Genomic DNA, 72,089 nt, shown 5'->3' with positions numbered 1-72,089 from the left:
GACCACCAAATGGGCTTCACACTTTGATGATTTCCATCCCATCGATTTTCAGATGTTAACTCAGTTTTGCCAGTTGATGACGGAACAGAGGCAAAGGCGGATTGCCACATTAGTCATAATCAGGTGAGTAAATTGCCGAGACTGCACTCGCCCGAGACGAATAACAGTGAGATAGCGGTGCCAAAATGTCCATCATGGCGAACCAGGAATACTATTCCAATAATAGATGGCTTTTGGAGATTCAGTGTTATTTCTCCAAGAGGATATTTTACAGGAAAAATTAAGTAATTGTTTATAAATTTGACTTCACGTGACTGAAATTCACTTCCAATCTTCGGTTAAAAATTTTTCGCTTTCATTTTTACATCTCCGTTTCTAGAAATTTCATTACTGTTGACGAGACGAACAAATAAAATTAGACATTAGTTAATAAAAAGATTTAATGTAGAAAAAATGAATAGTACGCTAATTGTTGGAATTAAAGACTTACACAACATTTTTGAGGAGAAAAAGGAATAATGATTGCATAAAAATGATCAGCATAACAATTAAAATCCATTCACAAAATTATAATGTGAAAAAAGTTTAGCGCATGAATGCTTGATTGATCCGAGGTGGTGCTTACTCACCATCCTGATTCGCTGCAATTATAGCCCCCTAATTACTCCCCACTTTACCCCTCCCCCTCTAACCCCCCTCGACTAATTAATTCCTACCTCATTAACAGTACGACGAGCTCTATTCTATTCGGATCAAACTAGTATATCAAGCCCCTTGACAGCCCCAATATCCACCGGTCAAGTATTCCCAGCACCATTAAAAAGATAATGCCCTATATTAATTACCGTAATTTCGAAATTTTATTGAAACTCAAGCTGCCCATTAGCTTTGCAAGTTGATATCACAATTTCCAGCTGATAAATAACAAATAAGTCATGAAATATTGCCGTTAATTAACGTACTACTGAAGCAATTAACTTTCCAGCGATAATAATAAAATCATGATTGTTAATTAATTTAGTAATTATGTGGAATGGAGAGATTAGGTCAAACGCGTGTCACCCACACGTGGTCTGCGGTGCCACTACAAACATATACGTTATGTTATATTGAATGCAGTATATGCCACTCAGTCCAGTTATGAATCACATTTATCAACGAGAAATTCATAGAGAGGTTGAAAATCCAATGGCTCATGCTGCACGTGGCTCAAACGTTAAACGAATTACTGTTTTTTCGGTAGAGGGGATTTTTCATGGTTCGACACACTGTGGGAAACAACAACCCTCTGATGAATCTTCTGTGCGGGTCAGGGATGGGGGGCCACTGTCTGCTCCATAAAAAATAAATCTCAACGAATAAATCAGAGTTAAGGATAGATCAGCGTCATTCAAATTCTACATTCCAAAAAAATACTTTACACGTTCCGTTATATTTTCTCTCTCAAGCGTGGTGTCGGAGAAAAACCAGAATATATTTTATTTCAAAGGGCATAAGTTACATGAAAAAAAGGAAACAATATTTACCCTGAAATGCACTGTGTGCCTTACGGGAGAAAAATCGCTGTTTCCTATGAGAAAATCATCGGTCAAAAATCTATAATTAACCTATATAAATGTTGTGGAAAGTATCGTTTTCATTTCTATCGTGTAATTTCATTTGTATTTTTATTTTAAACTTTTAAAAATAAGCGTTGATATAATATCAAAGTATCATACGAAAGATACTGCATTATCTTTGAATTCTTCCGTTTTGTGCATCTTTCAATTGAATTGTATGATAAAAATTTAAAAAAATACTCAACTCTGTCAGTATTATCTAAATTAACTTTCGCAAAAAATTGATATTTCTTCAAGTATTTCCGGCTTATAAATTATTGCATCCCATCATTGGAAGACGATATGGACATTCATTGGTTTGATTGGATTCTTTTAATAGGCAACATGGCATTAGCAAGTCCATTTATTATTTTTGTTGCTTTTTTTCTGGATTCTTGGCGTCATTAGGACCAGAAAATCCATCAAATCCACTGATTTATTTTCTTTATTTTGTGAATTATGAACTTATGAATATTAACTGTTGTAGTCTATGTAATGATTAAGTTACAAAGAACCGTTTCTGAGCATTTGTCAATTGTAGGATAGCAATTTCAAGCGTACAACTTAGCAAGCTGCTAATTATACATGCGATGGGATGGGGCATCAGTAATTTTCACCAATTTCCCACTAATACTGTTACTCCTAATTATGTTTTTCAGAAAAATTCGCTCTCTCTGATTTTTACAAATCAAGATATCAACTTGAAAGTCGACAGGAAATTCCCTTTTATGACCATAATGTTTGATATTGAAGAGATTCGACATTGTATCGGAAATTATTTTTTCGAATATTTCCAAAGCGACTAAACTGATTTCATTTTTCATTTTTTCAAAAAATATTCGTCGCATTATGTCCTATCTAGATCACTCAACGAAATGTACGTGTCCGAAGGAAAATATAAAGAGATTCCCATTTGAATTTGTCAGAATAGCTATGGATTCATTCAGAATCTTACTACCAATTGTATTGGTAGAAATTAAAAATCTCCTATAGAATAATCCGTGAACGTGACGCTGATCTTTTTTCTGGTCTACTGTCAAACTACTGTCATTTTTGCTCATTGATGAACTCGAAGATATCTCAGAGATAATAACTAACTAACTAACTAATTATGAAATAAAATTTAGTTGTCTAGAAAATTCACAGCTTTAACAATACCATATCTTTTAATTTTTATTTAGTTGCGCTTATTTCAGTATCTGCAAATTATAAGTGTATTTGAAACCTGTGGTTGTCTACGCTATAATGAAATTGCAAACATAAAAATTAAAGAGGTAGAAGATTTAGGCAATCACAAATATCGGGTATCAATCGATGATAACAAAAAAAACTTCGTCGGACAATTCATTATTGGAAATCTTTTTTACGACGTACTTAAAAAATATATCTACTTGAGACCACCTGGTCAATTGAGTGACATATTTTTCATCCAGAAAGAAAATGCCTCCTTCATTTTTTGTAAACGACAGTCTCCTTATGCTATGGTCGAAAAAGTAGAAAAAGAAATTGAAAGATTAATTGACGAAGATGAAATCAAATCGGTGGAGTCTAGTGACTGGGCGACTTCAATTGTTGTCATTATCAAATCCAATGGGCAGATTAGGTTATATGGAGACTACAGAATCACTGTCAATAAATATCAAGAAATCGATAGGTATCCAATATCTAGAATCCAGGACTTGTTAACCAAATTGAATGACAGTAAATTTTTTAGTAAGATTGATTCAAGTCATGCGTACTTACAAGTACGTTTGAACGAAACATCTCATAATTTCACAACAAGAACTACACACGAGGGTCTCTATGTATATAAACGGTTATGTTCTGGAGTGGCTTCAGCTCCAGGCCTCTTCCAAAGACTCATAGAGAGGACATTGATTGGCACTGCAGGGTGTAACTTGCTTCTTTGATGACGTGTTAATAGGTGATTCAACGAAACAAGAACATTGGAATAGATTACATAAGGTATTAACGAAATTCAAAGACTGTGGCTTAACGGTTAAACTACATAAATATCAATTTTTTAAATAACGAAATTCAATTCTTGGGGTTTAAAATGAATGAAAAAGGCATTCATTTTCAACCCCAACCCCTGCATTGAAGATGAACGTGTCAAGTCAAGCAATAATATGCCGCCACCACATAACACCATCGAATTAAGATCTTTGCACGGAATGGCAATTATTACGGCAAATTTATTGCTAATTACGCCAATATAGTATCTCCACGTTATTCACTCCTAAAAAAATATATAACATGGGGGGGGGGGGGGTCAACGAAATGCAATGAAGCATTTATTAGTATTAAAAAGATTTTAATATATTTTATTTTATATCATATATATATTTTATTGGATGCCTCACCAATTCGAAAAGATGCCATAATTTCTGAAATTTACCCTGATACCAATTGTAAACCTATATTGCGTGTAACTCGAGAGTATTAACTCAAGCGGAAAAAAACGATTCCTGACTGAAAAAAGAAGCTTTAGAGATAATTTTTGCTGTTAAATCGTTTCACCAATGTGTCTGGAAGGAAATTCACACTTGAGACAGACCATAAGCCACTGAAGTTCATGTTTGACCCTAAAAAAGGATGACCACTTTATGAGGCAAGCCTATCTGCTTATGAGTTTGATCTTCTCCATATCCGAGGTAAAGATAACTCTAGTTGTCTGTCCCGATTGCTTGAACTCAGGAGAGAGCAGAGTGTTCATTATACTTATTTACTGTTAATTATTATGATTATATTTATTTAAATTATGTTAACGACCATGTATAATGTATCAACGAAAGAGACTGAACTCTACCTCTGTAGCGGTGGTCAAATGTGGGACTATAGGGTTCCAGTGGTAGAACTCCAGAGTTTCCATATCGCGAAAATGAAAGCCCCTGCTCGCTCGTATGTTTGGCGGCCAGGTGTAGACGGAGACATCGAAAAGATCACCAAAGCTTGCCGATTGTATTTTGAATATTCGAGCGGCCCGCCCAGAAGTGGATTGTACAGCTAGGAATGGCCTCATGGCGCTAACCATCAGCTTCACATCTACTTTCTGAGACCTTTAGAGAGACACCTGTTCTTATTGGTCATCGACGCATACTCCAAATGGATGGACGTCAAGGAAATGCGAAATATAACTTCTAAGGCCACAGCCGAAACCTTAAGTGAATATTCGGCAACCTGAGGTTACCCACTGGTTATGGTCAGTGATAATGACGCAAGCCTCACCTCAGATTAGTTAGAGAAGTTTCTAGAAGCCAGAGGAATTCTGTACATAAAGACTGCCCCACATCATCTAGCATCAAACGGGACAATTGAAAATGTTGTTGTTACTTTCAAAAGTAAATGCAAAATTGTCTTGAAGAAAGGCCTGTGCCGTAAAAAAGATTTATCTAGATTCTTCATGCACTACCGTGCTTTTCCGCACTGTACGATCAACTGTCCACCTGCTGAACTTCCGTTTGGCCGAGTTATGAGGGCTCGATTAAATTTAATCAAATCAAACCCTTGTGAATACGTACTCAAACAGCAAGAGCGATAAAAATTCAATGCGCCTAGCAATGGACGGTGGTCCCTGCATCATGGCGACAAAGCGATGGTTAAAGATCTGATAAAGGGAGGTTAGATCCAAGGCCAAATCTTGAACCAGTTGTCACCAGTAACGTACACCGTATTCCGGATGGCAGAAAAGAAGGAACATCTCAACATATCAACATCTCGAAGCAGAATCAAAAACTTCACTGAAGCACTTCAAAAAGCACCAGCCCCCCATTAATGCCAACTCCAACTGAACCACGCCAATCAGCGCATAATAGGAAGCCAGTCAATCGACTTAATTTGTAAACACACGAAGCAAATATATATTCGTAATGAAACTGATTAATCGAACCCAAAGAAAAAAGAACAATAGTAATTATGAATTAAGGAGGGAGGAATGTGATGTATTTGAATAGGGCCTCCAGCGGAATTCATGTAATTTAAATGTTTGACGTATGCTCCCCCGGCCCGACCCACTCTCTCTCTGTACGGAAATCGGATATGTAGGCCTCGCTTGTGCTTTACTCTAATTAAATCCGTTATTATTGACAAAATCCAGAGTAAGTGTTATTTATTTCTTGCTATTGAAAACTCCCAACACCGCAATAATAATTCCTAAATATTTTCGACCAATTAAAATTGAAAACAAAATTCAAACCTTTGCAGTTCAACGGATGAAATCATTGGAATATTAAAATATTGTAATCTAATTTCTAATGAATCTTAATTAATTCCTTCTGCCAAACGAACCTTAAAAAATAAGTTCGTCTCCACCATTTTAATTACCCCTTGACAATTCACAATTAAACTTGACCCCTTTCGTCCACTCACGTGCGCCCCACACGTACCAAAAACCCGGAGAAAAAGGAGAATTATGAAAAAAAAAAATCTGAGAGAAGACTTTCTCGTTAAATTAATTAGACGCAATTACGTGGACTTTTCCTGAGAATGGGATTTGAGGTAGCGGCAGAAGGGGTAGAAAAGGTACCCCGCGAGCGACAGCGACTCTGCCTTCCACCCGCAGTTTGCGTTCTCTTCTTTTTCCTCTAACCCCCCTTTTACGGTTGCTTAAGAGGGTTTGCTTGTATCCCTGGAGATGCGCATGCGTCATCCGATTAAAATTACTAATTAGTTAATTAAGTTAAAGTGGAGGAAGGACTCTCCTTGGGACTACGTAAGTTGACCCCCTGATTATGACGCATCGGTTTTTATTTTCTCCCGTTGAAATTCCTGTTGGGGTATTACCAGGCGAAATGTATCAAAATTCATTAATTCGACCGACACTAATTAATTACCTTCCACTCCAAGCTCAATGAATTAGTTTAAACTATTGTTTGCAGCGGAACAATAAATATGCCGCAGAACAAACATTTGGTTACGAAATGGCTAATGATTTCTATATTTTATTTTGTATCAACATTCATTGACTTATTCATTAATAATGATTTAATTCCCGTTCTTGAATTCATTCAGATGGACACGAGAACTTAAGAAGTTCCTTTTTCGTTAGATAAAAATGGGCAATGAGAATCAGTTTTAGTTTACTGGAAGTTGATTATTAAAAGAAGACTCACTTGAGAATTGTCCTCGCGTATATTTAGTTGGAGTTTAAAAATAAGAATATATTGAAGTACTGTTGTTCGAGAAAAGAAATAATTGTTCAGTTAAGAATTTTTGCTAAATGTTGAGGGTCACTTTACCACATCATTCTAAATATTCTATAGTGAAGTTTTTAGGTTTCCTTGACGCCATAATGGTTCTGAAGATTTTTTGGGGGTGAAACAATTAGGTTAAGCGAAATGATTGTTAATACACCTTTCTTCGCGTTATCCAGGCCCACGAGGAGAACGTGGGGGTATTGTTGGCTGAATGACAAGACATGTTGGTGCAATTGGAGACAATGGACATACAAAGAGATGAATGAATAATCGGCACTTGCTCCCTACTTGAGTGAGAGGGGAAAATAGCCATGAAAGGAATAGCAGAGAATAGAATAGATGAATGAATTTAAGTAATCCTAAACAGATCGCATAGTCACTGATATTATACCACAGCACCTCACCTCACTACCTACCATTACGAATGGTGTATCTACACTACCCTCCTGTAGCTATTCAAATTTATGGAATATAATTCACTAACTCATCATGTCAACAATGATAATAGGGAGCTAAGGTATTTCTGGTGCAACTGAGAGACCTGCCCACGACTACAATGCGATGTATTTATCATTGCTATATTTACCTATTTAAGGGACTACCAACTCATTTACTCTTGTAGATGTTAGGGGCCAACCTGAACGATACCGAGAAACTAAAATCTCCATGATGCATTATTTGTGGCAGGACTAAACTACACATTTATTGTGCCTTTTGTGTTGCCTGCATTATTCAGTTCGAAATGAAAAATAATCAAAAATAGCATGAATATATCTCAATTAAAATGACAAGTGTATATTTAGACAAAATTTCGTTTATTTCACATAGAAATCTCTGCGTATAACTCGAGATTTGAAATATAATTTAGCAGATTTCTAATCTCGTGAATTATGTGTTAAAAAATGTAAATTACGATTTTTATGACGTAAAATACGAGGAACAGTCCCATAATTTACGCTCTCTTTCTCATCATTTCACATCAAATCTCGAAATTTCAAAAACATTTTTTCAAAATTATGTAAAACGAAATTTAAAAAATTCAAATAATCTGAAATAGGGGAAGCTTCGCGGAAGCCATAGAAAATAACCAATTATTCGTCCCAGAATTTGCCATCGGTCATACTTTCCACCATGATCTCGAAAAATTCAAATTATCAGATTGTTTGAATTTTTGCTTCCGAATGGAAGCCTTGTAATCGGTGAATTTTGAAACTGTCTAATTTTCATTGGAAATCTTAGAATAGTCGTCCTCTGATAACGTCTCCGGACAGAAGATATCCATCGCTATATTTACTACCTCAATCTAGGATTTTGCAAGATTGAGATCTCGTAAATGACAAGAAAAAGACCATAAATTACGGGGTGGGATCTTGTATTTTAGAATTCGACGTATCGCATTGAGTTAGATAATTTAAACAAATACTTGATCAATAATGGTAAAGATATTTCCACCATAACAATTGAATTTCCAACGAGAGAAAATATTGTATTATCCCAAGAAGCTTTCGCATGCAGATCAGTCTTTCAGTTGGATAGTCGATGACAATAGAAAATTAATGTATTATCTTTCCCAAGGTGGTCGAATGTCGTGAAGGATTCGTGGAGCCCAGCTGCAGTGGTGAAGGAAGGACGAGCGTTGGGGACACGTGAGGAGTCCAGAAGTGCTTTCTCGTGTTCCTTAACTCGCTCAGTCGTTGCTCCATCGGAGGGTATCCGAGCACCTCCCCAGCTCCATCTCGTCAGGGCGAATAATCCGGAAGAATAGACCTGGGATAGAGCCCAATCAATTGGAGAAAACTCCCAGTGGCAATGGTAAATACAGATATTGAGGAATGCCCACACATGCGGGATCACAGGAATACCTTGTGATTCCGATCACACATGTTGGGGAGTTGAAATAGTGACGCCCGTATGCCAAGGCCACAGCCAAGGGTTTTTTTTATTAAAATTTCCTTTGAGCCCTCATGTATTGCCCTCTTGCCCACTATACGGGTTGATTGGAGAGGGAATTGTAGATGGCCCGTGGAAAGGAACCCAATTGCTACACATGATAAGCACTATTCAGAACTAACGTGCTTTCAAAATTATTTCAATGGATTAAATTATTCTTAGATTTGTTTTCGACAGAAAATTTGATTGACTACTGATAGACTATAGTGAGGACTTTGGTCAGCCATAAGGAACAATGAACGTGGGGAAAAAAATCATAGTGGAATTTTTCAAGTTGACAAATAAATATTATTATAGTTGCTGAATGTCCGTCTTATAAAGAGCTACTTGTATTTTAAACCAATCACTAACTGCTGTTGTCATTAGGCGTCGTAATATCTCATTTTTTCAGAACTTAAAATGATTAAAATTTTTTAATTTAAAGGGATGATTAGATCACTTCTGGCAATCAACATTTGATCGCAGTTGCCTGAATTGCTGCAGAATAACTTGGCTGACATAATCATACGATAATTATGAGAATCGCGTAATTATCAATTAGTAAATCACCATTAAGGCGTTGCATGAGTTCCTTTTTTTCATATAAAAAATTTAATATCTTATTCAAACGTTCTCTTATATTAAAGATCCACATTCATATAAGGATTTCGCCTTTCAAGGCTTTTCGTTAAAAAATCGTGAAAATTCAGGCATTGAAACGTAATTTTCGATGATCACGTGGAAAAAAGCTGCTCTCGAAATGCGAAATGAAGAAAAAAATTGCGGCTTTTAGGTAACACCTTGAATTAGTTTTTAAACAAAAAATAAGGTAAAAATAAAATAATGGGATTTTAGGCAGGCCTTTGTAAAAAAAAAAATTATAAATTTCGATGAAATTTTCACTATATTTCGCCTCTTTAGAAATGGTCGCAAAAAAAATCATTACTTCGGAATGTGGGCAACAGTATCTCGATGACGTCTGAAGCATTTCATAAAAATTAGTCCAGAGGTCCTATTCTAAAAGGGACACGCTTAACACAATCGATTATCTCGAAAATCTCGAAATCATGAAGCCACAATTCCTTATTGGTCCACCTAAAGTGGCGCGAGATTACAAAGTCGTAACTCTCTTACAGAAATCGTTTCATACCCGCGAGCTGACGCGCGCTACGGATTCTAGTTTCGATAAATCTTATCAACCAATTTTAAAAAAACACTTTCCAGACAAACGCGTTTAAAGTTTTGAGCAACAATAAAGGAATCCCTGAAGAAGTGAACAACCAATGTGTGGGCTATTTTTTCATGGTCTATTTCTTCTGCCTATAGGAAGATTTGGTATACCACAATACAGCTGTCCTATAGAAACCGGAATTTTGCAAGGCTCTATCTCCGAAACTGAGTGGGATCGATTTGCAATTTCTGGATAATGTTGTAGAAATTAGTAAGCATAAAAATCTTTTTTTTTCCTCATAACATAAAGTAACATATTCCACACAGTGAGAAAATTATTTTAGCGACATATTTAATGATAATATTTGATAAAATACGTTGCCAAAATACTTTTCAACCCTTGTAGCGTAAATGACTATTTCCGGGAAAATAACAATGGTTCTACACCCATTGAAGCCACACATTCACCACTCCTAATGAATCTTCTAACGAGATCCCTTAATTATCCCTCCCAAGTACTCAAATATGTAATACACATGCTAATTAGTAACGATATTTAGCATGCATTACGCAAGCAAGTGGATGAGTGGAAGAGCGTAGCAGTTACGAGGGAAATTCGAAGAGCCAGAGGATAGGGAGAGAGACAAGGTCTGAGTATTATACACTCCTCAGCAACTTGGAGAACTCGATATCAAGGTAGGCTTATGTCCATGTTACCAGCTATGAGAAACTCAGAGAGGGGAGGGCCGCGTGCCTATGTCCTCGTTGCCAACTAATTAGGGGATACGAGACAGGAGCGTAGTTGCCTCTCCTCCACCACTTGCAACTAGTCTCTCATGCTATTTCGATGGCATAGTCTGTATGGAGCAGAACGAGACAGACTATTGGTTGTGTATATATTGTCGAATGATTACGAGATCGATATAATGGGGGAGAGAACCGATTAATGTAGTGACGCACGCAAATGGCCCACTCAATTGCCCCTTTCCTTCTCTCAAGTGTACGCAACAATCAATAATTTCAACGGTACATCATTTGACAATTGATTGTCTAATGCTGGGCCAATTCCAGACACCAATCCAATGAATTTAACAAGTGTTTACTATTTGCAATTCATTCTTTATGCAAATAATCAATGGACGTTTAAATAAAGTATTCATATAAAACGATCATTGCGCAAAGAATAATCCATTGAATGTGTCAAATTCTTCGCCACGATAAACAATCAAGGAACATGATTCGATTATGCGTTAATACAATTGTTTGCGTGGTTTAATGAATTAACTAGGCTGAAATGGTGGAACTGAGAGGGAGCGAAGGGAGGTATTGCAAATAATGTCAGTAATAATGGAAGGTACTGGTACGGGGGCCAGACTAATTAAGGTAACCCCGGGAAACGAGTTCAAGAGAAAACCTCGGGGAATGATGATGGTGGAAATCGATATCAAGTAGAAACGATTAATTTCGAATGCTCGGTTGCTCATAGCTTGAATGATATTTCTAGCTTATTCGTTAAAAATGTCTTTATAACTCATAATTCATGGGATTAATCTCTTAATCCAATCATACTCAAACGTTTCCCTCTAAATATGTGAAAATTTTAATTTGGCATCAATTTGTAATTAAGCCATAGAATGAGCAGTTCAAAATTCAAAAGTACATACCGAGTTATTCACTATTATTTTACCCCAGAGGTATGTTCCAGGTTATATAATTAAGTGCTTTTAATAAATACTCGATCGTCTTTTATAAAGAGGAAAGGGAAGTACGATGAGGGACGAAGGGGTTAGGGAGAAATAAAACGTAGAAGGAACGCAAACAAGAATTCCAAGCCTCTGTGCTAACACTCATTTGTATAATATTAATTGAAATCAAACATCCCGGACGTTTCTCGAGGCAAGTTCGTTAATGTTTTTTCTCTTTTCTCTTTTTATTTCTGTCCTTTTTTGGGTTAATCCGGTAGGGGTCTATCGTGGAGCGCGAACGACGGACGATGCCACATGTCGCTGCCATCTGTCGGGCCCACCGCTTCGACTCAATCGGTCTTTGCATAATATTCAATTATTATAAATAAATAAAATTAATTAGACTGAGTAAATAGGCAATAAATAATAAATGGATATGTTTTTCTTGATAGAACGCCAGTAGGATTGGCAGCTGAGTCTTGGGTGCTGATCCTCAATTGATCATAGCCTTGTCTTGGCTTAACATTGATTGCTAAGGATCGTCCGATGATTGACACTTACACGATTTGTCAACGGTGAAAAAATTTATTAAAACCTTTTTTTCATTATTTACTTTCCATTTTTGGGCTGAATCTTCCTAAAGGCAAAACGATAACTGTTAATGATGAGTGAGAATGACCAAAAAAATACGTTCTAACAAGTGCGATTGCCTATAGGAGAGGCTCCTCATTTCCTATTTTATAGGTTGTTTTCTACAGTGATGACTTTATATAATAAATAGAAAAAATAATGAAGAACAAATTTAGTTGGCACCGGCGACTATTGCAATGATGATCGATTGATGATGCTTTAGGAGAAAAAAAAGGTGAGAAGGTAGGAGGACCATTTTACCCACCCTACTCCCTACATTTTCATCCTGTAGATGGGTTAAACAAATTTAGGTGGATGTCATTTGAGTGTTAAAAATTGTTGAGAAACAAGTTTGTGCTTTGAAAATCCATTTTAGCTCTCCTTCCCTTAAATATATCAACCTCCCACACTGAGAAAAAAAATTATTTTTTCCAAGAATATTTTCTTCCTACTAGTGAATCTGGGGATCACTGTGTAAATACTCCCATAAGACTTACTAATGCCAAATATATTTTCTTGTGGTTAGTAAATATTCTTGGCTAAAGAAAATTTTTTTCTCAGTGCACAAGCCCATAAACACTTTTATGCAATGGTATTAAAGTGTACTATTTCTGCAGTGATCCTAAAATTTTCCATTTGGAAAAATATGCAGTACCATTTCCCAAAATAAAAATGAAGAAAACCAGTGTGGGAAAACCAGCCGATGCAATACTCTAAAACCGATGGCACGTTCGTTTAGAACAGCATTTATTTGCAATATTGTGCTCCAATTAAGCACTGATGTTTATTTAATTACTTATATGAAGTTTATTGAAGTAGAACGGAGTATTGAATAGCGCAAAGTTGGAACATCTTAGTGTTTGAATATAGGAGTCTGTTGTTTTGATAAAATTGAAACATACGTGCAATTATCTGTCCTGAAAGCCGATTGGAGTATGACACTCGAAGTGGGTGTAGCAATAATTCATACGTTAATTAGATCGACGAGGCGTAAAATAGAATGTGTTGATAATGATTGGGCCCAGGCGAGGAGGGGTTAGGTGGAGAGGAATAGCCGGCTTTGCATAGATTACGGTGTCGCGTCACATACCAACAAGAGGGAGCGAATTACGCTCTCTTTGGTATACAGACTAAAACATAAATATCTTCAGATCAAAAAGGACGAATCTTCGGTGGGTGGCTATGCCTGTAATTAGAATATGCAAAGAGGGAGCTCTCTCAGACTCGAAATTTTACAATCTCCACTCATTATTATACCACGACGCTCCAATCGACTAATTGTGGTTTCCAATTTAACGCTCCGCGTCACAAACGAAAAACAATCGAACAAAGGGGGAATAGAGAGGAAAAATTGAAATGATTTCGTTTAAAGAATAAATGAAAATAAAAATTGTGGGGAAAGGAGTGAATGATTTTGGTGTGGTTGAACGATTGAGAAAACCCACTGGCCAATGGCGATCGGGCGTGTAATGGCCGGTGGTCAATTAACACGCGTCCCCAACCCCTCCACCCCCTCCTCTTCGGTGCCAGCAGGAAAAACCCCTCCGCTGTTACGTGACGCGCTTGAAATTGGAGTTTTTGTTTTCCCAATATCAATTCCAGGCGTATATATGGTGAAGGGTTTTAATTGGTTGGACAGAGTGAGTACGAAGCCGTTCGGATATATATTCTCGGCCACTAACACTCAGGGAATACGACAAAAAAATCGTTAAATACTCGACATGAGGCTGACGGTTGATATTTTTTTCTATCTTTCGAAATTGTTTGTGGGGATGATGGTATTTCATCAATTTTCACATTCTAGCAATTTTTTAAGCTTTATGCACTTCATTGCTCAACTTTATTAAATTGAATATTCTATACTGCTTCCACTGCAGAATTACATATAAGAAACTCATCTATTTGCTGTAATTACGGTAATCCGTAATATTTGAAGAATCAATGGAATTATCTCGTCGAATTTAAAGGGAAAATTATGATCAACTTCCTACTGCAAATGCCCACATCCATAATTTTCTATTTCCTTCATCAGGAGCAGACCGGCCTGGCAGAAAAATTTCCGTCACAGGTAACGACATTGCCTTACCCGATTCAGACTGGCGGGAAACCCAACTGCAAATATAAACAGGAAACCTCAATAGACAGGAAAAAATTTATTCACGTATAACAAGCACAGAACCTATATTTTCGTTTTTAAAAAACATATTTAAAACAACCTTACAGTGATCGCCACGGCAAGATTTCACTCATTGCAAGTTAAGTTTTCCTCTCTTTATATGAAAATTATCCCGGAATTTGTCAATATATTTTCAGCTCACAAATTGTTCTCTAGACATCCCTATACACTCCTTTTCTAGTAATGTATACCAGAAGTTTCCCTAGAAATACTTTTCAGTGTATTTGAACAAAAAAATCTTTGTACATATCTCTGTTTTTTTTCTCAGTGAATTTGAGGAAGAAATGTGAGCAATAGGTCATCGGAGAGGGGGCTAATTCATTCAGATGAGATTATAATTTAAATAACGCGAGGAACAGTCCTAATTAAAATAACAAAACTCATGCAAAAAAAAAAACAATTTCGGTAGTATTCCCAACGCAGTCTGCTGTTTACATAAAATAGTTTTCGGTAAGATATGAAAAACCATCGACCTAATGCCTGATCCAAATATTTTTCGTCAATGTGCAACAATTCAAATATAAGAAGGAAGAACACAACAAAAAAATCGAATGAAGCTCACTCATATTTTGAGCACAATATATGCCTTTTTATTTCCGAAAGGAACTGCAGAATGATGGAAATTTAATTGTTGTATGTTTGGTATTTCATCGACCCATTATATTGTTACGTTTCCCACTTCGAATCCGTAAATTATAAACCACGAGACCTACTGCGCACTCCGTGCGCCGAGTTTGACTTTGGCGGTTCGAGTTGACCAATGAGAAATTAGTCCTACTCGTTTCGAGATATTTCGACTCGGGTGAACTTCATTTTTGTGTTTCTACTGTCATAATAAGGATTTGAAGGATGCTATGATCTCTGGAGAAATCCAACTGTCGATTGTTAGATCATTCATTCTAATCTCTGGATCAAGAAGAAGAAACCATCGTCGGTACTCGGTCTTCTTTTAATAAGCTCTCCGCCCGTTTCATTTATTAATTACGTTTTCCTCCACATTATTTCTTGGGGCGCAACAATCTTATAAACGCAAAAAATCGAAAATTGACATTACATTCATTTATGAATTTTTAAGAGTAAAAAAAACTTTTTTTTACAATAATTGAACAAAAAATATTATGAAATACTTCAATCATGGCTTACGAAAATTTCTTTCAGTGTTTTGTTGACTGAGTTGAAAGACCGAATTGATAGCAATAACCATTGTATCGATATCTAAAAAAGATTGCCAAGATCTACCAACGTTGAATTAGATTTGACCTTAAACTTACAGTTTCGATGGTACTATTGAAATTAGGAGATAATTATAACCCTAAATATAAATTAAAAACAAGAAAAAATTACTTTAAGTGGCTATAAATTTACGAAAAATGGACTAATTCGATTGAAATTTGGTTTGGCAAATCATCGGGTTGTTGAGCTTTACTAACTATTGATCATTAGCTTTATGTAAAATTGAATATCCGATTTCCTAAACAATGAAACAAATTTTTCAATAAAAAAAGCGAAAAACTCTACCATGCCAGACCTACAGTCCGTCCGAATTATGTGAATGCTATCTATAAAGGCCCTTTTTTTTCCGGAACATACCCTTGAGAAGAGTTGATTTTTCAATGCTCAATTTATTTATAATCATGTTAAATACAATGTGACTCAATGTGTCTCTATAAAATTGAACGCATATTGCTGTTCGAAAGCACATTGCTTATTTATTAGGAGAAACAATAATGGTATATGTAATGAGAGACAAAAAATATGGTATATTATTAATGTATAATAATTATATCTTCAGTTATTCTCATATTTTCGCCCGATGTGCTTTATTAATCTCTCACTAAAATAGGTGCAAGTCGGAATTGAAATCGTCCACTCACCTGGATGAAAAAAATGGGAAATGACTTGACATCTTGAACGCAAGGTGTGAAATGAAAAGAAAATCAGAAAAAAGCTCGGAAATTCATTCCCCTACAGTCCTTTCGCATCTTGCACGACGACTGGACTGTAAAATCATCAAAAACAATATTTTTCTAGTGGATTTCTAAAAGATTCAAAGAAAGTAATAAAATTCCCGGAGAGAATTCAAAAGAAACGGTAAAAAGTGCGGAAGGCAATAAATGGTACAGCGAGAAGAGAGTGTAGAACTCCCTAATGGAGTCAACAAACAAAAGTGAATCGATTTGAAATAATGACACGCAGAGGCAAGTGAAAAGAGGTAGGAGAGAGGGAGAAAGAGAGAGAGAAAGAGGAGGACATTGAGTGTATACGCGGGGCCCGTCTCGGCGACAAATAAAAGCACTCAGCGTGAGCGGCTTTATCCTTATACAACTGTCAGACGTCTTAACGCCCTCTGCTCCTTTGCCCCCCACCACTACCGACTCTTCACAACTTCCATTTCATCCCCCTTCCCCCTTCCCCCTCCCGCCCATCACATTGCTCTTTTTTTCCGAGCCACTCACCTTCTCTCACTCTCACTTACGTTCTATCAGAGACACTGGCATGGTTACCCTCAACATTAATGGCAAAATCAACCACTGTATGACACGGAGATGAGAACTCTGGACGAGTCAGATGCCATAGGCTCTTTACGTTACATCCCACAGGGTTAAAAGCTTTATGGAACTCATTTTTGTTAGGCGTATACACAAAGTGGCCCTTCTAACCTTTTTTTATTTCCACTCTTATTTCCATTTGAGAAAACAGCTCAACGTTAATGATTTGTGAATTTTATACTCAAGGGCATGACAGGTGGAAGACCACTACCCAAATATGACCTTATTTTTACTGTACCAATTTTTTCGTTTTAGTCAATTGTCATGGACAAATGTTGTCACCAAATAATTGTTTTTACTATGGCAAAGACAATGACTGAGGTCAAATAATTCACGCATCGCGGTCACCATATATTAAAAATTTTTTGGGGCCCAGGAAGTACAGGTTCAAGAATTACGGCCGAAGATCTAATATAAAACCCTCGTTTTTTTTTAAATATTGTATCCCTACTTCATGTTATTAACGGTTTTTTTGTGATCGCTTTGGTACCTCAAAATTGAGCAAATAAGGCGAATTCATAAAGCAGAAATTTGTTAGACTTTGTGTAGTTTTCATTCTCTTGACATATTAACGATAGCTACAGAAATAAGCGGGAGAGTGTCTGTAGTATTAATTGAATTCAAAATATATTTATTCAATTTTTTTTGTGTGAGAAAAAAGTGAGGGGACAAATTTTGGTTCAATGGTAATTAGGGGCATGAATTCATGGACTTGGATTAATCGGGCGAGTAGTTCAAAATCATAGACAAATAATTCCCAACGAGCTTAATTACCCATTTGCTTTATTACCAATGAGAAACAGTAATCTATTATCCTCTGATATTTTTCTCTCAGTCGATTTAATTTGATGATTAATTGCGTATAACAAACGATGACAATCAAATGAAGATTTTATTTACATTCTTCTAAGGCACTTGAGCCTTGTACAAATCCCTGAAGAAATAGACCAATGTTAATTTTCCTATTGCCTTAAGTTGGGTGGGTTTTAACACATTTTGGATGTGTGGGCTAAAATATAATTAAAGAACGTTGTACAAATCTGATAAATAATTGTTGTCTATGCATGTAGTTTAGGAGTATTATGTGGATTTGATGAAAATAAAAATAGTTAAAGAGGTAAAAAACCGCAATAGAGCAATGAATAATTGACTGTTGCTATCGTAAAAAAATAGATAAGAAAAATAAATAAAGCAGAAAATAAAGACAGGGAATATCCGATTGAAAGCCGCCATGAAGCAGCAGAAGGGGTTTGCAAAGAGAGTTTGGGCAAACACGGTGCAATTAACGTGGAATCATTAAATATGTATAGAGCAGTGCACGCACGTGGATATTCTCGGTGCCTGTGTGTGCAAAGCACCATCGTAAATGCATTCTATCGAAATAGGGGCGGAGAGAGAAGAGATCGAACTGACACGCAACTGGCGGCCACTCATCTCTCACTGTTGGCGCAGACCTCGCTTGATTAGCTCTGTCATATTTACATATCATTAGTCGATTGTGTACTCTATCCGGAATTCCCCTTTTAACTCTCTGCATTCCCCACACCGTGAAACTCTTCTGTTTTTTTATTTTGTCTTTTGGATTTTTAGCATCAATTAAAGCTACCAATAGGGTCGATTCAAACAACTGAACATATGGCTGGTACAACCAGGGACAAGGGGTTTATTATTATTTGAAGACCACCTTACCGACTACAGTTGCAGAAACCACTGTCGATACTGCACCCTTCGCCAGTAAAATAACCGAACGCAATTATTCGTTCCAACTCATTTATTTTTCTCATAAAAATATGAATTTTGAATTTCTCTACATTCATAACAAAGTCCTTAATTAATCCGAGGATTTTAAATTTGTTTTTACAACCAATTCATACCTAGTATTTTTGAATAAAGAAAAGAAAGTGAAAGACTTTTATTATTTCGAAAATTGATGACTGATGAATGGGTATTCAATCATTTATTTTTCCATGCAACTCTGATGGTTTGAATAATTAATCCATCAAAGTCGGAATTTGACTATTAAAAATAACCATCCAATCTTATGTTCAATTGAAATATTTACAATATACGATTCGGCTTAATTTATTAATACTCAGCCGAAATTAAATGCTCATCATTAATGTCAAGAAAATGTGGATTTTTTCCCCATTAATAAACTTCTTATAATAAATTAATACATGTAATTTGGCTAAAAAAATATTCAAGGACCATAGTTGAACGACTATTAAGGCAGTAATGGTAATATGGCTTGGGCTTTTTTCTCTTCATACAGTCTCACCTCAACTTCAACTTTCCTCCTATAAAACGCAAGGAAATCCCTCATATTCTTCAATTCCACGATATGTGCGTGATTTTATTTTGAATTTTCTTAAAAAAAATTGTTTTAATTCGTATACTTAATGGATTCAGCGATTCCAAATCAACTTGGAATATTCAAATCAATTCAATAACCATCATTACCTCATCAATTGTTCCAATGATTACCAAAACTCTGAGAATCCAAAATTTTTCTCCACTTTATGCATTATTTCAAATAAGTGCTTGTAAATGTTTTCTTATTAAAATAACTAAAGAACTGTAAGCTCCGAACATTTTTTTAATTTTTAAAAATGAAAGGAAACCTGTATCCATTTGAGAAAAATCTTAATTGTTTTTCCAGGAGATGAAAAAATTCAGTGACTTAATAAAAGAAACTAGCAACATTTTGAACAATACAGGAGCATGACAACTCCATAATTTCACGAAAGTGTATCTTTTCAATGCCAGCACTCACCTTCTTCGACTATCCCTAAAATCATCAAATCTTCGTGGTGGAAAAACTTAAAAATTTCTTAATTGGCAGTCTGCACCAACCCTCCCTCAATCTGTTTGAGGGCAGTTTCGAAGTCCTCAAGAACCTGCATGTCAATAGAGGATACAATGGAGACCCTGTCCACATCGTCATCCTCTCTAAAGGCAGTCTTTTCATCCTCTGATGCGCTCATGGTGCTCTCATCGAATATTTCGATATCATTTTGCACAGTATTTCCTTTCTTCTGTTCCTTCTCCTCCGAGAAGTCCTCGTGTTGTGATGGGAGGCCCTCCCTCTGGAGTGAATCAAGACTCCTTCTCTCCCTCGTGAGAATGCCCAGTTTGGGTCTCTCCTCTCCCATTCCCTCAACACTGGAACACGAGCTGGGCCTGGGCCTGGGTCTAGCTGAACCCTGAATTCTCAGTCCTAGATTTGCTGCAAGTGGCGCTGGTAGATGCGCTTCTTCCAATTTCAAGTGTTCGGTGAGCTTGGCGGTGGACTGTCGAGATCGGTGATGCGCTGCTCGATCCTCGGAGAGTCTTCTTGCGAGTCTTTCAGCGACAGTGTTTTGTCTACGTACGCTGTGCCCCGATGATTCATCAGGACAATTGGTGATGATATTGGATTGGTGATGGCCTGAGAGCACTGGGTCGTGTAGATCGCTTGATTTTGAAGTGTCAGTTGAGGCTTCTGATGATTCTGATGATTTTGAGTGTCTGGACGATGGGATGAAGGTGATAACTGCGATTGGTGGGTCTGGATCTGAGTTAAAAAGGGTATGTGGTTTTGATGTTGACCCTCCTCCATTTGGGGAATTGGTGGGGGCGAAAGGGTAATTGGCATCTGATTTGTCACGTGGAATTGGAGAATTTGACTTGTCAAAGATGTTTGGAGTGTCTGAATCGTTGGAGAGTGGATTAATTGGATTGAGTCCTGGTACGGGCTTCTTGGCTCCTCTGGAGAGTTTGTCGAAGAGGAGGGGCGATGATAGGGCGAGATTTGAGTGGTCTGATTCGATATCTCCAAGATTTTTGGGAATGCTCTTTGGTAGGATGTGGTGGGTCTCGGTGGGCGACAGCTTTTTGACGATGAGGTATTGCTGTTCGGTGGTGTGAGTGGAGTGGGCACTCGTTGGATTGGATTTGATGTAGGTGATGCCCTGATGTTGATTGGTGAAGGTGTTGATGCCGAGTGGAGTGTAGGTGACGTGGGAGGCGAGGGCGAGAGAAGGTATGGGGTTTGTGGGGGTGATGGTACTTGGAGCAATGGGGATAAGGAGGGTGGAGGCTGGTAGCTGGCTGATGTTGCTGGTGGTGACTTGTCGCTGGGTAGTTGCATCACTTTTATGAAGTCCACGAGGCGCTTTATTGATTTCTGGGTCTTTTCCTGCTTTCCCAGCAACTCCTGGCGCATACGATGCTGCAGCTGGGTAGGTTATAAATTGATTAATTTGATTTTTATTGCAGGTGGTATTGAATTTTGACAAATTGGTTTTTAAGGAAAATGCTAGGAGAGTTCATTTACGGATGGCTTTCATGTAATTCCGTTTTATGTATTCGATTCTAATTCATTGATTTACTGAGGAAGCATGGAAATCAATATTTTATTTAATGATTTTTCAATCAATTTCTCTTCAGCATTTTCCCTAGAAAAATAAACGTATTTTTAGACTTGGATTATCATGCCTTGTGTGCAGTGGAAAACAAATAAAAAAATTATCATTTCCCGGAACACGAAACGATAAATAAATCGTTGAAGAATGGATCAGTTAGACAATGAGGAAATTATAAACTGAACTATTTAAGAGCTTGCAGGTTCGTGGGTGAAAAATAAATCTGTCCACGATAATTACGTTTAAAATAAAACAATATGGGCATTCCAACATAAATAAATCTTTTCTAAATTTTAAATGTGATCAGTCTTGATCTTTCTCTCTAAACAGGCCACAGGACGAACCTGAAGTGATTGGCCGAGCAGCTGCGATCGTTTTTCCAACTCGTAAACCTGCAATCTCAGATCCGAGTTTCTTTCACGCTGCTCATATCTTTCTCTTTCTTTTTCCTCTGCAATGATATTTTCCCGTTCAAAATCACTAGATTTGTTTCAATATAAACTGAATGTCAAATAAACCCATCAACGATTTGTTTTTTATTACAGATATTTCATTCGGAGAGGAAAAAGTTTAGTCATTTGTCAAATATTTACCGAGTTCTTCATCTTTCTTAATCACTGGAGTACTCCGGTCATCCTCTTTTTTTTTCTCTGCACATTTTGGGCATTGCCGTGGTGGTGGCGGTGAAATCGTGTGACAAGAAATGTGATAATTAGCTGAACATGTGTCACAGATTGTTAAAGTCCCTGGAAAAAAGTTTGAGCATTTAGAAGTGAACTGATTGAAAAGAGAACAATAATATAATATTTAAGCTACAACAAGTAAACTTAAAAGAATTAATTTGCTTTGCAAGATCAATTCAGAATTGTTTTACCAAAGTCAATAGAATTTCTTAATGATTGGCAAAAATGCCTTTATTTCGATATATTGAGTTTACCTGGATTTCTGCAATTGATGCAAACAGCAGTATCATTCTCAATTCTCTCAATAGTCAAGCTGGCCGGCAATCCTGGAATATGTACAGACTTAGTCTCGGCTAGTTTGGCCTCCCTTTGGCTCGTGCCGTTATCGAGTTTCGATCGATTTTGGAATGCTCGTGTTTCTTGCATGGTTCTCAGGATATTGGGCCTAACCGCTGATTTTTGCGGAGGAATGAGACTCTTGGAGGTAGTTTTGGTGGGTGGGGATGCTGATTTTGGTGGTATTTTGGCTGGTGGAGGCGAGGGGCCATTCAGTCTGGCTGTTGTCTGTCTCGTCTGAGGGGCTGATCCCGCTGATTGCAGGTACGCATGCCGCTTTCGTTTCTACACATTCATAGTTAATTCCCATTTTCAATAATTTTAAGACGGAAATTAGTTTAATCTTAATGAATGTGAAACTATATCTGAATATTCAATAGTAAACAGTTAATTATCATTTACCGACGGCATATCCCACGTTGAATAGACAAACTGAGGATTGGCAGTACTCCTTCGTTTTCTCTCGGATTTCTTGTTCTGTAATTCATCGAGTCGGCTGGCCGTGATGAGCCCGAGATTACCCAGAAAGTTTACCTGCTTTACGTGTGATTGATATTCATCCATGACAGGTACTTCAATCTTGGAAGTTTCAGACTGTTTCTCCGTCGAATTCTCATCGTTTGAGACTTCGATAACGTCCTCGTCTGCTGATAGTGTCTCAACAGAGCTTGAACGATCTCTAGAAAATCAAAAAAAATCGTATCAGACAATGGGAGAACTTTTTTCAATTTACAGGAAATAAGAAGAAAATCCTTCAAGTCACTGATGTGCTAGTTCTTATCTTTTCAAATATTTTCAATATAATTGAGAAGTATTTTGTTCACTAAAGAGCCTCACTCTGAATGATCTCGACACACTATCTGCATCAGACTTGTCCTTCCCTCCAATGCCAAAAACTTGAATTAAATTCCCTTCTGAAAGTTAGTTACTCACTTGGCACATAAATTCCGTCGACTGGAAACACTCCCATTTCTTCCAAAATCCTCATAATGATCCCTCGACGATCTTCTAACATCAATACCATTGGGCTGCACCTTGACCTCATCCCTCTTATCGCTGTACGTTGTTATATGATTGTTGTTGTTTAAGCCAAGTAAAGCAGCTAATGAAACTTTACCACCATTCGCATTCTCCGCCTTGTAGACCTCAACTTCCTTGCGCAGGCGTTCAACAATTTGCTTCTGCGCATTTTCATTCAAATGTGTGACAAAGAGAGACGAAAACTAACTTTACTCGTTGCTTATAATGGACATTCAATGGAAGTTTCTGGGGGAGTTAGAAAAGGGAGAAAATAAAAGTGAGAATCATCACTTTTATTCAACCTCTCTCCATGTTTTCAGGGCAATGGACACATATATCTTTTAAACTTCTTTATTATTATTTATTTGGCAAGTTGATGTAAACGGATTTGAATTAGGAAAATTGGAGGATTGCTTGATGCTGGGTGGATCGATTTTTATGCTTCAGACAATGTGAGAAAGCCCCGGGGAATCTACAGGTACCGGATCAACCAACATACCTATCATTCTGGGTATAAAACCCACCTACGCCCAGTTTCCAACCTTTTCTACGATCGATTCCTCACTTCAATAACTACCGCTGAAAGAAATTGTCGTCTGGCATGACAACATGTTCAAGGTGTTTTTTCCCTGCCACACGTTATGCACTATTTTCTTCTTCCATTACTCGTCATTCATTTTTCGTTTTCGTTCGTTGGAAATTTATGTAGAAGGCGTGAGGAAGTTGCTCTTCTTAGGTGAAGGAGTCTCTTGTTAATGAGTGAAATCGAATATATTCGCGTGAAGACATGAAAAATCTAGGGAAGACCCTAGGCGTCATGAATAAGTGGGTACATAACGATTTTTAAGCTGCGCTTGTGCCACTACGATGTTATCTCCATCTCTCTTCAATCTATTAGTTTTCAAGATTATTGAGAAATTTTTCCGCAAACCGGTTGGAATTTATAATGCGCGAAAATAAAGAAAATTTATAAGCGTGTTTGATTTCGGGGTGGAGGGGGGGATTATTGCATGGACTCGGAATTGCATGGATTCGGAATTGCTTATAACTTTGATTTTTAGAAATCTATCAATGTGTTGGAATTCCACGAAAATGAGGAAATTTCGTTTAATCATTAATAATTTTATTTTATTGAGCTGTGTGTGCTGTGTGCGGGAAAACCGAAAAAAATATTCCTTGAGATTTTGAAAAATTTTTAAAATAGTATTTTATTTTTGTCTATAACTGAACTCTGAGAAATTAATTTTTTCATAGCAATAAAATTCATAATAATTCCATTAAGTACTGTTGGATAGAAACTTTTTATCACATTTGCCAATTTAATGAATGAAACAAGTGCAACTGATAGTCTCATGATTTTCCAATTATATTCAATTTTTAATTTCAAATTGCTATTGGATTTTTGGTAAATGACATCAGAATTATTAAAGGCCTGCAGGTCTTTCATTGTTTTTTTTAATTCTCAAAAATTAGTAGAAAATAAAGGTGGTATTTCGGAATAACTCGTAAATCGTTGCGGAAATGCAAAATTCGGAATTAATATGGCGGAAAAAAGGGCCCCACGATGGCGTCTTTTTCGATGAAACTACAAACGCCGAGTTTGCGAACTTTGTTCCCTGCGATTATATCGGAATATAACGAGAGTTGGTGGGGTGGATGGGGTTTTAGTTGAATAGCGAAACAAGGAGGTGAAGGAGACGATGCCAAACGACGTGAAACGACGTTTAATATCATCCTGGTACAATTTTCCAAATCATGAAGAACATAAACATTCAGAGAGAATTTAATCACTGTCATTTTGCTGGTATAAAACGAATGACATTACTTGAATGGCAAATGAATAAATATGGGACTTTACAATTCAAATTTACCACTGGACTTAAATGGATTGAATAATTAAACTGATAGAATCATCATGCTTCCAATTGCAATGAAAATATTGAATCAATAATTTGACACAAATCTACCAGACTATTTATTATGCCCGATTTTTTTAGAAAACACTGGCGGAATAAAATCACTAAGAAAAGCATTCCTGTAAATCAACGGAAAATACAAAATATAAGACGTGCTAGATAATGACGCTTGATGGAGATTTAATTCTCGAATTAATCAAGCTCCGATTACAAAAAAAAATAGCAATTTATGTAAAATATACGGATTAAAGTAAATGTTACGAGAGCAACTCATAAAATTTTTAATGTAATTGAACATCAGTTGGTCATAGATCTACGAATCATTTCTTATTTATTCAAAAATACCGCGATTAATTAATTATTAATATTTATTCAACTCTCTGCATTTGTGGGTAATTAGGCTCATGAAATTTGGGAAATGCTACTCACTCTACGAATAGTACCGATCACCGAGTATAATTCATTGTTGTTGAATAATCAAATAAATAATTCAGCACATTGTGCGCTTATATTTTCTAACATTCATTAATATAAAAATTCGTATATAGCATATGTTGCTTCAACGTCAACTATGTCATTTATTTATGATTCTTACGAAAATTAATGACTCTATTAGATCATAATTGGGGGGAATTCTACTAAATATTTAATAAAAATTTAGAGGATCCTAAAAAAATGTTTTACGGTTTGTGGAGCGGAGTTGAAGACGCTATTCCAATAATTTATAAACAGGCTCTCATATGTTAGGGAAATTAACGAAAATCAGCAAATTCCTTAGGTAATCGGTATACTACCCATCTTTCCCGTTCACCCCACTTTTCAACTCTTAATTGTATGCAGAAATGATCAAGACAAGAAATTGCCCTTCCCATTACATAAGTTGTCGCGCTATTTTCTCTAAAGTTTTTTCTCTGTGTACTGAGCCAGCGAACACTTATTTTGATCAGAGAGCGGCGGGAATTTCGAACAGCCGATATCGATTGCGATTTTCGGAGCGCGACGCGCAGTATCTGTGAGAGTTTCTCGGGATGCAATAGACGAGGAAGAGACGCGTCTCGCTGGTCTACTGCTGGTGTGTGGTTTGAACCAGAGAGAGGCCCGCAGATCAATAAGGACCTTCTTGACGCTCACGTCCCGTCGACTGATTGGTCAACCTTACACAAATCTTTACGTAGTTAATATTCTAATTGCGTCAACCCCTCGATCATCCCGCCGAATTTCTCAAAGAGATCGAAAAGTTCCTTACAGTTTTGATATGAAAACAAAATAGAGTCCATTCCCCAATGATTTCCCTGGTTTCCCTGATCTCTGATTACTGATTCCATTAATTGCCAACGCGTATTTATTCATGGCTTCCAATTATTTCAATCAATGGAATCGAAGGACACTTTTTGAGTGGTTTGGCATATAATAAGAATAAATGGTTGGTTCTCATTGGTTTGCAATGATTACTAAAGGGGGAAAATCAGAATTTAGCAGTTGGAAATCGCGTTATTTCTTTGTTTGCTCGGTGATTTAAATAAATTGCACAGGAAAATGAAACTTCCAAATTTATAAAACCCTCGATGGGAGAGAAACATTTTTTTAGAGAAAAGTATTGGCAAGTTATTTACGAAGTGATGGAACAACTATTTCTGATCAGGTATACAAGCTGTCGCGGAGTTTTGTAATATTACCGATAAATTTTGTTGATTTACCTAAGAAATAGACACTGACTTTGAATATTCCAGCACGAACCTATCATGCCAGAAGAAAAAGAAGGTTTCATTTATCGAAACTACCGATAATCAAGGCTTTTCAAGAAATCGTCACATTGACTTCTGAAAGTATATAAAAAGATCGTCTTCCGTAACTATTTGCGGAAACCATGAATTAAGTTGTGGGTACTTTTTAACGAGAGATTGCGAGATAAAACTAGATATTGTTTTAAAAAATGTTTCCTCATAAAAATGCGTTGGCTGGAGGATCTCATTGTTGCCGTCAGTTTAATGCAATGCAGTTGTTCTACAAGAAGCAAATTATAAATGGAAAATTTCCTTTTTGACTCCTAATCGGATAATGAACGATTCCTCAACAGGAGACTCTTGCAGGATGCTCATAAATCCCATAATGATTTCAACATTTTCCAACCAAACAAACTCAACATCACTTCTATTTGATTTACCTATGTAATTCAATTACACTGAGAGCATGGGATTCAGCCCAAATAAACCTAACTTGTTGCTGAGAGAAGCAAACTAATATTGAATTACATATTTTCAATTCAATATCATCCCTTCCATGCTCCTCAATACTGCTGGAATAGTTATTGCTGATTAATTGGAATAAATTTCCCCTTTGCACGAGAGCTGACTGACGAAACTATGAAAACGTTTACATTTCGAAACTTTCGACGCGCTCAAAAACTTAAACGTCGCAATCCAGCAGCGAACGTCAGAGATCACCTAGATGTTTCGATCGACGAGGAAACGGCCATAAACTCACGAAGCGATTCCCTGTAATCCCCAACTCAATATCATTCAATCAAGCATGAGAAAATTTCCTACTAATCCTCTTTCTTTTAAGATAATACTAATGCAATTTTGTTTCCTTAATTTATGGACTTCTTTATGTAAAGGGACCCTTTGTGCACGTCGCGTTATGCATGCTGAAATGATATCTATGAAATTCTGTATGTTACAAGGACAAATTAAATCCTATCCGTCTATCAAACTTGTTAGCCTGAAATGTTTCTAAAGTTTCTTTTCAAATTCTGTTGCGGAAGCCACTTCAATGGTTACAAAAAATAATGATAATAGAGAGTAAAAATTGTTAAAGGGTGATAGATCCAGATTATGATTGCAAGAAATCTGGTAAGTCTGCGGAAAAATAATAAAAAATGTGTAGTTTACAGCCGCCATGATGGCGGAAAGAAGACATTCGACAGTGAATAACAAAAAAAAAATGAAGAATCAAAATGGACTCTTAAATGTTGTCAATGGTAAACTGCATATTTTTAATGATTCGTCTGTAAACTTGCCAGATCTAGTAGAATTAATATTCCGATCTGCAATCTTTCAACAATTTTTCCTCTTCTTTACCATTATTTTTTTATAATCATTGGGGTGGTTTCCGCAACACAATTTCAACAGAATATTGGAAATATTGTAGACTAACAAGATAGAATTCGAACCAATGATTAAGTTTGATATCATTTATTTAAATGGGGGTGCGGAAATAAAAAGGGAGACGTGGGGGAAAATAGAACTCGTAACATAGACTCATTTCACTTGAACGAACTTTCCAACCTTTATACTCGCGAATTCCGTAAATTCATTTCTTCTACATTGCTCCGGATTCTTCATTATTCATTTTCATAATTTATTGTTGTTCTGACAATGACAAAAACACGTCAATGTTTTTGTTTTCGTCACTCTCTAAATGAAATGAGAACAATATATTTAATTGAATTTAACAAATTATTTACAGCTTCAGTACGCATTGCCCTATTTTTTCCTAGAATTTTGTATAAAAGATGCCGGTACGCGTGGTTTAGTACAACATCAAAGCAGTCTCCCATAATTCATGTTAAATAGATTGAAAATCCAGAAGAGTAATTCACCCAGGCTTCCAGGCAACCAGGCTGGTTGGATTCACCGAGGCCACGGTCTTAACTCGATTACAATCGATAACCTATATCAGAAGGGGAGTTTGTCACTGTACGCAGTCAGCTGTCCATCTATACATCAGCGATTAATGTCCAGTGTCTCATCAAATCCCTTCACACTGATATTCCCAAAACCTCATAACAAACTCCAAAATTATAATATCGCATTTTCGCGTAACACCGGGCGATCGATGTGCTGCATTGCTGACGCCAAGCCAAGTCGAAAGATGCGACAAATCGTGCCAACGATGCGCAACTGGTGAGACTTGCTAATCAAAGGTGGAAAAGGTGAAAAATGGAAAATATCGCTTGATAATCCCTCGATCAATCCCTCTGTTCTATTAAATTTCAACGATCCACAGTAAATTCATCGTCTGGCATAACATTGCAGATGAAAAGAAGGCGCGTGGCCTTGCTGACTGCAGTGGGGGCAGAAAAAAAGTGGGGAAAACTTGGGGAAGATGTGAGTGAGAGGAGCTGAACAATGTGAAGGACTGGAAAATAAGAAAGTCCAAGCGTTTTGTGTACAAACTCACCTGGCACCGCCCGAGGGAGACTATGTGCAGTTGAATCTCCTGAATTCTGCCCAGTATGTCGGAATTCTAAAAATAATAATGATTATCATGGCATTACATCGATTCTTGTCCCTGGCAACACTGGTATTAGGACAATTCCATGTAATTATTTAATTGCTAATTTTACGATAAGAGGTTTTTCGTCTAGACGACTGTACTCACGTTCGGATCGTCCTTGAGTCTTCCAACGTATATCTGTGGAATAATCAATAATAAATAATTAGTTTGAGATATTCGTTAATGTGTCTTCATGCGCACCGCAACATGTGACGCAATTATCGCATTTGTTTACGTGAATTTGGAGAAATGTTTAAGAGAATTTGTTCATGTTTTGCATAATTTGGAGTGTAGCTTGTCGAATTTCACAGCTTGGATTTCAGTAAATTTCAATAGAATTTAACTTTTTTTTCTTAATTATTGATTTAAAATGAACGAATCCAAAGATGATGGATTTTTTATGAAACTAATCATTTGATTTATAACACTTGACCATTTATATTTATAATGATTCCTTCGTTGTGTAATTAAAAGTTAACATGAAGAGATTAAGAAATAATGGTTTATGTCGACGCGAAAATGTCACCAGTATTTCTATTTGCTCTGATTTGAGTAATTTCAATGAAATCAGCAGAGGGTCAATTAAAACTTTTCACAAAACTCTGAATAAACTTGAAAAACTCGACTAATCCGCCATTGTCATGGTGGCTGGCCTCCATGTAATTCCTAAACTTTGTCCGAGAAAGTTCAAGATACATGTATTGACACTCACTGCGTCAAGACTTAATTCATTCTCCTAATTCCTCTATTACAAACCCTTGAGTCACTCCACTCTCACAATTCTCTTCACTACACCCCATGAATAAAAAAACCCATAAACAAAACCGAGAGAGAAAAAACTGCTTTCCAACTGTCTCCGGTTCTTTGACCGAACAAACTCTAAAACTTTATCTCATGGAACTTGTTGAGAAAATTTATAAAGTTCAGGTAAGTTTTAGGTGTAATAATACATCATGGATAAACAAGATGATAAAAAGCAATTAGGAGTATTGAAATGAATCACCAGTTTTCAATCAATATAATGAACATCTGTTGAATACGCTAATGATCATCGGAATAATTTTACTGATGAATGTTTGAAACTATCACTCAAATGATTTTTCATTTAATGAACCTCCACCACGCTGACACTTTGAAACATTCATAAGGTTAAACAATACGATAAAGTACAATAATGAGTTGAATAAAATATGTGTGAAATTTCCAACCATTCAATCGAAACAAATACGACTGGAAAGTAAAATCTCCGAGACATCTGATTTAACACATGGATGGATAATAATAAATGGCAAAGAAAAATAATGGCAGTTGTTTCATCAGACAGAACGTGGATATGAGCATGATGAGCATATAATGAAAAGGAAAAACTCGGATTTGGCTAGGTTTATTGGAGGTTAATATTTCATTTTTAAAGGCACCACTCAAATAATTGAGAAAGCGATAAATAGCAGGGGATGAGTGAATAAAAGAGAGGAGAACCATCACGTAGGTTAGGTTGGTTGTATGGACTATGGAGTGAAGGACGCTAGAGACGACGTGGTGTTGGATACGATGATGGCCGTGTACAAATGGATGCGCAGAGACTCATGTGCGATACAATTAATTTTCGCATAGAATGGGACCCGTAGAGGGGAGAAATCATTTCTGGAGATTGAAGATGATGAGTTGTTGGTAGGTGCTACGAAGTAGGGGTGGGGGGGGGGGGGGGGGGAGAGGGAGGGGGATGGATTGGCCGAGGTCATTGCATTGGCACCTACCAGTCCAATCTTGAAAAACCAATGTCAATTTACGTGTTATTGTTTTGTAGAATTGGATTTTTCTTCATCCCGTTTTGCGTCTTTTTGTTTTTATTTTTTGGTCTTTTGTGGGAGAATGCGGTGGAAATGAGTGGACCAGGTGGTTTTGCGTGGGAACAACTTGGAGCTTGTGCCCGCGAAATTTGTGGGGTCAAGGGAGAAAAGTTTTTGATTGGAAATTAATTGGAGATTTTCCACCTAGTCGAGTCTCACTGGGAAACTTTGATTTCCTTACTTACGATTACATATCCGGTGTGTCGAGATAATGCAAACGCTTTGTTTTATCTGTACTGAGAGAATCGATGGAAGTGATCCATCAGAGAGAACGAGTTCACGACGTGTTGCAGGATTTTATGAAATTATAATTGAGTTGTAGGGAGATAATTGTCAATTGAATTTCCCACTGATCCACTTGACGCAAATCCGAAAAACACAGGGAGAGTGATTGTTTGTATCATGCTGAAGATAAAGTAACATTACAATGGTACGTGAATACGAAAAACGACGTCATCGAGTAATTTTGAAGGAAAATGCGTCAGCTTCATGAGTAATAGTAACTGAAATGCAGTGAAACAAAAACTCACGAACTCAAGGATAACAAGCATGAAAAAATCCTATCATTCCCAAAAAAAATTGGATTGAATTACAAACTCACCTGGTGATCTCGAATGGCATTTTTCAGTTTGTTCTGCACCAAAATAATTTCCTCTTGTAGTCCCTTAGATATCTCCATAATGCACGTGATTGGAGAAATATTTTTTCCAATTAAACTTTTGGTCCTGAAGAAGGCCGAAAAAACGCGTGTGCCTAGCGCGCACTTACACAGTTATAGTAAAACCCTCAACACAATGTCACACGGGAGCGACGAGAGTTTTATGCTTAATAAAAAAAAAAAAACACTGAGCCGCCTCAATGAATTTCAATGTATCTAAACATGTGTGAAATAATTGAATATCGTTGGGGCAAACATTTGTTTAAAAATTGTTATTTACCACTCTCTTACGGAATAGTTATTCACACTGACTATTATTAGTGTTAATTGTACCGCGCAAGAAAAATACGTGAAAAATCCTCTCCGTTTATCATCCGGCGCACAAGCCACGGCGCGCACCACAGAACAGCTCACGACGATGGGCCACGGGCACTTGCCCGACACCAACACAACTTTACAATTCAGTAACACAAACACAACTATGCGTTATACAACCGGCTGAAAAGTCCATCGTATGTACTAGCCTCTCAAAACTAACACAAACCAGTTGAGACACATACACCACGACAAAGTTACCCGAAAACCCTCGCACGTACAAGCAACTGGCGCCACTCGCGGATGTTTCATAGAACAAGTGCGCGCGCCGCTACTTTCTATAAGCCTAAGTTGTTGTTTTCCTCTTTTCCTATGTATAAGGATATATCCTATATGAACCATCAAGAAATTGCCTTTTTTCCTTTTCCTATTTTTTACGCCGGAGTTCATCGACAGCGCATTCTTCCGGTGGTATGTTTACTTTTGTTTCCAACAATTTCAGGTTCGTTAAGGCACTATTTCCCCTTTTTTTTCGCCAATAGAAAGTTTTAGAGGGGGAGTTGAGTCGCTTTATTGGATGGTTCAATTGACCAGGGGAATAGCGAATGGAAAAACAACTTCGAAGGACATGATAAGGGTGGTTTTACCCGGGTAAAACTCAATGATTTCTTCTTCTGCTGTCTTTATCTGGTTGAGTTTATCTCATTTCCGGAATATCGGTTTTATAAATCGCCTTTTTAGATTGGTTTTAAGGAAGAGCCTAAAAAGGGGAGGATTTCGATTGTGACAGGCTATTGTCGTGTTGATTACTGGTGCCATCTCCAGGCGAAACCATAAATGTGAAATTGCCTTGATCCAGTAGATGGCGATATTGCTCTTCTATCGCATGTATGATTTAAATAGTGAAGGGGTTGTAGATGCGCCTGCCCACCCTCTTTCCAACTAGAAGGTCAGGAAGACTTGATAGTTTGAACATTCACATAGATAACTCAGTAAACTTTTTCTGTAATATTGATAGATTAGTTGATATCACTATCAAGGCGATAATTTAGCACAACTCACTGAAATTACTATGAACATAATCATGAGACACAATTAAACCGCGAAACTGCATGATTTGCCACTATTTATCTTTGAAAATTTGTCAAGATTTGTTCAAATCATTTTCTGTCATGAACTTCAATTAATTAAATTAAAAATTAAGGCCCGGGTGGATTATCTATCGAATGCCGACTTTTGTTTAAATTTCATATTTTTAACCTAAAATTCATTAAAATTTGGGATCAATTTTGTTTTGCGGGAAACACTTGAATGGACATGAAAAAAATAATGAAAAAAAAAAGAAAAATTATTGAAGGGCGCTAAAGATCGATATTATTTAAAAGTGATTTACCAAGTTTGCTAAAAAATAATAAAAAATACGTAACTTACTATTGCATCTAGCTGTCAGTCAATGTTCTGGAGAGCAATGGTAAGCTGTGTAATTTTTATTATTCTTTAGTAAACTTGGTAGATCGCTTTTAAACAATATCGCTCTTTAGCGCCCTTCAACAATTTTTCCTCTTTTTTTTCATCATTTTTTTATAACGATTCGAGTAGCTCCCGCAACACAAATTTGATCCCAAATTTTAATGTATTTTAGGTTAAAAATATTAAATTTAAACAAAAAATGACATTCGATAGATAGTCCACTCGGGCTATAAATTAATTAAAAATATATAGCTGTAATCGGTGCAAAAATTGCGGTATTCATTTGTTATATTTATGGAATAAGAATGTGGGGTGAACATTGTTTCCCATGTAAACGAAAAAAGGAATTGGCACAAACCGAATAAATAAATAAATAACATAGAAATGAATATCATATAAAGTAATAGTCAATTTTGTAATGACATTTTTTTGCGCCTGTTTGTTTTATATCATGTACTACAAAAAGGAATTACGCACAGATGGCATTCATTGCTTTCATGTCCGACCAACTTATCATCACATACGAGTTGTGAACAATGTTTTTCTTGGCAATGTGCGGGAAAGACACTTTTTACTGTGACTGAAATAGTATATTTCTCTCCTAGAGAGGAAAAGTAGACAAGTCCTCCCCACGTGCAAAATTACCTATAAAATTAAATTGGTAAGCACGTGGGCAATGCTTGTCTGTGTTTCCTCCCGAGGGTTGAATACGATTTTTCTGCCTACATGTTCGGTTCGGTTAGAATGCTCACTTTCGGCGCATGTGGGCAGAAAAGTTACTTTTCGGCACATCATGATGAAAAAAGAATTTTATATCATTGCGGCCGGTAAAACGCGTTCCTAACCTCACTTCACTCGGATAAAAACTCGTTTTCGGCCACAATGACATAAAATAGCATCATAGCCACGACGAAAAAAGTGATTCTGACTCATGCGCGTTATAATCCTCGTCTCCGACTCGGACTATAAAGTCGCATTCGTCAGATTCCCTTTTTCTGTCCTAGGCGTGAAATATACTATTCTAAAGATTGTGATTATAATCTCACAACTTCCCACTCTTCAAAAAGTACTTCACTTGTATTGCAAACTAAATCGGGAAATTAATACGTGTTTCATAACGAATGACTCTAATTTTTTAAGTTTTTAGACAATCGTAAGCTCAGCTGAAAATGCTCTTATCTATTTATCTTCCTGTGTGCTCTTATTTCTATCATATCTTTTTTTTTAATTTGCCGTGTATGCCCTTTTCGGATTTTTACATTGTTACTGTGTCATGGGCGAACTTCCTCTTTAACCATGTTGCATTGTACCCCAGGAGCTGTACCTCAAGTACAGACTAGACTGATGACCATAGGAAACTATGAAAAACCCTGGCCGACATGGCGTCCATCAACAAAACTTCATAGGAGAATTATTGTTTCTAACACTTTCCGATGATTCTTCGTGTCTAGACTCCCGTTCGACTGTTTCCGAAAAATTAAAAGTGCTGGTGCCCCAACCCGACTTGAACCTAGGAGGTTTTAGATTCCGCCATCCGACTGAATGATTTTACCACTTCGGCCATAGTTTTTTTTAGACTTTCTTTACTTTAATCAGTTCGTTTTATATAGTGTTTAAGCATACAATCAACTCCTACAAAAAACAGCCTTATCAGTGTTTGATATTATGAGAAAGGTGTCTAATAGGCCAGGGCCAGGTGCATAAACGCTTGGGATTGAAGATATTCAATTTTGGTGGGCAGGCTGGGCCCAACATGATCTACGTGTCTGTTTCTGTTTAGGATTTCGTTATTTAGTTTTTTAGTTGATCGAAGTTGTTCTCTAGTTAGTCTGATAATAAAGTTTGCGATCCTTGGGATGTTGGTCTCGTCATATAAGGTTTGGCTGCTGGCCATCTTGGCGGTGGATGTCTCAGGCATGTCTACACCATCCTTACTAGCAGGAGATAGCAACTGATGAAGTAATGAACTGATGAACTGAAGCGCCGCCAAGAGTGAGTGACATCTGTTTGTTGCTTTCCTGAGCTGGATACTGTCACAGTTTGGGCAGAGGGCTAGGTGTTCAGTGTGAATTCCAAGATATTTGACTGTTTTCTTGGTTGGTATTGTAACCCACCTCTCTAGAGGCTGGTTTAAATGCTGTTATGTTTAACAAGTTTATTTCGGTTTTTCTGCATCTGATTGTCTCTTAGATTGGTCGTCGGATTATGACCTCCATGCTTGATCCGAACTTGATCAGGATAATTGCTGAGACAGCACAACTTTAAGTCAGGTTGGCCTGATCAGAATCTGATCCGAATTTGATAGGAAAAATTACAGGCGAACAACTCAATCTCAGGTCAGATTGACCTGATCAGAATCTGATTTGAATCATTACAGGTTGACGGATCTCCATTTAACTTTAGGCCCACCTAATCGGAACTTGATCAGAATGATTATAGATGAACGAAGCTCAGGTTAAGACCATATTAGAACCTGATCAGAGTAGACCGGATCAGACTAAGTAAATCGAAGAGCGATCAGTTTCTTATCAAGTTCTGCCTAATCAGTTGAAACTGGCCACCACCATATTAACTGCTGATCAAACCTCAAGCTCGTCTGACATAATTTTCACTCGGAGAGTTTAGAATTCGCCTCTCAAATATTTTCAGCAAATGAGAGAAAATTGAGAGTTCGTTTAGAGTTTTGTCTCGGTCGGATTCTATTGTTCTTTCTCAACTCTACACATTCGGAAAGAGTTTAGGGTTGAGTTTTTCAAATTTAATTTGAAATGTTTATAAATTTTTTAAGGGGAGGGACGAATGTTGCTCCCCCCCTAGAACGTTAATAGACATTTTTAATTAAATTTGCAAAAATAAACTCTAAACTCTTTCCATGAGTTTAGAATTGAGAAAGAACGATAGAATCCGACTTTGGCCCAAGTCTAAACGAACTCTCAATTTTCTCTCAACCTACAGAAACTTCAAAGTTTTACTGAACTCAACTTGGTTTGTTAGGGTATCCTAAGGTTGTCCGGTAAATTGTTAAGGGCAGCTTCGTATGATTTAATTCCGCTCGACATATGTTAGGGTTTGCGTGCAGCCATGGGTTCCGTTGCTTGCGCGAGAGTCCAACTTCGGGTACCATCGCTGGTTTGCTCGTAACCTTATCTATGTTCAGCACAAGAATTTTTATATAATTAATCCTACCGTAAATTCATTAAAGTGAGAGCACAGGCACTCCTGTTTACGTGGAATTTAGTGCACGTGAAAACAATTTTCCTAATACTGGGGAGTTGGGTGTTTACGCTTGCTGTCCAATTACAAGTTGATCATATATATCGTTCTTTTTGACAGAATCTAATAAATGCTTCATTTTTTAGTATAATCCAAAGATTTTACTTTAATTTGACTATAATGGGATTCTAAATAATACCAAAGTCGGTTTGGATTCCGTAAGAATGAATTCTTAAAATAATCGATTAGTCCCAAAGTATTTTATCCCCATCAATTTGTTATTGACGATATAGAATTCAAAAGGCATTACTGAGCGTAGTTTTTCTGCGTTAAGGGGCTATCATTTCCATGACTTCGAGGATGTTATTGTGCGTTATACAACGCGCACTTGGAGGTGATAGATGGAAATTTCTACGCCGATATAAAGTGTTCTTTTCCTGGGCCCAAGGGGATACTTGCTCCTTGATCAAAGGACAACATGATTTCGGAACGAACTCCATTTTGGTGACTCCGCGAAAAAAACGTTGACGTTAATAACTTCAAGTGCTTTTCAGTTCGACTTTGTTACTGGAATTGACCTCAAAGAATTCCATAGATTCGAAATTAATGGTTTCAGATGATATCAAGTCAATGAATTCACAATAAATAAAATTCAAGAATCGAGAGGGCACAGGTCAAACTAAGCTGGTTTAACTTTTCGAAATCTGCTGATTTTCAAAGCAGATCATGAAAAGAAAGATAATTCAAATATTTCACAAATTAAGTAAAGCGCGAATGATTATTATTTTTTAATGTGGAGTTCCCATTCATTCCGATTAGCTTAATTGATGTCGAATGGATTCGACGCGGCTTGAAAATTTCGGCGTAATTTCATGATAATTTCAATGTACTTTCGAAATACTTTTATCATAGATTGACGCCATGATTTCGGGAGTGAGTAGCCCCTTGCCTTATCAACATCTGACGATTATAATGATGAGCGAAAGTGAAATTTAACGACACACTTTTGATAAATTCTGATTTTGATGAATTTTGATGAATTTTGATAAATTCTCTCAAATTCTCCGAACAAAGTTGGGATACCTTTTCAATTCCGACACACATTACTCTTAAATTAAGAAGCTTTTACCGATGTTCTTGCATTTTTTGCTCGATACTGAAGAAAAAATATATTGTAAAATTTCCCACTTTGCGATTGAATGAATAATTGCTTGACGAATAGAATCATGACAAATTAATCAATTAATGAGAAGTAATGAGTGCTCAGGGATTGTGTGCGAGGAAGTGAAGGGAAAGGAAAGACATGGAATGGAGTTGGAAATCGGGAAAATCTACGGAAGAAAGGGTGGTCCCCATGTGAAAAGAGAATTACATGTTTGGAACTACGTGAGTTTCTGTATTACACCGAAAGAAATAGAACACATTCTGTTAAAAAATGCATATCTAAATGCATACCTCATTTCATCGTTGAAATAAACCATTCGTAATCTATTTTCGAATGAAAAATTACTAAAATTCATCAATAATAAATTTCGTTTGTAACACATACATAATTCTATCAGTGCATCTACGTGTAATTGCTGTTTCATTTATTCAATTGAGTTACCAATAACTTATGGCATGTTATGTGTACGCATTCTTATTTGCTTTGGAGGTTTTTACGTTAAAAAACAAATTTCCCAAAACGTTTCATTAATTTATTAATCGTTCTGTCAAATCGATTGATTATGAATCGATTGATCAACATCTCAGCTTGCCAATTAATCGCGATATTGTGGTTGACATTTATGAAATTTGATAACACAGACATGTTTCTATTGTGTGATTATATCTTCATTTTCTCGTTGTTTGATCACTTTGGTGTATATAAGCTCATTAAATTTTTTGCTAAGCATTTTCTGATATGACCGTCTCAGCTCTCAGTTAGCCCTCTCTATTACATAGCAACGCTTCGCAAACAGAAATCATTAGAGGCTCAAGGAATTAAAAATGTAATTATATGACAAATGCTGAAATGGTCAAATAATCTAACATAACTTCAGTTATCATATCATTTTTGCTATATTTTAACATTCCATCGACTGAACATAATACGCCATTTTGTGTAGAAATATCTCCAAAGATTTTTTAATAAAATTTGTCATATTATGACAGTCTCTACAAATTTATGTTTCAGTTCGTAATATTTATTACCTTTTTACTATTTTTGAAATTTTCTGTCAACATTAGAGAGAATTTGTGATGGAAGTTTCCACCAAGGTGATTCTTGAAAGTCCTAAACTTTCATAATTATTTATTATCCACTTTTTTTAGAACTGCGTAGAACAGTCCCATCGGTCAACAGTAGCTAATTATTTCCCCGAATTTCAGACATAATGCATATTTTGGTGTATTTTAACATTTTGGAGTGCACCTCCAGTGGACGCAAGCCATTCCGCTTTTATGTAATCTGAAAAAAAAATATTATTTCCCGCAATCCACTACGAAACTGGCGATAATCTGCACTTCTCAGACTTGATCAATAATTGTAATAATAAGACATTTAGTTATATTGAATGATAATTTAATTTAAAGCATATCAGCTGCTCGATTACGTGTTCAATATACGGCACTCACTACTTCTTTCAATTATTCGAATTAAATAAGGAAGTTTGTTGAATTATCCATCCGGTTTCGGTTAACGTGTCCACCGATTTGAATATTGACGCTGTTTTTTCTAGCGACATCTGTGGGATTTCATAGCATTTGCTATTTCGTGGTGTCCCCCTCTAGTTAAGTCACAATTCTGAACAGTTTTTGGCGTTTATGGCTGGACTCGAAATCTAACCTTCAAGTTTTCAACTATTGTTTTCATCTGGTGAACAACGTAGATGAGTGTATGTATGTATGTTGCCTTTATGAATGGGACTCTAGTGACTTCAATAGATAAACAATACAAGGAATAAGAAGGTAGTTTAAGCTCGTCATCCCTCGTGCTTGTGTCATTAGAAAAAACTAAGTTCGTCTCGGCAAACGATTATTTTTCGTATTGTTCGGGAACAATGTCGTTCGGCACGGGATTTGGGACGTCCACGCCGGCGACACAGTCAAGTTTTAGTTTCGGAACATCTACGGTGAGAGCAGCAACCCCAGTGAGACCAAGTGAGTACTTTCACGTAATTTTATGCATAAATTATTCTGTTATTACTCTTCCGTATCTTTATTTTTCCAATTATGAATAACTCCGTTTTCATATTCTTTGCAGAATATTCCAGGTTAGGTTTGCGACTAGCAAAACAACTTGAACTTTTTTATAAACAATTTTTAGTGCCTTCCCAAAATACTACTCTTACTCGTCGACCTTGAAAACTTTCCTGGTCTACTCAATAATGGTCGTTTCGCCCCAACACAATCTGGGTCACAATTTAGTTCACTGGAAGTTGAGGAGCGTCTCCTTGATACGGCTATTGTACACATAATAATAAGACAGAGGAGCACCGTAACGATCAAACACATCGCCAGAATGGTGAATAAAGTTTTGTCGTTGTTAATTTCTGTCTCTGTTTGAATTTCGGTGACGATCGTTGTTGAAGTGGATACAATCGGCAGAATCTCAGACTTCATGGATTTTATCGAAGAATTGACTGTTGTTTCGCCCAAATCATACCAAACATTTGGAATAGAACCAGTGGTTGTATTCATGATCTCGGCTGTCGCATCCTGTTGATATGTGGAAAATGAAATAATTTTTCATTTCGTTGAAGATTTTGAGGAATTAACTGAGGGATTTGATGATTTGTTTTCACCCCAATTGCCATATCTGTGGTCCCAATATCATGTAGAACTTCGGTGAGGCCTGTGTCTTGTCTTGGTTCAAAGAATATTGATTCATTCCGGGGATATCTCTCATTCCAAGTATTGAAGAATCTATATGGTATACTTTCGGTCTTCTATAATTAATAATCACAAAAAACTCTATATGACAGGAAAGATTTACTGATTTTCGAGGAAGACACAATGGTTGATGACTTACAGGGGATTTATATTTGGCAAAATACATTTTTGCTCATCATCAAATTTCCATAGCATTCAGAAATAGGTTTGATCAACTTTGATGTATATGTTCGGTCTTAAAATAATTAAAAAAGATCTATAAAAAGTGGAAACTAGTTTAAAACTATCGATGCTTATGAAGACTCATGAAATTGACAGTCTATAAATAAATAATTAACAAGTGACGTGTAATTATCAAGGGAATAGTGTCTAACTTCAGTAAATGTTGATAAGAATGGATTCGTTATTTATAAGGCATGGTTAATATTTTCCATTCAGTGAAATGGAAATAATTGTTCAATGATAAGGCCTTAAGAATCCTCAGGGAATTATTTTTTAAGAATAATTGATGATGGGATGCGGTTTTTTTTATTCGTGTGGAATTGGCCTTCGAGCTGAGGGTGAGAATTGGCCAACAACACGAGTAATAAAAACCCCATTCCGACAGTCCGGTTAATATTTTCCTATTTATTTTCTATTTCAAGTTTTGCCAGGGAAGTATGTAGTACCAATTCCCAGAGGAGAAATCGTGCGTAGCAGTACGGAAAAATGCCTTATGGTAGCAAATTTTACCATCTTGATATTTTGTTTCCAGACTGACGTCTGAAATAATATATTTTTGAACTGTTGGGAAGCCAACAGCCGATTTGATTTGGCCCATCGAAAATTTTATTCTGCAATATCACAAAAATTACAATGGTCGCAATTTTTAATTTTTTATCCACATTTTATCGAGCTCTATTGTGCTCATAATTTTTTGCCAAAAATATAAAAAGTTAATCATTATCAAAATGTCTATAGCTACATAACAATATTATTGAAAAATTTGGCAGAAAACAATTGTATGTAAGTATGGAAATATGAAATGAAATTTATTAAATATTGTGAGATCATTCTCCCTGGTGGGATCGTCTGGGTGGTTATGCGATGCCATTTCGGTCGAATGCTTACTAAATAATCTCTCATCAATATTTCTCAATCATATTTATACGTTACGGGAAAATTAGGAAAACTTGCAGTGATTCGCTTGTGTACCGAGTACAAACAATCCATCAGAATGAGCAAATAAAAACTGACATTAAGTGCGTTCATCATTCTATTATACAATTAACGGTTATTCCGTTAATAATAAAATAATAAAAATGATTTTCAGCTGGTTTCGGTTCAACTTCCTTCGGCTTCAGCACTCCAGCTACCTCAGCCCCAACACTTTTCGGCACACCAGCAACTCAATCGACTGGTTTTGGCACAACTGGATTTGGATCTGCAGCAGTAACCGGATTCGGTGCTGCAACGAGTAGCACCAATACCTTCAGTACGTCAGGTTCAACTTTTGGTTTTGGAGCAGGCACAACATTCGGTACAGCGCCATCATCCACAACAACAGGGTTCAGTACTTTGGGAGTACCCGTGACAACTAGTGCGATAAGTTTTGCCGGATTTGGAAATTTTGGAGCAGGAACAACAACAACCACTCAAGCCCCAAGTCTCTTCAGTGGATTCGGCTCAGCCAACGCAGCAGGAACAGGATTCGGGAACACAGGATTCGGTGGATTTGGAACTAAATCCGCGACAACAACTACAGCCACTGGGTTTGGAAGTTTCGGAGGACCTTTAGGAACTTCAACCTTTGGCAATTTTGGTGGAACTTTAGCTCAACCTCAGAACCAACAGCAGCAGGCGTCCAATGCAATCTCTGAAGCTCTATATAATGCAGTTTTCAATTGTCAATTATTCAATGATGAGAGAGACAATACCATAGCCCGATGGAACTTGATTCAAGCTCTTTGGGGAACTGGCAAGGCCTATTACTCAGCGAATGCGGCACCCATCGAACTCACTCAAGAGAATCCTCTTTGCAGGTTCAAAGCTATTGGCTACAGTTGCATGCCAGTCGCCGATAATAATGATGGGTTTGTTGTTTTATGTTTCAACAAAAAGGAGCAAGAGTTGAAGGATGGAAAGCAACAATTGATTAATTCCATCAATCAACTCCTAGGAAATAAGCCCAATTTAACTGTTACTGTTGATACTGTCAAGTCTACAGGAGAGTTAAAGAGCCAAGCTGTGATTTATGTGTCGGAAAAAGGAGTTACTGGGTCTTCGAGAAAAATTCCAGCCAGTGAGCTTGTCGCGTACTTATCTCAGACCATTCAAAAGCAACAACTTACGCAAATTGGGGTGGACAATATTTTTTCTCAGGTGAAATTGGATCCCTCGCAACTTAAAGAATACATGGAGAATCCACCCTGCTCTATCGACCCGAGATTATGGAAACAGGCACAGTTGGATAATCCAAATCCGGAGATGTACATTCCAGTACCCATGATTGGGTTGCAACAAGTCAAGTACAGGCTTAATTGCCAAGAAAAAGAAACTGCCAGACACCGGGCATTCTTGGACATGGCCGCTGACAGGATACAAGGACTACAGAGGCAGCATACTGCTACACAGGCAAAACTCAAAGAACACAAGAGGACTCTTTTGGAGTTGCAGCATCGGGTTCTTCAGGTAAAAAATAATATCTGTTACTTTTGGCATCTACTTTGGTTCATCAATTAGTAATATACCTCCGAATGGATACCGCTTAACCCATCCTGTAGCAAATATATTCTATGTTTGGATTTCTGCAACTATAATGAAAACATTTTTTTCACAAGGAAAGCAAGTTGTGTTCTCAAAGTTTCTTCTTTTTTCATACCATCTTATTCAATATTAAAATGATATTGAATTCCACAATCGTTTTATTATGCCGATCCAGCTGTAGATGCTTCTTTCTCTTATCCAGGCATTTTTCTCTTCGCAATTTATAAAAATAAAGGTGAATTATACCTCCAGTATAATTCACCGTCCCTTATGGATGTGTCATCCACAACAAACATTCATCCTACATTAATTTTCACGTAACAAAGTTACGATATCCTCGTCGCTTTTTCTGTATTATACTGAATTTCAAGGATTTTACGTGTTTCTCCAGTTGTCGACATTAAGCTGACTTTGGGCCAACTACGGCACAAGATTGTTTGTTATAATTTAGAATCTGATAATGATATAGACGCTATCTCCGAACTCGGTCTAGGTAACATGAATATGGATTCAATCCAAGCCAATTCAATTCAATCGATTGGCACACTTATTTTCTCAGTTATTTTGGCACAACTGAATCGGCCACATTCATGCATAAATACGGACGTGCTCTAAAAACATCATATTCGGATTTCTGAGACCTGAGTTAACCATTTCAATAAGAAAAAATAGAAAACTAGTAGTCCTGAAGAAAACAATGCTTCCGTTCTGATACTCGATTCAAAATGCTGTAAACAGATTCTATCCAAAATGTATGATTCGGATGAATCAGTTTGTTTTTTGGTAAGCTGAGAAAACTTGACCTACCCCCAGGTAATAATTATGAAATTTCACTTAGACATTTCTTAATAATCGATATTTGACAATAGTATAATTCGTAACAAGTGCGGAAAAGTGATTTTTGACGAGTAGGAGGTTTATAACATAAGCCGAAAGCGAGTGGTATAATCCCACATGCCAAAAACAACTTTCTGCACGAGTTGCGCACAATATTTTTCCTCATAATGTGCGGGAAAGTCACTTTTTAGGCAGGCGAAGCGAAGCGGAGCGTGTCTGAATAGTTATTTTTCCGCACATCGTGATGAAAATTTTTTTTTTATTCTGCTTCCTTTTTCTCCCTATTCGTCTACCTATGAAGTTATAACTTACAATCCGATCTAAAATGGAGATGAATATTTATATCGAATCGAATTGAAACTCGAGATAGTTGAAGCCTAACATCTGTTACACTCATGCCTCACTGTTCTTGGCTCACGACTTATTACTCATTTCCACTCACTCATACTTCATCTTTCATTAGCGCGGATGTACTCATGGAGCATTTACATAGCGTCATCTATTTGAATTTACTTCAAGATTTTTCACAATTTGGAATGTCTGAAAAATTCAGAGCCTGGGTGATCTGAATGATCTGAATATTTAAACATTCTAAGGTCTTTCTATGAAATTTCAGGTGTTATTTTTTAACAGTATAATCTTACAAATTAATAATCTGTGACAGAAGACACATATTGTCACGCGCGCGTTCTGTCTCTAGTTTTTTATAAATTGACTAAAAAAATATCAGTAAAAAATACGCAAAGTTCTGGCACATGTCAAGTTTTTGCGGGACTGAATTCATCATAGAAACTGTAACATTTTTTATAGAAATAATAGAGCCGATTCAACGAATCATGTACATGGAAATATAAAATTTTCCTACAATTTTTGTCATTATATCCGGTTAATATTTAACAAATTGCTGATTTCTTTTCCAGATATTAGTTCGTCAAGAAATTACGAGGAAAGTAGGGCTTTCTCTTCAACCCGAGGAAGAAATACTAACGAATCGATTTGAAACCATGCATTCACAAATAAGTGCACCCACACAATTTAAAGGAAGAATTAGTGAAATGTTGTCTCAGTTAAGAATGAGAAAACACGTGGATATGCAGAATCAGGAAAGATATTCTATGGACCCCATTGCACAAGATGATATAAAAGCGGTGAGTAAAAATCATTATTTCTTCATCCCATTGAAAAAATTATAACGAGTAATTCGTGACTAAAAATTTGCGCACCGGCAAAACAGCCGCATAAAATTTCTCGTTTTCAATTTATGTTATTAGAGAATCATATCCATTTCAACGCTCAAGTGTATAGACTGGACAATCCCACATAGATGTTTTTATTTTCTTTTTATCGAAAAAACTAAAAATATAATGTTTTGTTTTTCATTCTTATACGCAAGTGATAGCAACCAAGCCAAAATTGGGAATATGTGATTTGGCAAATTATTGAAGAAGGCTATGGCGGTAGATAATTTCGCGACTAAAAAATCCAAAAAACTTGAAGAAATAATTATTAAGGTTTTTTCAATTAATTGCCTACATGCGGTTCATAAAATTATTTACGTTCCCAGCTTCCCCCCCTCCGTGATGCTCTATGGAAGTAGACAATCCCACTTTCTTCTTCGTTAAAATTATTCACTTATAAAAATTAACAACGGATAACGAATGTATTTTTAATCTTTCTTTAATAACTTTTCTTGCACATGCATTAATGATTTTGAGACATCTACGCTTAATGCAGGACTCATTTCACGTTACAAAACCATTTAGAAACACTCTTTACATGAGATTGTTCGTTCTATCTATCCAGGCCTTAATATCTTATCAATGAAAATCGGGAACATCGCGAATTATTTTAGCTTGCTTTATCGACCAATTGCAATGCAGTATTTAAGGGATTTCAAACAATCCTCCGAGCACCTCACGACTACAATTTTTTCTTAAATATTTGTCGCGAGTTTCTATGTAAAAAAGAAGTATATTTTACAAAAAAATCAAGGCTGCATACTTGACACTTATCTATTGGTAATTAAGCTTTAGTTGTCTTTTTTGTTGGAGTCGGAGAATTAGTGAGCGATCTCGATAATGCGGATTTCGAAAAATTACTTCACTTTTTCCAGTTTCTATAATTTCTCGCATAATATTATTAAAAACAAAATCTGCATATCATAACTAGATTATTATTTAGCAGCGAATTTAACTTAAAGTCAGCGGCGTAAAAAAAATGTATTACTCAAATGCGAAAAGCTTTTGAATCGTATCTCGCAGCACAAAAGAGACAAAAAGACTTTTGTGTGATTTTTCGAAAGCCTACTTTTTTGAGCGGACACAGTTTTGGTTATCTTGGCATTTTGAATTTGAGATTACGAGGGAAAATCGAATGATACTTTGAATGGTGCATTCCAACAGTGGAATATCGTGGGCAATTTTTCTGCCTAATATGAGGTAACAAAGTTTTTCCGTTCGTTGGCAAGTTGTTTCACCACTTTATTTTCCAGGTTGGCTATTTCGGCTGAATGTCAAAAGCGCAATATGCAATAACATAAACACTGTGTTCAATTGGCGCGAAATTAGCGAATGCCAAAAGGCATAATTAATTGCGGCATGTAATTAACAAATACAATTTTCAAAAACGATTGTCTAATTTCTAAAAAAATTCTAAACAAATAGTGCAGTATTATTGACCTGAATCTGATCTCAGAAAGCCATCGATAACATCCACAATATAATATTAAATCGTTTTTAATGATCCGTTATTAGAATTAACAACTTATAGCTTTTACAGAAAAAAAAACAATCCATACTTTAATGTTCCTGTTAATTATAGAATTTAAAAGCTCCGGCTAGACTCATTTTTAATCTTTCAAACTATAGCTGATTTTTTAAAAATAGAAAACAAGTGTTGATGTGCTGAGGAAATTTTCAACATTCGGAGTTGACAAATTTGCTGAATTGCTGATTTTGTCAGAACACAAATGCGTCAAAAATTACATATTATAGAAATTGCCTCCAATTTTTTAATAATAAACAACAATAACTTTTTCTTTCTTGCAGTACTTGGGCTTACAACAACAGGGAATGGCTCAACTCATCGACACAATAAATACAGACATGGAAAGTTTGAAAGTAATCAGAGATGGAATGGCAGATTTATTGACAAGCCATACCATTTCCTGAAGTATTTTATCTCTGACGTTATTCCTTTTATATACTCTTTATGGTATATTTTTTTAGGTGTTCATGAAAAAAATCTATCTTGTAAAATAATCGAACGAAAATCAATGCAATTCAGAAACAAGATTCATCATAATTGATCTACATAATTGTACGGAAATATGTGAAACTACCTCATAACATGGTCAAAATTTGTATTTTTTCCTTTTTCATTACAGAAAAATCAACAGATTTCTCTATAAATAATTTATTTTCGTTAATTGAAGTCTTTGAATATTGCTGAATAGAAATATTTTCCCTCGTATCCGCTTAAAGAATTAACAATTACTTTTGCACCATATTATCCTCTCAACAATATCCCCAGATGAGGGGAAAAAAGCATCTTCATAAAAACTCGAAAAAGGAATCTCCACGCAAAGGAAGGAAATCCTTAGGCGAAACTGGACCAATTTTCGGATCCAGAGTGTCGTGCATCTCTTTGGTTTTGTAGATAGGAGGGTGTGTTCCAATGTCTCTGCGGTGTTTGTGACAAATGATATTTTCAGCGCGACTCATTTTGAATCGCCCGCTTAATTTGATCTGCGCCGTCGCCACATCTAGTAAGTACTATCCAGGATCCGATATACTATATATCGTAAAAAGTGCGGGAAAGTGATTTTTTACGTATGAGAGGTTTATAGCACGAGCCGAAGGCGAGTTAGTCTGAAAGTTTTTCTGAAAAGTCAGTTTTCGGCACATTGTGATGAGAAAATTTATGAATTAATTCGTTGCTTCATTTATAACCCATGAATGGCAATTCGATAACGCGCGAAGTGTCCTCTAAGGATGTGCGCAACGAAATCGATTTTCTACCGATGTTCTTAAAAAATGAAATATATTTAGTTATTTTTTTTTCTTATATTCCGGCCCTGGCAACGTCACATAACGCGAAAGCTTTGAACTACTGTCAACGTCTAGTGGTTGACATGAGATTCTATCAACGTATAGTGGTTGACATGAAATCGTGTCAACGTCTAGTGGTTAACATGAGATTGTATTGAGCTGTAATGGTGCCAGATCGGAAATAACGACGCAGTAGGATCATTTTTTCACTTCTACGCAGATGAGGCGTAATAAAATTTTATGTCATCGCGCCCGGAATCCGCGATTTAACCGAGTGAAGGGAGGTTAGAATCGCGCGATTACGGGCACCGATGGCATAATAGTATTTTTCACGCCTAGGACGGGAAAAGGCAATCTGACGAATGCGACTTTATAGTCCGAGTTGGAGACGAGGATTATAACGCGCATGAGTCAGCATCACTTTTTTCCACACTATAATATTCGGGGAAATTCGTTCCAAGTTTCGTTGCGTTCCGCAAGCGTTCCACGGAACGAAATTCAAAAACGGCAATTTCATTCCGTTCCACAGTTTCATTCCACTTCCCTGTTTCATATAATTGAGTAAATTGTGGAAAATAAGAACTAGAACTTTTCGATATAAAAATGTGGGAAAGCTAAGTCAGGGATGTTAAATGAAGCTAAATATTATTATATTTTGAGTTTGATTTTAGTGACATTTGCAATAATTTCTCGTTACCTTGATTATGTTACTAAATTAGAATATTGAAATATAAATTCAGCGACGCGGAAACGTTGAGGAATTCGAAATAATCAAAAGATGCCGAGTAAATTATGCTCAATAGTAATTTTCTGTATTACTAACTTCTTGGAAATTTAATTGAAAGATTTTAATTTGAATCTAGAATTTCCTGTAAAAATTCACAACCAAAATGATTTAATAGAAGGCACCAACAATTAAATATTTATCTCTGAAAATTTCTTGATAGTCTGCAGAGTCCGTAAAAACCGGGAATTACCATTCTGTAACTTTTGTAATATTTTGCTCTCCATGTGGTCATTTTATGAAAGTCACATTGCTTATCAGGAATTTCTTTTCATAAAGGTTACGCTGGAGAAAACTCTTACTAGTATTGTCAGATATAACAAAAACATAGGAATTTTTTAAAAATAAATGGGGAACTAGCAATTCATGAATTTTCCCGTCTATTAAAATAATTAGAGTTCTCTTTGGTGCTCACCATCACCTTGAGATTACAAAAGTTCAAGGAGAAATGGGAATAGGAATTTACCAATTTTAAATAACTGAAAATTAAAAATTTTCCCGAATGTATCCATGGCATTTTTCAACAAAAGGAAAAAAAGTTTTTCTAAAGTTTTGTTTAAAGAATTATTTTTTATATACATTAATTGATACAAGCTTCGACTGAAATAAGATACAGCGCATCAAAAATCATCACAAGTTTTCAACTTTAAAATTATGCATAGTAAATTTCATGCAAGTGAATTTTCTTCACGTACTACGTGGAAAGGAACATTCGCCAATCATCCACCATATTTACACCAATGAGTCGAACAATCTTGATAAATTTTTTCCTGAAATCGAATAGTTATACGATGAAAAATAGTTTGAAGTGGAGATGACTATGAGTTTTGAATGCCGCGGGCTTTCGTATGATTTATAGAATTATAGTATAGATTTCCCATGTGTCGAAGATCGATTACATATTTTAAAGACGTTTAATAAATAGAAAACGGAGAGACGCTTAAAATGTTGAAAAAAATCGGTATTTTACATTTTTTGTACAGCTTACGAAAGAAGCAAATGATGAAATTTATTTCGATGCCCCACGATTTTCAAAACTCATACTAGTGTGCACTTCGTTGAGGCATGTCAATTGCTTGGCAAACTTAACTTTGTTTAAAGGCCGATTGGATTATCTATCAGCCGTTATCTCGATATTTCTTTTATCATTATTCCATCTACTCATTGCTATTTGTTTTTTATAGGATGCACGATTATCTGAGTGTAAGAAATATATACACTCAAAAAAATTAGAAAAAATTCTTAATATTTAAAGAGAACGTTTTTGACTACTATTGTGATTAATGTCATCAAAGAGAGAATTTTCAATATATTACCTATACCGAGAAAATATTTACGAAAAAATACGTGAGAGTAGCGGAATTCTAGAGCAAAATGGCATTTCGTGAAACATTACTGCATGAATCTGCACGTAATTATTACGTGAAACTCTCGTCAAATTTCAGGTCCCTTTCATTTTTCACCGAATAACATTTCGTGCTAAAAGCTCTCATGTAATTTTTCAAGAATTTTCCTCTCCGTATACCGTTCCACATAAAGTACGAAATGCGATTATCGAAACTACGAGGAGGAACCTGTCGAGGATGAATCCATTCATATACTACAAAAAAATTAATAATCAGAAAAAAACCGTGAAGATTTTTTAAATTTACGATCACGGTGTGTTGGGAGCAAGCTCTAATCAAAATGAAAAACGTTCTCTCAAAATATTGAAAATTACATCTAGTTTTTGGTGTGAGTGTATGTGAAGGATGTTTTGTTGGTCTTTTGTTATTTTTCCTGATTTTCTGAGATTTATTGAAAACTATCGATCGGATTGGGATATGAAAATATAGTGTTTGTCCGTTCCATCATGATTGTTTCTTCCATAAAGTTTCACCCAATTTTTGTAACTTTTCACTAAGATTTAATAAAAAATCAATAGATTTTAGTGAAAAGTTATAAAATTTGTTGTATCGGGATGAAACTTTGTGAAAGGATAAATCATGATGTAACGGACAAATGCTATATTTTCATATCCCAATCCGATCGATAGTTTTCAATAAATCTCAGAAAAATAGGAAAAATAACAAAATACCGGCAGAACATCCTTAATTCATTTTAAAGGAGAATATAAATAATATATTCTGTTCCACTGAAGAGCAATGTGCAGATGGAAAAAGCACCGAAGTTGTTCTAATAAAGTTAAAAAAATAATCCAACCAGGGCTTAGGGTATTTATGGCGGCTTATGGCGTGGTAGACAGTGGGAGCTATTGAGGTAACGAGGTATGACTTGACAAAAGTAATTCACTTAGATAATAGGTTCTCCCCTTTGGGTCAATTCATTCATGTATCATTTGCGGTAAATGTTCGTTTTGTAAATAAAAATTTTGGCACCAATTCGTTTAACTACAGTCGTCCACTAAGTGGATAAGTGAATGAACATAGTTTTACCATACCGTCTTTTTGTGCAAAAAGAAAATAAATAAATTGCCCCATAGCGAAATATGTCGCCTATGAATATATCATCACAATCCCTTCCCTATTTAACACTCTTACCCCTCCACGAGTCATACTCGTTACTTAAACGTTGTTGTTATTTCGAGCATTGTTTCCTATTTTTTATGATATTTAATTGATTTAAATCAATGTAATTTTAATGACATTCATTTAAATCAATTGAAGTGTAATTTTTTATTTTCATGATTTTTTATTCAATGGTATTCCTTCATACTATTTAGAATTCTGTTTGAATTTATTAAAAAATCAAAGGACGGATTTTTCTGAAATGATGAATTTTTTGATTTTGTGTGAATCACGCCATAAATACCTTAAAAGAAAAACAATTTTGAGCGACATTCCGATATCTCTGTCTCATTGAATTCCTCAAATTCATCTCATTTCTAATATCAGCTCTTTAACTACAATTATAACAATTATATTTGGCATAACAGTCTGATCAAAGCTTTCACCTGGATTGATTACTTCCTTACAATAGACGAAGAACGACAATTGAGCAGTTAAAAAGTGACAAGACCAAAGTTTGAGAATAGAAACTGAATTCCAGGTAATCATTTCTCGAGACATTCGTAAACAACCAAACACGAGAAACGATGACGTAGACCAGCTAGGACACCGGATATTGATCACGTGAATATGAAAAATTTATAGACTACACAGCAGACAAACGGAGCAATACATAAAAAATATATTTGGCTGTAATAGACGAATTATTTATGAATTGTTAGGTCGAGTGGAATATCCTGCTCCATCTCGGTCATGCCTTGGCTTTTCACTTTGAAATTTGGTCCCATCTCTTCATCAACATCCACATCGGTCCACACATTCTGTACTTCATATTTCAAATCGATAGACCCCAGGAGTTGCTTAAACAAAGGATTTTGTGTTTTCATAATGAGATTTGACAGAAATTTTGTTTTCTCCGAAAGGTTGTTATGGATACAGCAAGTATGACGACAACAACACGGTTCTTTTCGATCTTCATGTTTAGGACTCTCCGAGGTATTCATCTGCACGCAATTATCAACTCGTCTGATAACGGAGTGTCTCATTGCATTTTCTTCTTTGTTTGGTGTGCTGTTCACGATTGACTCGATGTTTCGGTAGTCCACTATAACTTTTGACCGGCAATCATCTTCGATTTTTATTGGCGTTGACTGCATATGAATTCTGGGTATATGCGAAGGACTTCGGTTTGGTGATTCTGAGGTTGATCGATCATCAATCTCATGGCTAGAGAATAGTAAATTCGACCTTGGTTCTGGAGTTCTAATTCCTTCCTGGAAAATGCTGGGGTACGATTTCATTTCATAATGGTAATTTCTATTCAGTTTAACATGCTCATGATCGTCACGCTCTTGAAGGTTATACATGTTGTTCCATTCCTCGAATTTTCGTTGCTCTTCAAAACTCAAACTACCTCGTGGACTCAATGAGGGCGATGTCGTCGTTATACTTCCAGTACTCGAGTCTTTTTTATCTAATTCTCCATTGCTTCTTCCATCGGGTGATATTTCGAAGTTTGATTCTTGGCTACTATTGTTTTCGTCGAAACTTTTCTGTTGAACTTTGTTGTTATTGTTAGTATAATGACGATAAGTCTTCACGTGTTTCCGGAGGGACGAGGGGTCAGTGTAACGCTTTGGACATCCTGGAACCTTACAACAATAAGGCTTGTCAACGGCGTGCGTTCTAGTATGTTTAAAACGATCCGAGGAGTTTGAATATCTTTTTCCACAGCCTTCAACTGTACAGACATATGGGCGTTCGCCAGTGTGCGATCTTGCATGAATTTTAAGATTTTCGGCGCGGCTGAAGCTCTTATCGCATTCCAGACAATGGTGCGGCTTTTCGTTGGTATGAGTCCGCACGTGAACCAGCATTTTGTATCTATAAAACCATAGAAATAATATTATTGAAACAACAGATTGAAGGGCATGTGCGATTACTTCAAAAGGGCATTTATTCAAACATAACAAGAACGGGAATCAATATGATAATATCTCAGGAGAACTCAAAGAACAAGTGATTATAATAAAAGCCTGATGCTTCATTCAAAGAGATTGGAAGAGACAGTAAAGTATACTTATAATGGAAGAAAATAGAAAACTATGTTCACGGGAGGGGGCGGGGGAGGCGTTGAAATACAATAATATTAATATTGATAATATGATGCACGTTGATTAATTAGTTACCTAGCATTAAAACCACGATCACCCCGTGAGCAGCCTTCCCATCCACAGTAGAATAACTTGTCTCGTCCAGCAGCTGCGTGAAGCCGAGCCACATGATCTGACAACTGCTCCATCGATGTAAACCATTTTCCGCAGTTTAACCATCTGCAAATTCCATCATATAAACGTCATTGATTGTTCATCAAATGAAAAGAGTTCAATAAACGTATCACCATCAATATTCAATAACATTTTCTTATGGCTATCTATTATTTATCTATTATTTATCGATCATGTATCATTTCCATTTTTTATTTATTCTTAGCATATCAATTTAACTTTCAAGTTCGCATTTGTTTCACCGTATTTTGAAGAGGATTTACAGCGTATGTAATGAGGTATTTTTGCTTTGCTCATTGATGTCAACTCGTGCCAACGAAGGGTAAGAACTTTATTGACATCAGTTTGCGACTGCTATATCCGATTCTATTAACTCTACACTCAGATGAAAAAACAAATCAACTCTGAAACGAACGCACATCATGGTGGCATCGATCGATTGGCTTATTTTCTGCAATTAAATATTAATACAGAAAGGGCAAATTGTTTGCGAGAGATTATGCAATTTTTTGCTGGTTTTTCCCATTGGCTCAAATGTAATCCCAACTAATTGGAGATTTTAACCCGACGTTAACTTAATCTTTAACTGCGGATTAGACTCGATTAACTACGCTCAAAGCACTCCTTGAGGGGTATTTTAGTTACGGTTAACGCATAATTAATGTTAATTTGTATAGTATTAAAGTCTTCATATCGTAGTGGGCAAGCTCATTGGCTCACATGCGATAGGTTTCCACTTTGAGTTCCGACCGGGCAAAATGATGGGATCTAACCATTTTTAAATCTTGATCGTCATCGCCGTATAGATACCCTAACTACATTGAAATTATGTGAAATAAAAATAAGAAACAAGTGCGGAATGCCATTATAAGGAACGGCGTATAGCTGTTCTTGCTAAGAAACTAGCAACAAGCTTCCGAATTGATTTTGTCGAAATTGAAAAATAATAAGGGTAGTATCATATCATCTTCTGACTTGAACATGAATGCTTTATGGAAAAAAAATCAGCAATCATTTCGTTGATAGTGCTCATATCTTCCGTTGATCACAAAGAAGATGAAAAAAAAAATTTCATATACAATATGCTCTAACTTAGCAACAGATGATGGGATTCTCTCCGTATTCTGATACAATCAAGAGCTCATTAATAGTGATTTTTTAAGCCATCGTTAATTGCTCTCTGATAAGAATTACTTGAGTTATCAATTATCGAAAAAATACGAATATTTACGAATCTGTCTGCCGATTTCAATTTCAATTGATGTCAATGGATGGAGAGCATGGCAGTCTATATTCACAGGGAAATTCATGAGATTCTATTGATCCTTCGTGAATAAATCAAGAGAAAAAACTAACAAAAAAAATAGTGAAAAATTACGGATTCTTCTGAATCGTCATAGAAATTTGACAACTAATCAGTGTCAATAGATAGAGCTTTTAAAACTCTATATTCATTTGGAAAAATCATGGTATTCGATCAATCCCTGGTGAAGAAAAAGAGAGAAAAAAAGTAAAAAACGCACACACGCATACATACATACATATATGCATACAGAAACAATTTAAAAACCGCATATTCAGACTTTTTAGGCAACATTTAGTTATCCTGACCCAAAAAATTGGGGACTTGAATATGGCCAAATACAAAGCTGCCATTCGGAAGTTAATTTTCTCTTAACGTATATTCCCGGTATGCCGGTAAGTACAGCCAGTACTACAATTACTATATACTGTGCTACTGTGCACATTCAACCTATCGCTCTTCCTTCGTTGAGAATATTATCCCATATATCCTTCTTTCTCGCTGTGAGGTTTGGTCAGAGTAGGAGATTCCGAGAGATTATTCATTTATCTTGGGCTCATCCGCTGACAGTGCATTTTCCAGGTCGTTCTTCTGAGTGCAGACTCCCAAATATCGCTGAAGCAGGAATAAGTGAAAAACACCTGCTCTCTCCTGGACAGACCGGAGAATCCGGGAACCCTCATGTTTAAAATTGTGAACATAGGTCTGCAAGTACTCATGACCTGACAGCATCTGTGCCAGGTAGTAATTAACCTCTCCATGACTACGATTTAACCAGGCGATTTAACCACCTGCGGAATGAGTGGCTCCCTCTCCTGTTCGGCGAGATATCCCATTGCAGCTGCCATCGATGCAAGCTGTTTCGGCACTCTTCTGTTGATCTTCTCCACCAGTATACAGTGAAATTGAATTATTTTCTTATTAAAACAAGCAGTTGGCCGTTCCTAACAGTACAAGACATATGATTGTTACTTCACATGTTACCTTTTTTTAAATTTTATTTTGCCATCAATTTCATTAATGGTTGGCTTCCGAATGGACATGAAAACGGAAATTTGTTCATATTTCTTGGTTCATCTAAATGTGACACATCGTAATGAATATTTTGAAAAAAAAAGAAAAATTAAATCAGTTGAGTCGTTTTTGTGATATTTGAGAAAATCGTTTCAGATACAAAGTATAATATCTTCTGCACAAATCATCCGATCTAGCCCATCTTCAATACCAAATGTTGCAGTCATAAACGGAATCTTTCTGTCAAATTTCAAGTTGATAAAATGTTTTTTAAAAATCAGAGAGGGCGTAAAACGCATTTTTGTGAAAAACATGAAAATTGAAGTATCGGAACGAACACATTGGGTAACTTCCTATTAGGAAAAAAATTAGTAAATCCGATTTACGTATCGAATCATGAAAATGAGATATACTGTAAGGTCACTCTTCCTGCGACTCACTCACCGTTTCTATCATCAAGTGTTTAGTGAATAGTCTAACAAGAAACCATGCATCTACCAATCAATTCTATGATCCTGTTATCAAACTCCGATTTGATTGACATTTTCATAAAATGTGGTCTAAATTTTTCTTCAATTTTTTCCAACTTTTAACAGGACCACATAAGAATTAAAGAGGGGCACCGTTTTTTCACCATTTTGATTCTCAGAAAGGCAGCTGGATTTTTAAGACAAATCTATCATGGAGTAAGAAACGAGCATTGAAGAAGAATCGACTGATCGAAATTGAAACAAATGAAAAAACCCTTGCTCTCTGAATATAGGGGGATCCCACTATTTCACATTTGAATTTGACGTTCCCGCGTGGCGTTGGCACAACGTCCGAACGTCGAACGAGTGAGAAATTGTGGAACTAGCCGATTGATAGGATCAGAGATTACAACCTCTGGATAGTATCTTTTCGTCCTAGTTTTTGGCGGGAGCAAAGTGAGATTCTTCGGGAGAAAAATCTACGCTTTTCAGGGCAGAGCAGGGCAGAATTCTATGTCCTCGCCCTACATTAGAAAAATACTATTATTTAAAAATAGTAAGGCGTTATAAAGATTCTAAATATGATTCCAAAAAATTTGGACATTTTTTCCTTAAATATAGAGTTTGCGATTTTCATAATTTTTTTCTTGACGTAATGCCGTAAAATCCTCAATCATTCAAGGACGAAAAACTCTCAACTAATGAACTGATGAAATCTGATCTAATTGATGAAAAGTCATTGGGCTTGTGAAAAGTATTTGTACACATTTGTAAGATGTATTTTCCAAAATATTCATCTCAGAAAAGATTCACAAGAGGTATATGTGATAGGGACACGGAGATGAAGAATTAGAACTAATAACCATTCAGAAAATATGACTATGAACATATTTAATAATCTAGAGAGATGCAGTCTTGAGACTCTCCTTCCGTCCGAAAATAATAATTTCGTTTCATACTGGGTCCAAGGCTTGGTAGGTAGGTTTTGTTCAAGCCTTCAAGTACCAAATTATATAGGCTCACCTATTCTATGAATGCAGAGTAATCTATTAAAGAGACTTGGGTCCTAACGGTAAATCACCGCTGGTAAATCGCGCTGGTGAATGTCAGTTAATAGAAAATTACTGTGCCCAAGGTACTATTTTCGTCATTATTGTTTATTAATTATTCGCCCTTTATTATGACCGCGTACTGGAAAATTAAAAATCAATAATGTTTAACGTTGACATAATTGCTATCAACTCAATTTAATGGTCATATTTTTATGGGCCATATTTTTATATGGGCAACTTTTTATGGTACATTTATACATTTTCTCCGGGAATTAAAATATAGCTTGTTATTAGATAGTTTATCCTTATATGATACTCTTATGAATTAAAGATGGAGGTTTAATATCTTTAAGGTTGTTTCGCATGTATTGATGAAGATATAAGAATTGCTTGAAATTGTGGTAGAATGTTTTTAAAACGATACAGATGCATGTATAAAATTGAAGATTCCATCACAACACCGTATTGTGGTTATTAAGTTTTTAATTAACATGGCCTCTTATATGGGGATATAAAAATTTGTGTGAATATAGTCCAAAATATTAAATTTTGTTGAAATTTAAAAAATTTACTGATGGTAAATATTTTATGACGATTGACTAGAATGTTTTTTCATTAATTGGTTTAACAATATAATATGTATTTATAAAATCAAATACAGTATAATAATTTTCTATGAATATTACTTCAAATAATTAGCGCATTGCAATATTAATTGAAAATTAATTGCGATAAATACAATGAATTATAGAAAGGGACATAAACTTTTGTTTTGACTGCCCGTGCGGAATTTCATTTGAACTTGAATTGAAGGGTAAAATGAAGTCATTCTCAAACCTGAGCTTTGTCAAACTAAGACAGGAATAGCGTAAAGTATAGTAGAAAAAATATTAAAGTCTTCAGATTTCTCCAAACAACGTCAAAATATGTATAAATGAGTATGTAACTACAGTACATTATTTTATTCTCATTAAAACTGGATATGTACGCTTACGAAGAAATATGGGTTCACATACATTCAACATGTATCTGATATATTACATTTTTGGGTAGAAATATACGTGCGTATACTTAATATCTATTTCACATATCTACCGTTTTTCGTGCAGGTATTATGTTTTAATTAAAAATTATTTGAGATAAGTTCGGTATCTAAGGAATGCCGATGACCATAAAGCAATTACATAGTCACCATTATTCTGCCAAACTAGTTAAAATTACATCATTCTATATTGTTATCACAGCAATATACTTCGTAGAAAAAAAATGGAGTTTATGATCGAAATGAAATTAGGTGAGGAAGGACCGACAAAACAGACCGCAAGGCAAAACGGATCGGTAATTGTGTTAAATTGTTGATTAGAACTTAAATGTTAACATAAACGTTAACACCAATTTTGATATGGAATGGTTAAAAAAAATTGTTCCCAACAGTCTTAACAGAAAAATTGAAATGTAATCGGTTACCGTTTCTAGTTCAATGATTGTTGGTTATACTACTTATTTTATTTATTTGTTTCGATATATTTCACTTGACAGTGAGAATTACCCGTTAAGTAATTTAGTTCCACCAGTCCATTTTCCCCATCCTCTCTTAACTGAGAAAAGGATCATAACAGTCTACGGAATTTGAAATAGTTACGATGCTATTATATCGTTAACTGATACGAAAACGATGCCTTCGGGTTAGGAGGATAAATTCAATACTTTCCAATACCTTCCGGCAGAATTACTTAAAAATTCTTAAATACTATTTGATATTATTGATTATAACAAATGAATAAAAACAGAATAGCTGATTTACCTGCATTTAAGTTGACCATTCTCCCCCTTCCTAATGTTACTGAGTTCAAGACTTGAATTGGAGGCATCGGAATCGCTGTGAGCTGGACTCGGTGGTCCACCACTAGCAAAGCTTGGTAATGTTGCCAGGTCGTTAAAAATACCAGGCGATCTACCTAATTCCTCATCAGCCGGCATCCTCCGCGGCCAAATTGGAAGATCCAGCGCTGATTGATAGAGATTCAGCTGACCTGAGAATAAACGGCTACCAGCGAGGTGGACACTGCCGACGTAATCAAATGATGGGTTATAATAGTTGGATCCACTACCCAACAGTGTACCCGGGTAACGAGCCGCGCCGTAAGGCCCAACGTGATGTGGCATTCTGCCAGGGACATAAACAATCATTTTTTTTATGGAAATCCTACTATTTACTGTAAAAAGTCACTCAAAGATTTCGCCAAATTCGTACAGGTAGATTAAGATTTTTTGTTGTTCCTTGAATGAGTAGCAATTCAAATTATACGCGCACTTGCAGAAACAACTTTCACATGCAATGCATTAGCCTTTTTCACATGATTTTGTTGATTTTCCTGAATTCATAAAATGATTCCAGCTAAGTAATCAAAACCAATTGAATTAATATAATTCTTTGGAATAAAATTGATGTTGATATAAGAGAATTTTCAAGAGTGATAACAACCAGAATCATAAGGCCAAGACTTTCCAGGTCTCGACCAATTTCTTCAACATAGACCTTGCTCAGTGTCCAATGTCGTCAATTCCTTCAAAACCCCTCGCAATAATGCTCTAATTAATTTTTATTTCCGTCATTATTCGCTGAGTTAAATCGCAGTAACAACAAACTGCACGTCCAGACGATGAAACTCACTACACTACAGTAGCACGTTAAATTTTTTAATAAATTTGTAAACACAAAAACATTGTCCGAGTCCTTATCGTCAGATGTATTTGAAACGATTGGACTTGAGTATGCGGTAGCTTAGGAACTGCTTGCTGTACTCGATGGAGAACATAACTAGGCCGGTAACTGACTTTTTTATAAAACAGTTTTACTAATTTACTGCACTTCACCCAAACCACCAGAACTTCCGCCAACACTTAAACTAACAATCACTACTTTATTTAAAGAATTGAACAGTTTTTTCTGCTACAGTTTTTTATTCGTCCAAATAAACTAAATTCAGATCTTGAAGGATATCTCCCTGTGCTAGGAGTATGTCGAAGCCATTTTAATTATATACAATTGAAGACACTAAAATCACTTGAAAACGTTACACAGCGTGGGAGAATATTCTTAAATTTTGACTGAGTGGTAAATAAACGATTTGCAGTTATCCAGGAATCCTCACAGAAACTGAGGAGATATTAGCAAATACGTAGAGATAAGGGATGAAGTGAAGAAACTGTACACTGAACGATAAAATGATCGACTAACGTTGCAACTCATCGTCTGGGCTTCTTATATACCAGTTGCTGCTATCATTGCCTGATGAGGCTGTAGTCCCCACCATTGCGATATCTTTCTGTCCCGTTTGCGTTATAGTTTATTTCTTTTTTATAAGAACTGGACGCTTAACGCCTTGATAAGATTCTCAAAACGCGTGTCTGCAGCGGAGTTCCCTCATCATTCCACTATCTTATTTTTTCCTTCTAATTTCTTTGTTTTCGTTTTTTTTTTTCCCATTAGTGAGGATCTTCCGTGGAGAAATACCCAACTGTTGATATTATTGGCCATGATGGAGCCGCCATAATCGTGAGACACATGTGTGGGTAATTAACGGATCAGTGCAATAGTGATAACGCGACACTTGATCTGAACGATTTTTTCTTGCTTTTTTTATCACAGAAAAAAACGAGGAGGAACTGTTTTTTTTTCGATTTGACAAGTAGAAACTATGAAGCTCTCAGATGAATTGAATCCATAACTTCAATTCATAAAAATACTATTTATACTACATTTTGATATTTCTGCTGATTTCACAATTGTGGAAGGGGTAGATTGAGGGGAGGGAGGCAAAGTGAACTAGTGGAGAAATGGAATTGAAATTGAAGAAAGAGCAATAACATACCAAGGCATTATATTGATGATCGTTTTAATTCGTAAAAGGTAATGTTGAATGAAAACATGCTGTAACAGGGAATTGTGGGTATAATCGTGAGGACCGCTAGCAATTTGGCTAGATTGATCAATCATTGATCGGGTACAAAGTCTCCAGTACATTCCAGATGAATGTTATCTTATAACCGCACAACTGGCGCCAGTAACTGCGTACAAGTTATATTTGAAACTACTTCATGCCACTTAATATGCAAAAGCTGCTATATTACATCCTATTATCATCTGAATTTTTATATGTGCTTTTTTATTAGCTAAGGAAGAATTTAATATTACAAATAGAATAATGAACATCAATCCAGGGATTCAAGAAAACAGAAAAAAAATTTTGATGCTTGGAGGAAAGAACTAAGATATTGGCTATATCTTAATGAATTTTAAAGACAGCTGAGAATTTGAAGGGAAAAAAATTGACCGAACGGCTTTCTATAGTTGACTCTTGCGAAGACTTCATAGAAGTCAGTAGGCAGGACTTATATAACAATGTTCGTCACAAGATTCATCACAGCAGAAGTATTATGGATTTCACAAATGCCTTCGATACGATGCTTGATAAGTGCACTTTGAGCGCATATTTTTCTCTATCTCTTTATGTCTACATTTGAGAATTTTGTTTACACAAGCAATCATTCGAACGTGTCATATATGTTTCAATTATCCATCTCACCAATTAGACACAGGTGGGAATGCACGATTTACAAAGTTCTAAATACTATCAATTTTTTCGATAACGTTGCCCTGGAAAATGTCTCAATCCCCAAACTTCAATTTTTTAAGAAATTTTATCAATTAAGAAAATTTAGAAAAAAACTGGACTGTCAGGTCATCCGACTAATCACCGATTCTTCGTTGAATGGTCCGAAAAATTGACAAATTTTCGAAATACAGACTGCGATGGAAAAAGACGTTCGTTCTTTGCTTGACTTGATCCATAATTTTTTTTTTCAACCTGTTTTAATATGCTCATTATTCAATAAGTCTTATTACACATGGTGCGCGAAGCAGGCGGATTTCTGATCAATTGAAGATTGATACATTGAGAAAAAAAGCGTCGATCAAATATTTACGCGATTGATAATCATTTAATCTTTTGCCCTTGATTCAAGTGCGAAGTAACTCGAGTCAATTGTGTATTACAACGACAACATATTCGCGGCAAATTTTAATCAAAAACGCACGCGTTGCATCGATTCTTTTCTCCTTAGTGCTGATTAATAATCAATAATATTCGCAGCATGGAAACAGAAACACCGAAAAAGAACTTGATTTAAGTATTTATTGTCTTCTGCGTACGCTACACATACACGGAGAGAAAAATACTGGAAAAAGAACGTAAAAAATTCCGTGAAAATTGATTTGTGAAAGGTAAACGTGGGGCGAAATGTAAAATCCGAAAAAGTGCCGATCATTCAGAACATTTTACCACTCGGTCGGTAAAAAGTCACCTTTAAAGGTAGAAAAATTACGGTACTCAGTTCTGTAAATTTTGCTGAATTGTTTCGTAATTTTTCTCCAAACTTTTCTTTTTTTTTCAAAAATAATAATTGAGGGAGAGGATATTTAATTAATAAATGATTTGATTGGATCAAAACTTCAAAAATCACCTGTAATGTTTTTTTTATCCTTCCGACAATAATAATTTGCCGGGTGACGTGATCCGAACGTAAAAATTACGGTACGTCACATAAAATTTAAATGAAACTGGATAATTTTTACGTTACTCGGAATAATTTTTACCGGAACTGTGATAAATTTTAAACGTGCGTAAGAAATTACGTGAATCACGTAAATTTTCCAGAGCAAATAATCAAATTTACTGTTCGTCTCTCATTATTTCCCAAATTCTCCAGTAAAAAACAAGGTAATGACACTCCAGCCCACTTTTACGTGATTAGTCACGTAATTTTTCCTGTTTTTCTCTCCGTGTATACAAATGGATATTAAATCATCACTTGCAAAATAAACGTCCATTATTCACCTTTATATAGACCCGTTAAAATATATCTATGCCTATGTAAATAATCTAGCTCTATCTAATCGTACAGTCCTAAAGTAATTTAAGTCTCAAGAAGGTTTGCTATATATTCCGCCGAATGTAATACTGAATATTTGCGCTCGTGGATTATCAGCGTTGAGTGAATCTTAAATTATTGAATATCACAGTCGTAGAATCTTTTATCCCAGTTTAGGCCATGAATTTTTCCACCATGCATAAGAAATTGTTAATGGCATTTTTAAATTGAAGAACGAAAATCATATGCTGAAAATCCATTTGAAAAATATTCTAACTTCATTGAGAAATATTGCCATGGCCGAAGGCGGCAAAAATAATATTCATGTGGCTTGGATTGAAGGCTTTGTGCTTGGTACCAATTCTGCTGGTGTACATTGAACTATCGAGAAGAAGAAAAGTGGCATTACTCGGCCTTGGTTTGGCATGAAAACCAGCTGAAGAATGAAAAGGGTTGTCTAGGTAGAATTTTTCAAAAAAAATATGAAGAATAATATAAGAGAATTGAAAACATCATACAAGTTTCAAAATTGATAGCATTAATGGTATATTAGGGTCAGAAGATAATAAAGTGCAAAGTTAGAAAGGCGCATGCGTATGTCAATTCAAGGATGTTCTACACCCGTATATAGTCAAAATTAACGTTTATGCATTTTTTTTGCAAACTTACTATGGAATGAATGTAAAAAAATATAATGTTTTTATAAAGTTTCAAGGTGGTGCATGAAAATAATCGCATCATCACAAAACTTTGTGAGCCATTAAATTAAGACAAAATGCAAAAACGTTGTATTTTTTTACATCATTTCCATTGATAATTTGTCCAAAAAACGTGAACCGTAGCTATATATGGGTGTGAAACATCCTTAAAATGGTCAAGCTTAAATTGATATAATAAAAAAATGAAAAGTTGAAACTTATAGAGAAAAAACGAAGTTCATCAAACAGTACCCCCAACGTCCTTCGATGGGCACATTAAGGAAAATGGATCCGCCCCTCTCCATGATTCACCTCCATCACTCCATCTCTATCCATCCAGACCCTTCCCCATTTTCGACATGACACCCCATGCACCACGAGGCTGCTGAAACGTCGGCATTCTTTGATCTTGAAATGCCGATAAAACAGGTAGAAAAAAAGTCCTGAACCCACGGTGGTAAGAGAGATGGAAACACAAATAAAACCAATGAAACTACATCACGTATAGAAAGAAGTGCAGGAAGGATCATCAGATCTGTAAGTCTAGAGAGAAGATTGACGGAGAAACAGAAAAGGGGAAAATAAAAAATACGAAATATACGCACCAATGCTCATGGGCCTCTAAAACTCTAAACTGAATAAAAAATGTTCACCGACTTCTGTTATTTTTTTTCATTCCTTAAACCTTCTCATACTACTTGTTCAAATCAGTATTTTAAAAAAATGGATCGAATTATCTTTTGAATAAGTTATAGCTCTCATCCTCGATTCAGATACCTATACTAATATGTTTCAACTATTGTTGACCGTCTAGCCATTAAAGGTCGCCATCCATCTTCTATTCTCAAGAGTACATCCTTCATATAGTTTTTGAAATTCTAGTACGTAATTCTTATGTATTTATAATTTTGGTTTGATAAGTAAAGGAGAGAAAGAGAAGTGGAAAGCTACTACATGGATCTCAGTGTTAGTGCTTGAGATTACGGTAGAGGTAATCTCAATGGCTGAATAGCCTTCTATTCATTGCCGTTTTCTTCTATAAAATCCATTATCCAGATTCATTAAGATAGAAAATATTGTAAACCGGAGGAAATAGAAATTAAATGCGAGTGCATGTTAATGTTTTGTATTATTTTCATTTTAATTATGTATACATGCGGTATTATCGGTGAGCTTGAGGCAATATGGACACCTCAGGGTAAAATGGACCCCCTAAAAAGGAGAAAATTTCGGACTGTGGATGTAGAAAATTGGAAATTAAAAAAATATCATTAGAAAGGATCGCGCAAAAATGGGAGAAAAAATGAGAAATTCTGAAAATATGAGGTACAATGGGCATTTGATCATTTGGAATTTTTAACTATTTCGTATCGAAATATGGGTATTGCGCAGTATAATGGCCAGTAATGAGAAATTACTTAAACTCTATTTTTAGAGTCAAAATTAGAAAAATTGAACAATAAGCAATGCGGTGAATTAAGATTACTCAATTGGCCTTGAGGATAGGTTTCCGATGAATATTTTCGGATCTGGGGGAAATCAACAATTTTTCTCTCGAAATTGATATACCCGCAAACTTTTTCATTTCAAAATCATATTCATGTATCATTTCTTTGATGTATCACGGTGCTTTGACCGAACCGATAAATTTCGGAAATTTCGGAAAGTAAATAATCCGGGAATTTATTATTTAACTTTGTTAACGCAGAACTCAATTAATATAACCTATTCATTATTATCCAATTTATCCTAATTTTGCAAAACAATTTCTCGATTTATTATAAACTCAAAAAATTACGGATAATCGGGCCTGATAGCGGCAAAAATTACAGCCAGTGGTATGAACATTTTTCAAAGCACTGATAAATCCATTAAACAATGATTTGCAGAATTTCAGGTAACCTAGAACTCGAAGAAGAATATTTAAAAATCTGAAACTTTCTACTTTTGCATGAGGTTACATGGAGCATCAAAAAGTTCAATATATTTCCCACCTTGCCGACTGGTCGATAAAGTAGAAAAAAATGTAACGGTTATCGATCCCCCATTGAGACTTATGGATGTACATCAACTTTGAAATTTTTTTCTGCTGTTCCCCTGCTCTCAGGCTATGTGAAATTTTGCACATCGTTCTTCAATAAATTCATCAATGTATGACAAAATTTTTATAACATTGGCTGCATTTTGTTTATTCCATCTGCCCCCCTCCCCCCGGATTATCCTTAATCTGTATTATTTTCCCATCATATTAGACCGCAGTGTTTATCGTTTTCTTTCAACTTGATTCCGATTAATGTCTCAATTATAATTGAACAAGTTTATAAGAAAAATTTCACGATGAACAATCGTAGGATACCATAATGTGTGAATTTTCAAAATTAATCCGAAAAAACAGTTGTATGATTCTTTATGGGAATTGAAAGAATTAGATATCCATGCCGGGAATACATTTAGTTTTTAATTTTCATAAGATAAAAGATAAGACACGTCTGTTCATAGTGAAAATGTGGGCGACTCAGAATAGTGAGAGAAGTACAGTAGCGGTGAAAGAATAAGATAAGAGATGGGAGTAGCGAGTGAAATGGAGGCTTGATGAAAGAAAGGTATATTTTACCGTAGTTTATTTTGGGTGCGTATGCTTATAACTTGTATTACGAAGAGGCCGCAGGATGGCTACTGGTCTCAGTGGGAGAGCTCACCAGGGGTCTCCTGGTGATCTGTAGTCAGGTTCCTTGCACATAACTAAGGCTCCGAATTTTATATGATGAACCAATATACGTTTGACCCATACATATAGCTGATCTTCATTTTCCATCGATAATCATATCAATCTTTATGACATCATGTCGATGCGCATTGAAAATACATGTAGAGTAAAATTGTGGTAAACAAATCTACTCATTCATAGATAGTCTGAATAAATATGCATAGCCGATTTTTTTATGAATGTAGTATATGCACGTCTAACTGATGACGAGAATAGTTTACATTCTTCGAAGAAAACTGCGAGAAAAAATTCTTTGATAATCTAAGTAATGCAAGTATATGTGAAATTTTCTGAATTGAAACGATTAGATTTTTATTGTCATCAATCAACAAATCTTGTAATTTACAACTGAGGAGTTTGTAAAGAACAATTTTTTAGTTATTGAAATGAAGTTGATGAAAACCGTGAAAAATATTTTTTATGGACAGTATTTTTTATATCTAAGTGCTAATCGTTATACAATTGAGATCAAGATGTGATCAGGTGAGCCCTGCGATCAGATTGGATTGTGATGATGGGAATTGATTAAATCTTAACAACAGCTGTAAAGCCGTCTTAAACTTTGATCAGTCCTGAGAGAATCCATTACTTGATTTAGTCAATTTTCAAAAAACTTGTTTACCATCACTCTGCAACGGACTTATCGCAGAAAGCGACGATATAGTTATCGCAAGTCATTCCGCTTACGACTGGAAATGAATTCGGGGTCGTAGGATTAAAGTCGAAGGATACTGTATACAAACGAATTTTCAATGCATATAGGGTGTGGAGATGAGCGGAAATGGAACTCTCTAAAGATCAAGTTTGTCGTGTGTCAGGATAATAGAATAGAGGCGGTTGACCAAGTGCGTACTTTCAAAACGATTTTTTTTTTACTCGAAAAACCTGATCCCAACCTCATCCTCATCCTCATCCACGGTGGGCCCCAAGTTTCCTATCGAATTTATCAGTTTACGATGACAACGAACGTGATGGGGCAGATTTGAGTATTCAAGATACTGGAAAATATCTTTTAAGGATATTTTACTATTCTCAACAGATCTCAACGAATCAGACGTTCTATTCGTATCATGAGCATATCAGAAGAGGATTATGAGGTAATTTTATATTTTTGAGGTTGTTAATCGTCTGTTTGTCTGTCAACTTTCCTAGAAATGTGCTATTCAATTATAATTAACCGTTTCAATGGTTTCTAAGACTTTATTCTCCAAGCTATGACAAATATAAAAACTTACTTAAACGAAAGAAATAACCACATTTATATGCGACAACTTGACTTTTTTGGCAAATAAAGAAAAGAAAATAGAAAATCTTTAGTTACGAAGATGTGGGCGATGGATGGTTATGCGTTTTAGACTTCACGTTAGGAAAAAGTCCAAGTTTGAAAAACAAAAAAAAAAAAGTTGTAGTCTATAAGTATAATAATACCGCAAAAAAATAGAATCCACTGACAATTATCCCCCGACCATTTGATGGATTCACGGATTAGAAGATAAATTTCATTTTTTTTCAATTGTTTAAATTGTTATTGTTTTTAGAAAAAGTTTCGAAATCAAAGCGATCTATCAACTGTATATTTTTTTGCGAATGGAAACATACGAAAGGAATAGGAGAGTCAGTGATAGAATGGACACCTGATAATTTCAGATTGTTAAAAATTGTGCTCTCAACGCAAATTTGTTAACAATTAGAGGAATTTTGTAACTCAGTGGAAATTGTCATGATTAGAATACAAAGCAAGGTGTTCATTTTACTCCACCCTCTCCTGCAGGTATTTTATTGAAGAAAAAATCAAAAAGAGAAGAAAAAAAATCGAACACTTGGAAGCAGACTTTTTCTTCAACTTTTCATTTTTCGACATTCTTCTTCGCTGAAAATTTCATTGTAATTCTTGGTTGGTAACAATCTTGACAAAATAAATGTATGTTTTTTTCATTAGCAAGACTTATTCATTATTGCAGTACAATAAATGTCCAAACTCAGACAAATATCAAGCGTTGGTGCTAAAGAAAATTGAAGTACGCGTTATACTTTCCGAATTTTCAGAGGAAATTTGATTCTAAGTAATATCCAGCTGATGTTTGAATAAAACTTTTTCTCGAAGTACTATAGAATTATTCAATAATAGTAAGACGAATCGCTCAGATGAACTAACATTGACAAATGATTTGAAATTCCTACCCAAAAAAAAAAGACGAAAAGAAATGGTAGAAAATGGAGAGGAGATGTCATGGAACTCGGACCTCCCACATGACAAAAAAAGGGGCATCGCCTCTATTCAAAGGAACAGACTTCTATTTCCGCTTGAATCTGGCATAGGAAAGAATAGATACTAATCTCATAAGGTTACTGGTCCATTTTTAATTTCTACGTCATCTGGAAAAACTGATGGAGGATTTTGGTTGATATGATGATAATGGAGAAGCCATAGGACTGAAAAAACCCATAGAAAGTATCTGTGGAGCACCAGGAGATCCTTCACACGTAAGAAAAGGGTCGTTCGTCGAGTAATGTGGCAACGTGCTGTACCACACACCACGCGACACCTTTCCAAGTGACCAGGGGACGACCACGCAAGGGGACCACACACGAAGTCTCTTCCATCCTTATTCTTACCCAACCCAACCAAACTCCTCGTACAACACCAATGAAAATGGAAAACAACATAGAATCCGAGTTGCCAGTTTGCGGTTTTTTAAAAAACATCTTTATAATTTTATACAGTTAAGATTAGCCCAGTGAAGTCGATAACTCGATTGCTTTACGCTTTTCCGAACATAATGTACAGGATATTCTGAAAAAATCAAAAAGAAATTTTCAAAAAAACGACACCTGCCATCTCTGCCGAGAATCAGCCATCCCCACAATTACCGTCTCATTATTCGGTACATTACTCTCATGTATGTGTAAATTTGATTTGAAAAAGGAGAGGGTGCAATTGATTTCACTAGGAAAACCCCAAACTACCCCAATACTACAGTAATATTTCATTAACAACTTTTTTTTTTTCTATGAATTCAATTAGTTTTTTTAAATATAAAGTACCGCAATTACTTTCATTTTAAACGTTTTCGAGTACCGCGTGTGTTGTGTAAAAAGTCGTATAGTGCTTTTTCACGTATTTAACTCAAATTCCGCTCAAAAAAGTAATTATGGTTCATGGGAATTCCTTGTTTTATACTGTAATATACTGGAATATTTTACTTGAAATTCCCAACAACTACAAAATAAGATGAAATTTTTGTATTTTTGTATTCCTCACTGACCCATCAGTTAATTTTTCGAATTTTCTGGTGATTTTCGAAAGTTCAATGTTTCATCGAAGAATGAATTATTATTAAATATGGAAAATTCAATTTTCTTGACCTTCCACGATAAATGAGTCATTCACTGAGCGATTTTAACTAAAATTGAAGTCAAACTAATATAATTGACAATTCACATGACTTTGTGCCTAAGATTTTCATAAATTTTTAACAATGAACGAAAGTTGATTAAAATATAAAGCAAGTGTCAAGACTCTATACACCCTTTCTGCTCAAAGTACGCAATATGATATAACAGTCATGAAAATTTCCGGTAAAAATCTATGACTTCCTAATAACTTTGCTGTACAGCATGAAAAAGGAAACCTTCCAATTAAAAAAATTTAGCATAGCCGAATGTTATTGGGGGACCTTTGAGACAAACCCGGCTGGTAACTTCTCAGCGGGGGTCGTACACCCTCGCACACTGTAGCTAATGGTGTATAGTTTGAAAATCCGAGCCGATGGCTCATTGTCCCAATAGCTATGCGACTATACATTCCAAGGATGTGGAGGAAAAGAAGTATTTGAAAAAGAAAGCAGCAGGGGGTATTGGTGGTCTTGAAAAAAAAATCTGAATGGATCTGGCTACCAAAAGAAGAAAGATATAAACATGAAAAAGTTATATTGTATACCAAAACATCCAACTGTTCCGTTGACGGTATGTTTTGAGTCCTGATCTTTAAACTAGAGTTCTACAGCACACATATACAGCATCTAGATGTAAGTACAGTGTAAGTACTTCTGCACCTAGCATATAAAAAGCTTTGCTGCCACCTCCTCCGTCGACGGTCTACGAATCTACTGTTCTAAACAAACCCTTTTTTTACTGGTACATTCGTTGAGTATGCTGTAAGGGATGGAAGTGTCTTTAAGTGTACGTTGGTTCTTCGCTTAAAAAAATAGAATCGGAACCTTTCTGTGGGCCGATTCCCACGTGGGCCGTTCGTTTAGAAGATTTCATGCACACATCCACTACCATGGATGTACGTCGAAAATATGCAAATGGCAACAAGGGTTAATTTTGTAAGGGTTGCCCATATAAATGGGTCGAATCAAAAGAACTGAGGAAAGAAAAAGAATGCGAAAGAAATTCATTACCATACGTGTTATGAATAAAACCTGTCTCTAACCCCAACGGGACAATGCACGATCATACTATGAGGTGTCTGTTCCTGTTCGTTTGGTTTTCCTCTTTTTTGACGGCCCTCGAAATGATAGTAACGAGAGAAGCACTGTATTGCCAACCGTCCTACCTAAGGATACCGGTTTTCTGTTTGATGTCTCTTCCCGGGACATTTTGTCCCGTTCGCATTCTAGACATTTGGGGAGGCACCAATCCTTCATTATTTAGCCAACGAGATTAGAAAGAACGTTCGAACAACGGAA

At 35.9% G+C, this 72,089-nt stretch overlaps 4 protein-coding genes across 4 annotated transcripts; 1 reads left to right on the top strand and 3 right to left on the bottom strand.

Moving 5' to 3' along the window:
* Positions 1-18,859: 18,859 nt before the first annotated feature.
* Positions 18,860-32,485, bottom strand: LOC105264543 (uncharacterized). The gene is made up of 8 exons (XM_011301479.1): positions 32,020-32,485; positions 29,674-29,706; positions 29,473-29,538; positions 23,288-23,535; positions 22,757-23,033; positions 22,273-22,639; positions 21,929-22,081; positions 18,860-21,148 (listed from the first exon to the last, which is right to left on the bottom strand). The coding sequence occupies exons 1-8, from the start codon at positions 32,095-32,097 to the stop codon at positions 19,764-19,766; spliced, it is 2,607 nt and encodes an 868-aa protein (XP_011299781.1). The 5' UTR covers positions 32,098-32,485; the 3' UTR covers positions 18,860-19,763.
* A 7,362-nt stretch (positions 32,486-39,847) lies between these two features.
* Positions 39,848-47,928, top strand: LOC105264542 (nuclear pore complex protein Nup54). Its single transcript, XM_011301478.1, has 4 exons — positions 39,848-40,215; positions 42,260-43,617; positions 45,450-45,677; positions 47,577-47,928. The coding sequence occupies exons 1-4, from the start codon at positions 40,116-40,118 to the stop codon at positions 47,697-47,699; spliced, it is 1,809 nt and encodes a 602-aa protein (XP_011299780.1). The 5' UTR covers positions 39,848-40,115; the 3' UTR covers positions 47,700-47,928.
* Positions 40,322-41,819, bottom strand: LOC105264541 (uncharacterized). The gene is made up of 3 exons (XM_011301477.1): positions 41,087-41,819; positions 40,860-41,003; positions 40,322-40,773 (listed from the first exon to the last, which is right to left on the bottom strand). Exons 1-3 carry the CDS (start codon positions 41,111-41,113, stop codon positions 40,378-40,380), a joined length of 567 nt encoding a protein of 188 aa, XP_011299779.1. The 5' UTR covers positions 41,114-41,819; the 3' UTR covers positions 40,322-40,377.
* Positions 47,929-49,912: 1,984 nt separating the features above from the next.
* On the bottom strand, positions 49,913-61,223 carry LOC105264540 (pH-response transcription factor pacC/RIM101). The gene is made up of 3 exons (XM_011301476.1): positions 59,801-61,223; positions 54,059-54,202; positions 49,913-53,753 (listed from the first exon to the last, which is right to left on the bottom strand). The coding sequence occupies exons 1-3, from the start codon at positions 60,184-60,186 to the stop codon at positions 52,574-52,576; spliced, it is 1,710 nt and encodes a 569-aa protein (XP_011299778.1). The 5' UTR covers positions 60,187-61,223; the 3' UTR covers positions 49,913-52,573.
* Positions 61,224-72,089: the final 10,866 nt, after the last annotated feature.

This window comes from Fopius arisanus, unplaced genomic scaffold (genome assembly GCF_000806365.1).
Source record: "Fopius arisanus strain USDA-PBARC FA_bdor unplaced genomic scaffold, ASM80636v1 scaffold00023, whole genome shotgun sequence".
Classification (NCBI taxonomy): Eukaryota; Metazoa; Arthropoda; class Insecta; order Hymenoptera; family Braconidae; genus Fopius; species Fopius arisanus.
The sequence above is the reverse complement of the archived record's forward strand: the minus strand, read 5'-3'. Positions and strand labels throughout refer to the sequence as shown.

Bases quoted from the DNA above. Each gene is read 5' to 3' on its own strand.
- LOC105264543 (XM_011301479.1), bottom strand. From the start codon at position 32,097: ATGGAGATATCTAAGGGACTACAAGAGGAAATTATTTTGGTGCAGAAC. The intron at 22,640-22,756 runs GTAAATGATAAT...ATGAATGTGTAG, and splicing joins CAACGTGGGATATGCCGTCG to AAACGAAAGCGGCATGCGTA. The intron at 21,149-21,928 runs GTAAATATTTGA...TAACCTACCCAG, and splicing joins TAAGAAAGATGAAGAACTCG to CTGCAGCATCGTATGCGCCA.
- LOC105264542 (XM_011301478.1), top strand. From the start codon at position 40,116: ATGTCGTTCGGCACGGGATTTGGGACGTCCACGCCGGCGACACAGTCA. The intron at 43,618-45,449 runs GTAAAAAATAAT...TTTCTTTTCCAG, and splicing joins TGCAGCATCGGGTTCTTCAG to ATATTAGTTCGTCAAGAAAT. The intron at 45,678-47,576 runs GTGAGTAAAAAT...TCTTTCTTGCAG, and splicing joins CACAAGATGATATAAAAGCG to TACTTGGGCTTACAACAACA.
- LOC105264541 (XM_011301477.1), bottom strand. From the start codon at position 41,113: ATGTATTTTGCCAAATATAAATCCCCT. The intron at 41,004-41,086 runs GTAAGTCATCAA...TATTAATTATAG, and splicing joins TTGCCAAATATAAATCCCCT to AAGACCGAAAGTATACCATA. The intron at 40,774-40,859 runs GTGAAAACAAAT...ACATATCAACAG, and splicing joins CCACAGATATGGCAATTGGG to GATGCGACAGCCGAGATCAT.
- LOC105264540 (XM_011301476.1), bottom strand. From the start codon at position 60,186: ATGATTGTTTATGTCCCTGGCAGAATGCCACATCACGTTGGGCCTTAC. The intron at 54,203-59,800 runs GTAAATCAGCTA...TGGAATTTGCAG, and splicing joins AATGGTCAACTTAAATGCAG to ATGGTTAAACTGCGGAAAAT. The intron at 53,754-54,058 runs GTAACTAATTAA...ATGGTTTTATAG, and splicing joins GATCGTGGTTTTAATGCTAG to ATACAAAATGCTGGTTCACG.